Below are 72089 nucleotides of genomic sequence, written 5' to 3' on the forward strand. Positions count from 1 at the left end.
TATTCTTAAATTGTATTATCCTCGGTCTACCTAATCCAAAAAGTTTGATTGATGTATATTTGCAACCTTTGATTGATGAGCTAAAACAATTGTGGTATGATGGTGTTGAAACATATGATATATCAACCAAGCAGAATTTCAATTTGCGTGCTAATTTAATATGGACTATTAACGATTTTCCTGCATATGGAATGTTGTCTGGGTGGATGGCTGTTGGGAAGCTAGCTTGTCCTTATTGCATGGAAAATAGTAAAGCGTTCACTTTGAAACATGGCCGAAAGCAATCATGGTTTGATTGTCATCATCAATTCTTGCCTCATGATCATGAGTTTAGAAGGATGAAAAATGCATTCAAAAAGAATAAAATGGAATATGATTCTCCACCTCCGGTACTTTCAGGTGAGGAAATTTGGGAGAGGGTCCAGAACTTCAGTAAATTTATTGAAGCTCCACCTTATAGATTCCCCGGATACGATGTTACTCATAATTGGACAAAACAGAGTATATTTTGGGAGTTGCCTTATTGGAAGGATAATCTTCTCCGTCACAACCTTGATGTCATGCATATTGAGAAGAATATTTTGACAGTTTGTTCAATTACAGTGATAGATGTTAAAGGTAAGACAAAGAATAACCCGAAGGCTAGAATAGACTTACAAGAATATTGCAGTCAGTCTGAATTATACTTGCAAACATCAAACAATGGTAAGGTGTTCGAGCCCAAAGCAAGTTACACATTCACTTTGGAGGAAAGACGGAAAATTTGTGATTGGGTTATGAAATTGAAGATGCTTGAGGGTTATGTGTCGAATTTTGGAAAAAAAGTAGATTTGGAAGTAGGGAAATTGAGCCATTTGAAAAGTCATGACTGTCATGTTTTCATGGAGACATTAGTGCCTATTGCATTTTGTGGTTTGCCTGAAAGAATCTGGAAACCCGTCACAAAGATTAGTTTGTTTTTCAAAAACTTGTGTTCTACCACATTAAGGGAAGAAAACCTACTCCGGATGGATCAGAACATTCGTGTAACTTCTAGTAAGATGGAAAAGATATTTCCATGTGGTTTTTTTATATGATGGAACACCTTCCAATCCACCTTGTACACGAGACACGACTTGGAGGGCCTGTTCAATGCAGATGGGTGTATCCCTTTGAGAGGTAATATTATAAGTTTGATGTAATTTTCTATTTTATTTGAATGTTCTTGGCTAACATGACATTATGTAGGACAATTGGAAAATGCAAACAATTTGTTAAGCAGAGGAATAGGATTGAAGGATCTATATGTGAAGCTTATGTTGCAAAGGAAACTGCTCATTTTTGTTCTTATTATTTTATGAGTAACGTGCCATGTTCTAGGAATAGGCCCAATAGGCACACGGTCGAATGTGTGAATAATCCATTATATCCGTCAATGTCCATATTCAATCAACCAGGCCGATGTTCTAAGGATGTTAGAAAGAGAAGTTTGAGTGATATGGAGTACAAGTCAGCTACACTTCATGTGTTGCTAAATTGTCCCGAAGTTGTACCATTTCTCAAGTAAGTATTGATTTATTAGTTATCAAAATATAAAATTTACTGTGATTACATCTCGATGTAACTACTAAAAATATTTGATGTGTCACAGTCGCTTCGTGGGTCAATTTGGCCTTGATGCTGTATATATGAGATTTGATACGTGGTTCAAACAATTTGTAAGTTTATCCTAATATGTTCTAACACTATCTAGGTAAATAATGTTTGTAAGTTATGCTAACTTATGAATTGTTTTAACACTATGTAGGTAAATGATCCAAATAATGGTGTAAATAATTTTTGATAGATATATCTTGGGGACCTGGGCTTCAGGTCACAAAAATGTCTAAGTACGTAGTGAATGGTTATAAGTTCCATACAGAGGATTGCTCTAAAAATAAAAATAGCAACAACAGCGGGGTGTGGGTTCAAGGTGGTGATGACAACCAAGTTGGAGATATTGATTATTATGGTGTGCTCAAAGAAATAATAGAACTAGAATATACAGGTTGGCCATATAAGAAATTTATACTCTTTAGATGCAAGTGGTTTTGACCCAAATCCAACAAGAAGTACAAGAGTACACAACCAATTCAACATAATTAAGGTTAATCATACGAGGGAGTATGATCGCTATGATCCTTTCATAATTGCACATAATATTAGGAAAGTGCATTATGCTCCTTATCCATTGCGGCGAAATAAGTCCGATTGGTGGGTTGTAATAAAAACTAAGCCAGTAGGTAGGGTGGGAGTCGAGAATGTGTTAGATATTGCATATCAAAACGATATCTCCAGTGTTCACCAAATAGTGGACGGTCAGCTAGAAAATGATTTGGAACATCCTGAACACATATTGAAAGAAGTTGATATAAATGAAGTAACACTTATAGAAAATGAGGACGAAGAATCAACTGATGAAGCTCAAACAAGTGAGGACGAAGAATTCTCGGACGAGGAACAATACATCGATGAGCTTTAAAAAGTTATTTTTTTAAATAACTCTTGTTTTATAGCTAGTTTCTTATATGTTTCAATCTAAATATGTATTATATTATGCAGATGGCAGGCAAGGGTCAAGGTAACAATGACCTTACTTGTTCTCGAGGTCAAGAAAAGGCTAGGAAGGGAAAGAGGAGGGTAGAAAATAATACTCCATCTGCTCCACCCTCTTCAGAGATGCCTATGCCTATGTCTTATCCTCCACGCCACCGCTATACTGAGCTGCCACAGCATTATGAGCCCTACACTTTCGTGCAAACACCAGGTCTTTCATCACATGGCCATAGGACTATACGTCCGACATACAGTCCAGTTGCCTCACAACCACGTGGATCACAAGCCATCTGCATCGCATGGATCGCATCCATCCATGTCACAGCCACATGGATCACAGCCACTCGGGTCACATCCATCAGTATCACAGCCACTTGGGGTCTATCCAGCTATGTCGCAGTCACAGGGATCACAACCATCTTCATCAGCGACTCCATCTATTTCAGGCCTTCGCCTGCGAGGTAGTAGCTCTGACCCCCTACACCGTCCACACATGCCTCTAATATACATGCTTCCGACGATGATGCTTGTGAGCACGTGATTTTTGCCTTATACAAATTATTCCAAAATAATTCCTTAAATTAGGTCTTTTCTTTAATTATGTGTTATTTTTTAGGAAATATTGTACGGTTTTTCTGTTTGTTTGCATAGGTATATGTGCGTGTGTAATTTTATTAATGCATTTAAAAAATCCAAAAATAATAATAATATAATATGTGTTGTATGTACATTTAGGATTTAGTTTTTCAATTTAGGAATTAACAGGTTTGTTTTACAAAAAGAAAAAAAATCACAAAAATATGCATTTATCTTATTTTCGTCATTTAAATGTGTCATTGTGTGATTAATGTTTTGTCTTGTGTGTTAGTGGTTGTTAAAGGCTGATTAATATTTTGTAAGGTTAATTTTGATTTTTTTTATAATTAAAATTAGGAATTTAATAATTAGGAATTAAAGGGAAAATAGGAAAGAAAAATTGGGTTGGGCCGTTTTAATTGACAAAAATCAGGCCCAAAATGTGTAATGACCCAGTCCAGGATCAGATCTCTCAACAGTCTCCTAAACGACGCCATTCGAATGCTTTCAATCTGGACCATTGATCAGTTAGATCCAACGGTCCCGATCAATCCTCCATACCCGATCCACCTTACCCTGGACCAACCCATACCCCAACCAAATTCAAAACGACATCGTTCCTTTTAAGAGAATTGATCCAGGCCTTTGATCTCAGTTAATCCAACAGCCATGGTCCATCCACCCCACCCGTATATAAGTCCTAAAACATACCCCACCCCAAACTAAACACCCCCCTGTCCTGTTCATCGTCTCTTTCAAGAGACCAGATGAACCCCACCGTCCACCACCGTGCACCGCCAACCAGAAATCGGCTCACGGCGATTCCGGTGGTCCAAATGACCCCATCTTAACAACATAGATTCCTCACAACACCCTCTTTACGGATATGGTGTTAGTTTCCCTCGAATCAGACCACAACATCTCAAATCTTCGATCAAAGTTTGGTCTGAAAACCCAACTTTCTCCGATGGCTTCCAAATTAACACTATAGTTTTCCCTGTCCATCCTCGTCATGAACCTGTTAGTAGCATGGTTCGAATCTTCCTGGAACTGCTCGAATCTTCATTTGAAGATTCGAGTAAAACCTAACCCTACCCCAACCTACCCCAAACTCACACCGGTTATCCACCTGACCTCCTTCGTGCCTAAAACACCGTTGGTTTGGTTCGAACATGTCTAGAAATGTTCGAATTTTAGATCAAAGAATTAGGAACCCTAAAAATCCAAATCGTGGAATTTGCCCAAATTAAATGAGGGATTGAGGTCTAAGGGACTTTAATCGAGGTATTCTCAATTGAGAATACTTCGAATAAAGTCTGTTCAACCTCAAAAAGTCCGAATCCAAGTTGAGCCTGTGTCCGTATAATTTTGAAGATTCAGAGGTATTTTTCCTACTTCTCTTTTGTATCCTACGTGTGTATTGTTGCCTATTTCAGTAATCTGTGTAATTTTCCTATCTTTTTATTTGATTCTGTCTCATACCCGTTTATTTGATCAAATTATAGCATTGTTTCTGTTTGTTGTGATTGTTTACAATGTGTGTAATCGACTCGATTAAGTTCGTCGATTAGTTGTTTTGTAAATTCTTATTTTCGTTAATGCTGATTGAAACAACTTGTTTATCTATTTTGGATTGTTTGTTATCATTTGTTACAAGCATGTCCATTAATTAGTTTCGTCAGTTAATTCACTCTCTCGTTTGTTAAAACAGAAAGTTTGTCAAACATTTGTTGTGTATGTTGATTGCTGGGCAATTAGTTTCAGGACCTTGTCAATATACTGACAATGCTCCTGCATTTGTTTGATCTTAGTTCAATTTTGAATTTCAGTTTAAATGGTTCTGCTGAGTTCTGTGTGGTGTTAATATGTTTTTATTCAAGTTCAGTATTCAGTCTGTTAGTTCCAGTTTGAATTTAGCCTTTGTCCATTAGCTATTAGACATTTGGTTTGTTGGATCAATTAGCTATTGCATTTCCCTGTTTGGCACAATCTGTGAGGATAGAATGTTTGTTTGATTTATTTTAGGAATTGGTTATTAGCTGTTAAACAGTTTAGTTCAGATAATTGTTAAGTTTGGGCAGTTTTGGTCTGGGGCAGTAATAACAGTAGGATTATAGGGGTATTTTGGGAATGAAACAGTAAGAACAGTATGTTAGTATTAGTGTGTTATAATGGAATGTTAATGGCTTTAATTTAATGGGATAATGGGAAACAAAAGGTAATGGAGGGGGCTGAAATTAAGGGAAAAGGTATCATTAGTGGTTCGATCAACAGAAAATCAGCCTTAGTGTTATTTGAGTGGAAATTTTCTGATTTTAAAAGGGGAAAAGGGGTCCGGGCAGTGGTCTGAAAAGGAGGATAGTAAGTTGTATAAGAAGGGGGTTGGGACTGAAAAAGGAGAAGGACATAGAGGAGAAAAAGATAAAGAGAGAGAAAAAAGATATACAGAGGCAGAACAGAGAGATAGAGAGGACTGAGAGAAATAGACAGGGAAAGGAAAGGAAGAAGAAGATAGAAAGAAAGAAAAAATCAGAAACAGTAAAACAGAATTCTACATTAGAAGCTAGTGTTGAGGCTGATTTTTTGAAATTGAGAGTTTTTCAGTTTGCCTTTTCCTAAGTCTTAAAAATCAGAAATACTGTTTTCCTTGAATCTGTCCGGATTTGTTTGATCCTATTGTTTGGCTTAAATTTGAAATTTCTTAAAGATTCCTACTATTGTGCTTCTGGGTTTCACGGGTCTTGTTGTTTTGCTCAAATTTGCTGGATTATTGGTATTTTTCTACTGATTTTTGTTGCTGCTGCTACTGCTGAACTTTACCTCTTTCATCCTCATTTCCAGGTACATATCTGTAGACTCATGTCATGAAAAGCTTCAATATTGCCAGTAAATGAAATTTGTAATTTCAAATATGTCTGTTGTTCATCTTAAGGCATTAGTTGAGTTTAATTTTTTTATTAACTATTAGCTTGCGCTTGACATGAGGACTATTAGTTAATCATTCCCTTTTGAAGTTCGTACAAGCGTTGTAATAATGTTATCTATTTCAGAATCTCATTAAGTATAGTTATATTCGAATTGTCAAGATAGGGAACATGACAGAAAGTTGGCCATTAATTAAATCTTGCGATATTGTTGGCTAAGTATAGGATAGTATGGAAATATCAGGAAATTACATTATTAGCATACCTCGTCAAATATCCGATTTTGTTTAAAGCTAGATAATGTAAGTTATATTTTGGTTGTATATGGCGTGACAATGGTTATGTGTATAACCAATAGGTGAAAGGTGAATTGATATAATCCGTTACATGTACGATGTTGGAATATTGCGAATGGTTCATATGTATAACTACGTTTCATATAATGTCATTTTATTAAATCATCTTGTAGATTAGTCCTCTTTCCAAACAACAAATGGTCCGTTTATTTGAAAAATGCGTTTAATTAAAAACAGTATATAAAAAATAATGTCAATAATTTTTTACAAAGTGTAGATTTAGTACTTGTAAATATCTCGTATAAGTCGAGATAAAGAAAATTGGTTTAATTATCCCAAACTAAATCATTGAAAGCAAACTAACCAAATAATTAGACCTTTTAGATTAAAAACAAGTCTGTGTAGAAGAAGGTCAGATTTATAAATATGAATTGTAACATTTTAAAATGTACAAAATAGAGTTCGCTCCGAATAGAATAATGGAAAGTCTTCGAAAACTATTAGTTTGCTTATCAATTACATTTTTTTAGTTTTACACAATTCGTTTTTTTTTCTTTTTTTGTAAGTCTTCAAACGTATACATTTAGTCTTAAGCTTATGAAAATAATAAATAACTTGTGCATATAATTGTCAAGTACTGAAAATACATATACCGTATTCACAATAAAAATGGTAGTTTTAGTTGCACAGTATTTATTTATTTTCATCTCATTAATTCTTTTAATATGAATAGTTTTGAGATATATAATTCACATGTTTAAAATATAACTTGTGATCAATACCTAATAAATTTTGAAATTTTTGGAAATCTCGAGACATTCTATTCGGTGATTTCCCATGACTTTCACATTTAAAAATAGATGGATATAATAAACATTTGTAGAGAATTTATATTACCATTAAGGATATTTTGTGTAATTAGGGATGCGTTCGCGTGACCTGATTATACTTCTAAAGGCAATTCAGATTATGCGTTCACGCAACTTCGAGCAAACTTTTAATAAAAGGGGGTTCTTCGGAGGATGTTAAATTAATTTCATATAACCCGAGATGTGCAATTCACTATTTAATCATACCAGAGGGACGAAATGTTCTTAATTTTATTTTAAGCACAATTTCGAACATAAGTTTTTTTTATATATAATAAAAATATAAAAATATTCTCAATCTTATTGTGTACACGTATGCGTGACACGATTCTTTACATTTATAAAAAAAATATATAATACGAATATACGTACGCGTGATTCGTTTCAAAGAAGGTCTATAATTGTAAACAATCCAAACAAAAGCGGTAATAAAATCAGGCAACAAGAAAAAATGTAATTAGTAAATCAAGATAATTAAGCCAAATATAAAAATGGTTAAGCGACCGTGCTAGAACCACGGAATTCGGGAATGCCTAACACCTTCTCCCGAATTAACAGAATTCCTTACTCGGATTTCTGGTTCGCAGAATGACAAACAGAGTCATATTCTCCTCGATTCGGGATTAAAACCAGTGACTTGGGACGCCATAAAATTCCCAGGTGGCGACTCTGAAATAAATAAACAAATCCCGTTTCGACTGTCCTTTAATTGGAGAAAACTCCTTGTACCCTCGCGGGGGCGGAAGAAGGAGGTGTGACAATGCTGATGAGGACGAGGAGGTGCATTATGATCAATATGTCAGGATCATCATAGTCCCTAAGGGTGATGGGTAAGAGTTATTTGTTATTTTTGCGTTTATTGTTTTGTAAAGTTTTTACTAAAATATTAATGTGTTTTTACTGTTAAATTGCAGGTTCATCCCGAGTAATAAGAATCTGCTGGGGAGTTTTGACTGATGAACCAGAACCTTTGGTTCAAGGTTCAAGAATTCGAGCTTAAAATAACTGTTATAGGTGGCTTTATTTATTATCTGATTTTTACATGATATATGCCTAATGTGCTAAATGATGCTTTTACCGCTTTAATATTATCTGAATTGTGTATATAAAACTGCTACGAAACCCTCCTTTTTTCTGAGTCTTCTGAATCTATGGTGCACACGTGCGCGTGGCCCACCTTTCTGTTAAAAGTCATACCAAATAAGACGAAGTTGGGACAAGTAACTAGGCCGGGTAGACTTTCGTGCTCCCGGTACGTTGCCCCCACTTCGGCTCAAGCTGTCCACTTGGGTAAGCCAGGTCTAGAACAATATGCCTCAGGTTTTTCACTTAGAATAACTCAGCTTCATGCCGGATCCCTAGTAGGAACGTTTGTTTGCATCACGTGCACTTGACTTTGGAGGCTCAACACAGGGGTTGGGTCTGTCTAGGACAGGTGTACCAAAAAATGAAAATGACCATCCTGATGCATCTTACTTGCTGCTACTTGCGCATTTATTTGATTCGGACTTGTGTGTTGACTAACTATTAAAAAAAAAATCATTGTGAGAGCCGAGAAATAAAATGGGTTGTTTTAGAAAATTCCCAAAATAGTTTTAAAATTTTTTTTAAATAAAGAAGAAGTGTTAAATAAAAAAAATGATTTTTCTGAGTGTCTGTTTTCAAAATGAGTTTTGATTTTGTTAAAATTAATCGCAGATACAAAATGAGCACCACCCAAAACCCACCATTCGCAGATGTAGATGAGTTTCTATTTCGGCTTCAGATGTGGTGGCATGAGTTAGGAGAAGATGGTCAGAAATGGGTCATTAAGCATTTGGGAACTCTCACAGATATTATGAAAGTTAAACCACGTGATGATTTGATTGCGGCGTTAGTGACCTTTTGGGACCCGGTTCACAATGTCTTTCGCTTCTCTGATTTCGAGCTTACTCCTACATTAGAAGAGATAGCTGGATATGCCGGTTTTGATAGAGATTTAAGAAACCAAAATCTTATATTCCCAAAAGCTCCCTCAGTGCATCGATTCTTTGGGCTCCTGAACATTAGTAATCAAATCAGAAAAAGCAATATTGTCAACGGGTGTTGTTCTTTCAACTTCCTATATTCAAGGTTCGGAAAGCCGGACGGATTTGAAATTCATGAGAAGGGCCTTACTAACAAACAGAACAAAGACACCTGGCAGATTCACCGACGCTTCGCTTTCATGGTGGCTTTTCTGGGAATCATGGTCTTCCCAAACAAAGAACGAACAATTGATATTCGCACAGCGAAAGTCGTACAGGTCCTCACTACCAAGGAAAATCACACCCTTGCCCCGATCATTCTCTCAGACATTTATCGGGCGTTGACTTTATGTAAATCAGGGGCAAAGGTCTTCGAAGGGTGCAAAATTTTTTTGCAAATGTGGATGATTGAACATCTCCAACATCAGCCCAAGTTCATGCAGTATGGTCCAAGAAATGATAATTTCATCGAGAGTTATGAAGAAAGAATAAAAGATTATAAGTCTCCAGAAGGGGTGGAAGCCTGGGTATCCCATCTAAGATCTTTAACGGCAAATCAAATTGAATGGACTTTGGGATGGCTCCCGGTAAGGGAAGTGATACACATGTCAACCTTGAATAATTATTTGCTGCTATTGGGATTGAGAAGCATCCAGCCATATGCACCACAGCGAGTTCTAAGACAACTAGGGAGATACCAAGTGGTGCCTGATGATGAGGATTTGAGTATGCAAGTAATCGAGTTACACCCCGAAGCCACTCTTCCCGAGGCTTTAATTCAGCAGATATGGAATGGATGTCGATACTTGAAAGATGATACTCAAGTTCCAGACACAACAAAAGGCGAGATAAATCCCGGATATGCAAGATGGTTTGAGAAACGATCCCGCGTGGATGATGCACCAGAACTCGATCTAAGAAGGCCAATAAAAAGACCCCATATTCAAACCTTTAATGATAAAATCCAAGAGCGATTGATTTGGGGAGAAAAGGAAAAGGGATACAAAGCGACTATCCATGCCTTAAAGGAAAATCTGAGGAACCTCAATTTGGAGAAAGACTTACAAGCACAAGAAGAATAAGGCGAGAAGAAGAGTCTAGCTAGTGAGAATAAAAATCTTCACGCTCAATTTCAAAAAATGAAGAAAGCTTCTGAAACGCCAATGAGGAGTTGGAAAGATAAAAAAATCATCGCCAATCTTTTAGAAAAAATGCAAGATTGTGATTCCATTTTGGCAAAAACCAAAAAGGCGTTGAGCAAAGCTAAAGAAAGAATCCAACAATTAAACGAGGAGGCCAGATCTAATAAGGAACGCCAAGAAAGGCAATCCGAAGAAGACAGGGCACAATTCAAGAAAGAGAAAGACCGTTGGATGAATTCAGAAGCCCAACTTCATGCACAATTGGAAGAAGCAAGAAGATACATTAGGGAACATCAGCACGAGGACATCGATAGAGAAAGAGCACAGGCAAGACTCGATCAGGCCAGACTCCGAGCTCAATTAGAGTTAGCTCTAGATCGCGAAGACCGTATAAGAGATATAGCCACCACTCGCCAACAACAACTGCAAAACCAAGTCCAACGTCTCCAAGACTTCAGGGCCCAAATCCATGATTTAGCAGTTTACACCTCTCAAAGTTATGTAAACTGCCAAGGGATGAATTATGAAAGGTTTATAGAGCATGCACCTATTTTTGCCCGTCATCTGGCAATGGAGTTAGAAAGAATGTATCGTACGTTGGGAAGTCATCCGGGTCAAGCCCCACCATGAGTAGATGATCCAATGATTAAAAAACAAAAGTGGGGAGTGGAGCATGTTCACAACTGTTGAGAGATATGTCTTTTGTTTGAATTGGGTTTGTGTCGAGTTTTTAAATCATTTTCTTGTAATGTTTTCCAAATGTAGTGGCTGGTCCATCTTTGTATTATTTCAAGAATAAATAAAAGTGTTTACAATTGCTTTACGCCGGAACTACGTACGGTCTGATTCATGCGGGGGCATGATACGTAGGCAATCTCTATAAGATTCGACCACATTCAAAAAAAAATAAAAAAAAATAAAGAGTGAGTGAGAATGGATTGAAAGGTCAAGAAAGCTGGGATGACACAAGCAACCGAGCAAATGCATAATAGAAAAGGGTTATTTGTCTAGGAACATTGCATCTCAACGTGTAATCATATATATGTTAAACTCTCAAAACTAACAAGTTTGCTCATTTCCAGAACTTAAGCAGTTAGTTTTTCTAGGAGTATACTGGCATATTATCATTATCACACCAGATCAAAAGGACCGATACCCGAAAGCATGTCTATCTCGGATGTCGACACAGGTATTGAGATAGAGGAGATGGATGTCGGTAAAATGAAAGAAGAGATGCTTAAACTTAAGCAACAAATGGCTGAGATGTATCGAGCCTGGTCCATAGGACAATCACCCCCATCTTACCCAGTTAACCCCGCCTCCACTCCATCACTAGCCCAAACTCAGGATAATCCTACCACTGAACTATCCCCGAGTTTCCCCATCTACCAGCATTACCGAGGCACCACCTCTCATACACTGCAGTCTCCACCTCCTAAACCAGTTCCATACCCTCCTCCACCAGTAACTCCTGTCTTCGTGGCACCTCCCACAGCTGCATTCCACAAATCTCCTAGTGAGCCTATATTCCAGGCCCAGGACAACCAATACTACCCCTCGGAGCCCACTTTCAAAGCCTCCGAAATCCATTCATTTACTCCCCGTTTTGACCTCCCAACAGAAATTGACAAGCCCGTCAAAAATACCGAACAAGAAGAGATGTTCAGGAAGGTCAAAAGCCTAGAACAATCGTTCCGAGACATGCGAGGGTTAGGAGGGCAGGTCAGTGTAGCCTACAAGGACTTATGCTTGTTCCCAAATGTGCAATTACCAGTTGGTTTCAAGATGCCCAAATTTGATCTATACAACGGGCACGGCGATCCAGTAGACCACTTGAGGGGTTTCTGCAGCAAGATGCGAGGATCTGGGGGAAAAGACGAATTATTAATGGCTTACTTCAGTCAAAGTTTGAGCGGATCAGCTTTGGAGTGGTATACCCGCCAGGACCATGGGAGATGGTATACCTGGGATGACCTGGCACAGGCATTTGCTTATCACTTCCAATACAATCTGGAAATCATCCCAGATCGACTATCCCTGACAAAATTTGAGAAAAAACACAATGAAAGCTTTAGAGAGTATGGTTTCCGGTGGAGGGAACAGGCAGCAAGGGTGGATCCTCATATGAAGGAAAGTGAAATGGTATACTACTTCTTACAAGCCTTGGAGCCAACTTACTATGCCCATTTGGTTTCAGCAATAGGAAAATCATTCAACGAAGTAGTGAAGATGGGAGGTATGGTGGAAGAAGGCCTCAAGACGAATAAAATCATGAGTTATTCGGCTATTAAGGCAAATACTCAAGCTATTCAAAGCGGAGTAGGAGAGATTGGAAAAAAGAAAAGAGAGGAAGCGACGATGGTTGATTCAGGAACTTGATCTGGATCCAGAGGTGCACCTCATTACTACAATCAACATCGATCCCACCAATCAACCTACCACCATAATTCACCCCAACACTACTATCACCCGTCTGAACCTCATTTTTCCGTCAACCATGCGCAAGCATACAATCAGCCAACTGCCCACGCTCATTAGCATGCTCCTATCACACCAAGTACCTATCCTTATTCGCGAACCTACCCCAGACCAGGTTTCAGGCCTAATCAAGCACTCAGGGGTGAAAGGGTGCAGAAAAAGAAAACCTTCACTCCATTGGGAGAATCCTACACTAGTCTGTTCCACAGGTTGAGACAGCTAGACATGCTAAGGCCGATACAATCCAAGCTACCCAATCCTCCTCCCAAGAATCTGGACTACACCATTAGCTGTGAGTATTGTTCTGGTACACCAGGCCATGATACAGAAAAGTGCTGGCATTTAAAGAATGCAATACAAGAGCTGATTGATACTAATAAAATTGAAGTTCAAACCCCCGAAGCTCCCAATATCAATAGAAATCCAATGCCAGCTCATCAGGAGGCCAGTATGATAGAAATAGTACGGGTTGATGGGGAAACAAAGAAGCCGTCACAAACCATCATGATGATTCGGTCTCATGAAGCCAAGCCAAACGAGCAGTTAGCAGAGGAGAAGTCGGTACCTAAGCAGAACAAAAATGGTGATGAGCCATCTGTGGTAGTTGAGATGGGATCTTCGAGTAAAGTTGCTACGAAGCAGGTAGGATCAAAAGTGATTGTACCAGGGGTAGCCAGAAAACCCATCATAGTCGTGGAAGGAGCCCGTGTGGACCAGGTTATTATCAAGCCAGTAACCCAGTTACCAGTGATCAACAACAAGGCCATTCCATGGAACTACGAACGGGTGACGGTAATGTACAAAGGAAAAGAAGTCAAGGAAGAAATATGTGAGGTGCAAGGCTTGACTCGCTCGAGAAGATGTTTTACTCTCGAAGAGTTAAGAAAAACTAAAAATCCAACACCAATGAAGAAAGCTGTGATGGAAGAAGAAGCGGAAGAATTCTTGAGAAAAATGAAGCTCAACGACTATTCTGTCATGGAACAATTGAAAAAGACACCCGCTCAAATTTCATTATTGTCATTGCTGATCCATTTTGACGAGCACCGTCAAGCTTTAATGAAGATCCTAAATGAGGCACACGTTCCTGACAAGATCTCCGTAAATCACTTGGGAAAAATAGCCAACAAAATCTTTGAGGCAAACAGAATCACATTTTCTGATGATGAATTGCCTGTGGAAGGTACTGAGCACAACAGAGCTTTTTACCTCACCTTGAAATGTGAAGGCTCCGTAGTGACTCGGGTGTTGGTTGACAACGGGTCAAGCGCAAACATCTGCCCTCTCTCCACTCTAAGCAAGTTGAAAATCAAAGAGGAGAGGATCCAGAAGAATAATATTTGCGTACGGGGGTTTGACGGTGGAAGCAGAGATTCATTTGGCGACATAGTGCTGGAGCTGACAATAGGGCCAGTTGAATTCACAATGGAGTTTCAAGTGTTGGATATAGCTATTTCCTATAATTTGCTGTTGGGTCGACCATGGATCCATGCTGCTAAAGCAGTTCCGTCAACACTACACCAGGTGGTCAAGTTTGAATGGGATAAACAGGAAATAGTTGTGCATGGGGAAGACAGTTTAAATGCTCACAGCGATGCCATTGTACCAGTCGAGGGAATAGAAAATGACCAGGGACCATAGGTTTACCAAGTTTCCGACACAATGTTGGTAGAGAAAATTCCAGAGGGGAAATATATTCCGAATCCAAAGATAACCTCTGCATCAGTCATGGTAGCCTATGAAATTTTAAAGAATGGTTTTTTACCCGGCAAAGGTTTGGGCTCGTCTTTGCAAGGCATTACACAATCAGTGTCTCTCCCCGAGAACTGGGGAACATTTGGTTTGGGATTCATACTCACTGTCACAGACGTGAGAAAGGCCAGAAACCTGAAACAAAAGGCATGGGTTCTTCCAAAACCAGTCTCACATCTATCAAAGTCTTTTGTCAAGTTCGGTACCAGAAATCACCCGATAACAACAATTCCTAAATCCATGATTAATCCCGAGGAGGAATTAATTGAAAGATTCGAAAAGCTGTTTGACGATGTAAATATGGTGGAAAGCGGTAAAGGTTCTAGCAACGCAGAAGTTCAATTCGTTTGGCCAGAAACAAACTTAATAATTGGAAAGCCACTCCTCTCCCCATTCGAAAAGAGTCTTGGTAGTTTATTTTGATTTTCCTTCAGTTTGTTTGGGTTACCTCAGGGTTGTAATCCCAATGTTTATCTTACAGTTTGTTTGAAGTGTGCAAACCTTGTTATCTTTCATCATCCAATGAAATACAGTTTCCTTTTCATTATCATTCCTGATAGTTTTCTTTTCTTTTTCTTCTTTTTCTGTACAGTTCTTTTTACGCTGGCTCTAGTGATATGGCATGCATAAGGAATCCTCAGCCCAGTCTTAAAAATCAACTTGATTCCGAAATAATAATTCAAGAAGTATATTGTGATTATGAATCAGAATATGATGAAGATGAGGCTTTCGAAGAGATTAGTAAAGAGTTAATTCATTTTGAAGAAAAAACCAAACCTAATCTGAGTGATACCGAAGACATCAATCTAGGAGACACAAATAATATCCGAGAAACTAAAATAAGTGTCCACCTCGAACCAAAGATCCGAGAAGAGTTAATTAAAGCACTCATAGAATTCAAAGATGTTTTTGTATGGTCATATGACGACATGCCAGGCTTGAGCACTGATTTAGTGGTTCACAAATTGCCCACTGATCCAATGGTGCCTCCTGTCAAGCAAAAACTGAGGAAGTTCAAGACTGATATGAGTGTGAAAATTAAAGAAGAAATCACCAAACAGTTGGATGCAAAAGTCATTCGGGTCACTCGATATCCTGTTTGGTTGGCTAATGTCGTTCCTGTGCCAAAGAAAGACGGCAAGATTAGAGTATGCGTCGATTACCGGAATCTCAACAAAGCAAGTCCGAAGGATAACTTCCCATTACCCAATATCCATATTTTGATCGATAATTGTGCCAAGCATGAGATAGGATCTTTTGTGGATTGTTACGCCGGGTATCATCAAATTTTGATGGATGAAGAAGATGCAGAAAAGACGGCATTCATCACCCCATGGGGAACTTATTGCTACCGGGTAATGCCATTTGGTTTGAAGAATGCCGGGGCAACTTACATGAGAGCAATGACCACGATGTTTCATGATATGATACATAAGGAGATTGAGGTATACGTGGACAATGTGATCATAAAATCAAAGCATCGGGCCGACCACGTTGGGGATTTGAGGAAATTCTTCTTGAGACTTCGCAGGTACAACCTCAAGCTTAACCCTGCCAAGTGCGCATTTGGTGTTCCATCTGGAAAGCTGTTGGGATTCATAGTCAGTCGGCGAGGCATCGAGCTAGATCCATCAAAGATCAAAGCCATCCAAGAATTGCCACCTCCAAGGAACAAGACTGAAGTAATGAGTTTGTTAGGGAGGTTGAATTACATCAGCAGGTTTATTGCTCAGCTCACAACAACCTGTGAGCCTATTTTCAAATTGTTGAAGAAAGATGTTGCGGTCAAGTGGACTGATGAGTGTCAAGAAGCATTTGATAAGATAAAAGGATACTTGTCAAACCCACCTGTGCTGGTCCCGCCAGAGCCAGAAAGACCTTTGATTCTTTACTTGACAGTCTTGGAAAATTCATTTGGTTGTGTACTGGGGCAACATGACCTCACCGGCAGAAAAGAACAGGCCATGTACTACCTTAGCAAGAAGTTCACAGCTTATGAGGTTAAGTACACTCATCTGGAAAAGGACATGTTGCGCCCTAACTTGGGTAGCTCAGAAATTGAAACACTATTTGTCATCCTACACTACTTACCTCATTTCACGTCTGGATCCGTTGAAATATATTTTTCAAAAGCCTATGCCAACAGGGAGACTTGTAAAGTGGCAGATATTGCTCACAGAATTTGACATCATCTATGTGACTCGGACTGCAATAAAAGCCCAAGCATTGGCCGATCATTTAGCCGAAAATCCGGTCGACGAGGAGTATGAGCCATTGAGAACTTATTTTCCTGATGAAGAAATAATGCATATCGATGAGATGGAGCAAATTGAAAAACCTGGCTGGAAACTTTTCTTTGATGGGGCTGCTAACATGAAAGGAGTCGGGATAGGAGCGGTGATTATTTTTGAAACCGGGCATCACTATCCTGTTACAGCTCAACTTCGGTTTTATTGCACCAATAATATGGCTGAATATGAAGCTTGTATTTTGGGTTTAAGGCTAGCTGCAGACATGGGTATCCAGGAAATCTTGGTCTTGGGAGATTCAGATCTTCTGGTACATCAAATTCAAGGAGAATGGGAAACACGAGACCTGAAGCTCATACCCTACCGACAATGTTTACATGATCTTTGCCAACGGTTTCGATCAGTGGAGTTCAGGCATATTCCAAGAATCCATAACGAGGTTGCCGATGCATTGGCTACCCTGGCATCAATGTTGCACCATCCGGACAAAGCTTATGTGGATCCACTGCATATTCAAGTCCACGATCAGCACGCTTACTGCAACATGGTTGAAGAAGAATTTGATGGTGAACCATGGTTCCACTACATCAAGGAATATATCAGAATGAGGATATATCCAGCACAAGCCACAGGAGATCAAAAGAGAACCATTAGGCGATTGGCAAATGGATTCTTCTTAAGTGGGGGAGTTTTGTATAAAAGAACACCAGACCTTGGATTATTAAGATGCATAGATGCTAAACAAGCTACGGCTGTCATGTCTGAAGTACATTCGGGAGTTTGCGGACCTCACATGAGCGGATATGTGTTGGCAAAGAAAATTCTCCGAGCTGGTTACTATTGGCTTACCATGGAGCGAGATTGTATCAGTTTTGTGCGCAAATGTCATCAATGCCAGATACACGGAGATTTGATTCATTCTCCACCATCCGAGTTGCACACAATGTCGGCACCATGGCCCTTCGTCGCTTGGGGCATGGATATTATTGGACCAATTGAGCCGGCAGCATCCAATGGGCACAGGTTCATTCTGGTAGCCATTGATTATTTCACCAAATGGGTTGAGGCCAAAACATTCAAATCGGTGACCAAGAAAGCTGTGGTAGATTTTGTTCACTCAAATATCATATGTCGATTCGGAATCCCAAAGGTGATCATCACAGATAGCGGTGCTAATCTTAATAGTAGCTTAATGAGAGAAGTATGTCAACAGTTTAAGATTATACATCGCAATTCCACCCCATATCGGCCCAAGGCGAATGGAGCAGTCGAGGCAGCCAACAAAAACATAAAGAAGATACTTCGGAAGATGGTAGAAGGTTCAAGAAAATGGCACGAAAAATTACCATTTGCATTGTTGGGATATCGCACTACTGTTCGCACTTCAGTAGGAGCAACTCCTTATTTGTTGGTATATGGCACTGAGGCGGTAATTCCCGCAGAAGTTGAGATTCCTTCCCTTCGGATCATTGCCGAAGCTAAGATTGATGATTATGAATGGGTCAAAACCCGTTTGGAATAGTTAAACTTGATTGATGAAAAATGATTGGCAGCAGTATGTCATGGCCAATTATATCAAAGAAGAATAGCAAGAGCATACAACAAAAAGGTGCGTCCCTGAAAGTTTGAAGTGGGTCAACATGTGCTGAAACGTATTCTTCCACATCAGGTTGAAGCAAAGGGCAAATTTGCCCCGAATTGGCAAGGACCGTTCATTGTGACCAGAGTATTGTCCAAGGGCGCATTATGTTTAACAGATATTGAAGGAAAATGCATAGACATGGCTATCAATTCTGATGCGGTAAAGAGATATTATGCATGATTTTTCTTTGGTATAGTTATTGAATGTTTGTATTCGGCATTATTTCGAAGATTGGAATGACAAAGGCAATTTATCCTGCTATCTAAACACTGTACCCTTTGCTTCCCCTTTGAGCCACATTTGTTTCTTTCCTACCCTCTTTTGGAATCAACTAAAAAAAATTATTATTATTGGAGTGAACTACGTTTGACCTGATTCATCAAAGAGGATACGTAGGCGCCTCACGACTCGGTCATAGGGTGCATAATATGCATAAAATAAAACATCAAGAGACCCCAATCAAGAAACTAGGGTAGAAATTGTATTGGAAATAAGGAAAATGATTCCAAGAGTTGTAATTTTAAACCCATATCAAAATTGTTTAACTTTTGATACCCTTTCATTCCAACCACATACCAAAAGACCTTTCGATCAATCTTAGAAAAATGCCGAGTCAAGCAAATGGAGATGGTTCATGACACTCTGGTCCAAACAAGAAAAAGCGATGAAAATGAGAGAGTCTTATAGGTGAAAACCCGCACGGGCACCATGAGACGACGGAAGCTAAGAGAAAGTAAAATGAGAGAGTCTTATTGGTGAAAACCTTCGCAGGCACCATAAGGCGAAAAGGATTTGAGAAATAAACTGATGAGGAAGGTTTGTCGGTGAAAACTCTTTAAGATACTGCAAGTCGGACAAGGTCTGTAAATTGGCAAAAAGTAACATTGGGTTGTGGAAATTTTGGGAAAGGAAAGTGAAACAATTGAAAAGGAGATTGGTTAAAAAGACTGGGCTGATTAATCCAAAATGCATACCCTGATCATTGGTGCCAGTAACTCCAAACAGATAAGTTCCTTATTCCTTCTCCAACAGTCATCCAAATTTGGATTTTCCTTTTAATTCTTAATTATCAAAATCGTCATGTTTCATCACTAATAATCTTATTCTTCTAAAGATTTTAAGGTAAGTTTCGTTCCAAACAAATAAAAAGGAATGTCAAGGTATACTACCAAGATTCAAGATTGCATAATACAAAATACGGCCACGATAGGCGGGAAGTAATCGGATGAAAATAAGATATGGGTGTGAGAAAAGTTGAAGCAGAAAAGTGGTTCAGTAACGTCAGGAGAGACATATGATTACAATTGAAAGGGTTTGAAGTAAAAACAAGTTGGGGATCCTACGGTTAAGGATCAATTACAAGGACAAACCAGTCTTTTCAACCACTCCAAGGCAGTAAAACAGGACAAAGAGAAACCCCACCCTCAGCAAGAATGCCGCAACTAAACACAATGCCTTAAACTAACAAAGTTTTATTTGAGTTGAAACAAGGGCAAAAACAATATTTGTTTCAGGAAACACCCGGTGAGGGGAGAAGTCAGGCGTCCACCAGGAGAACAAGGAAGAGCAACGGAAGTGTTAGCAGTCAGGCGTCCACCTGGAGAACAAGGAAGAGCAATGGAAGTATCAGAAGTCAGGCGTCCACCTGGAGAACAAGGAAGAACAATGGAAGTATTAGCAATCAGGCGTCCATATGGAGAACAAGGAAGAACAACGGAAGTATCAAAAGTCAGGCGTCCACCTGGAGAACAAGGAAGAACAGTTGAAATATCAGAAGTCAGGCATCCACCAGGAGAACAAGGAAGAACAATGGAAGTATTAGCAATCAGGCGTCCACCTGGAGAACAAGGAAGAACAACGGAAGTATCAGAAGTCAGGCGTCCACCTGGAGAACAAGGAAGAACAGTTGAAATATCAGAAGTCAGGCGTCCACCTGGAGAACAAGGAAGAACAACGGAAGTATCAGAAGTAAGGCGTCCACCTGGAGAACAAGGAAGAACAGTTGAAATATCAGAAGTCAGGCATCCACCTGGAGAACAAGGAAGAACAAGGAAGAATTAGCAATCAGGCGTCCACCTGGAGAACAAGGAAGAATAACGGAAGTATCAGAAATCAGGCGTCCACCTGGAGAACAAGGAAGAACAGTTGAAGTATCAGAAGTCAGGCGTCCACCTGGAGAACAAGGAAAAACAATGGAAGTATTAGCAATCGGGCGTCCACCTGGAGAACAAGGAAGAACAACAGAAGTATTAACAGTCAGGCATCCACCTGGAGAACAAGGAAGAACAGTTGAAATATCAGAAGTCAGGCGTCCACCTGGAGAACAAGGAAGAACAACGGAAGTATCAGAAGTCAGGCGTCCACCTGGAGAACAAGGAATAACAACGGAAGTATCAGAAATCAGGCGTCCACCTGGAGAACAAGGAAGAACAGTTGAAGTATCAGAAGTCAGGCGTCCACCTGGAGAACAAGGAAGAACAACGGAAGTATCAGAAGTCAGGCGTCCACTTGGAGAACAAGGAAGAACAACAGAAGTATTAGCAGTCAGGCGTCCACCTGGAGAACAAGGAAGAACAACGGAAGTATCAGAAGTCATGGCGTCCACCTGGAGAACAAGGAAGAACAACGGAAGAAATAGAAGTCAGGCGTCCACCTGGAGAACAAGGAAGAACATTTGAAGTATTAGCAATCAGGCGTCCACCTGAAGAATAAGGAAGGACAGTTAAATTAGTAATCAGGCGTCCACCTGGAGAACAAGGAAGAGAAATGTAAGAAGTTGAAGAAGTCAGGAGCCCGCCTGGAGAATAGAGGTGATAGAATTTGAGAAGTTATTGAAGTCAGGAGCCCGCCTGGAGAACGGAGGTTGATATATTTTAAGATTGAAGTAGTCAGGAGCCCGCCTGCAGAACAGAGGAATACGTTTCAAGATCAAGCAGAAGTCAGTAATGAGGAGAGTTACAACAAAAATCCTCAGTATAACCAGCTTTAATGTAGAAAGCAGCGTCCCCAGCAGACAGAATGGAATAATAAAACTTATACTCAAAAAAGGCAAAGGGCCAGTATCATCCCCAGCAGTTTTCGAAAGAAAGCCGACAAGAGTGAGGCAACCCGAGCAAGGGGAAGACAGATAAGATTTTGTAATTCCTAACTTAGTCTAGCTTCTTATTTTCTTTTGGCACGGTGTAATAAGGAGATCGGGAGGCAGTAGCAACAGCAAGCAACAACAGTAACAGCAATCCCATGGTAGTCCCAGCTACCAAAACTTCCCGAACTACATTGACCTGATTCCCTTTTAGCCAGGGATATGTAGGAAACCTTTGAAGCAAGGTTCGGTCAAATCTTAAAAAAATGCTTCACACGAAATAGTCAAACAGGCAAAAATCACTCGTATCCGCTCACTTTATCTTTGTACGAAAACTCTTCGTATTTTCGGACAAAGAGGGGCAGCTGTGAGCACGTGATTTTTGCCTTATACAAATTATTCCAAAATAATTCCTTAAATTAGGTCTTTTCTTTAATTATGTGTTATTTTTTAGGAAATATTGTACGGTTTTCCTGTTTGTTTGCATAGGTATATGTGCGTGTGTAATTTTATTAATGCATTTAAAAAGCCAAAAAAAATAATAATAATAATATAATATGTGTTGTATGTACATTTAGGATTTAGTTTTTCAATTTAGGAATTAATAGGTTTGTTTTACAAATAGAAAAAAAATCACAAAATTATGCATTTATCTTATTTTCGTCATTTAAATGTGTCATTGTGTGATTAATGTTTTGTCCTGTGTGTTAGTGGTTGTTAAAGGGTGATTAATATTTTGTAAGGTTAATTTTGATTTTTTATAATTAAAATTAGGAATTTAATAATTAGGAATTAAAGGGAAAATAGGAAAGAAAAATTGGGTTGGGCCGTTTTAATTGACAAAAATCAGGCCCAAAATGTGTAATGACCCAGTCCAGGATCAGATCTCTCAGTAGTCTCCTAAACGACGTCGTTCGAATGCTTTCAATCTGGACCATTGATTAGTTAGATCCAACGGTCCCGATCAATCCTCCATACCCGATCCACCTTACCCCGGGCCAACCCATACCCCAACCAAATTCAAAACGACATCGTTCCTTTTAAGAGAATTGATCTAGGCCTTTGATCTCAGTTGATCCAACGGCCATGGTCCATCCACCCCACCCGTATATAAGTCTTAAAACATACCCCACCCCAAACCAAACACCCCCCTCTCCTGTTCATCGTCTCTTTCAAGAGACCAGATGAACCTCACCGTCCACCACCGTGCACCGCCTACCGAAAATCGCCTCACGGCGGTTCCGGTGGTCCAAATGACCCCATCTTAACAACATAGCTTCCTCACAACACCCTCTTTACGGATCTGGTGTTAGTTTCCCTCGAATCAGGCCACAACATCTCAAATCTTCGATCAAAGTTTGGTCTGAAAACCCAACTTTCTCCGATGGCTTCCAAATTAACACCATAGTTTTCCCTGTCCATCCTCGTCATGAACCTGTTAGTAGCATGGTTCGAATCTTCTTGGAACTGCTCGAATCTTCATTTGAAGATTCGAGTAAAACCTAACCCTACCCCAACCTACCCCAAACTCATACCGGTTATCCACCTGACCTCCTTCGTGCCTAAAACACTATTGGTTTGGTTCGAACATGTCTAGAAATGTTCGAATTTTAGATCAAAGAATCAGGAACCCTAAAAATCCAAATCGTGGAATTTGCCCAAATTAAATGAGGGATTGAGGTCTAAGGGACTTTAATCGAGGTATTCTCAATTGAGAATACCTCGAATAAAGTCTGTTCAACCTCAAAAGGTCCGAATCCAAGTTGAGCCTGTGTCCGTATAATTTTGAAGATTCAGAGGTATTTTTCTTACTTCTCTTTTGTATCCTACGTGTGTATTGTTGCCTATTTCAGTAATCTGTGTAATTTTCCTATCTTTTTATTTGATTCTGTCTCATACCCGTTTATTTGATCAAATTATAGCATTGTTTTTGTTTGTTGTGATTGTTTACAATGTGTGTAATCGACTCGATTAAGTTCGTCGATTAGTTGTTTTGTAAATTCTTGTTTCCGTTAATGCTGATTGAAACAACTTGTTTATCTATTTTGGATTGTTTGTTATCATTTGTTACAAGCATGTCTATTAATTAGTTTCGTCAGTTAATTCACTCTCTCGTTTGTTAAAACAGAAAGTTTGTCAAACATTTGTTGTGTATGTTGATTTCTGGGCAATTAGTTTCAGGACCTTGTCAATATACTGACAATGCTCCTGCATTTGTTTGATCTTAGTTCAATTTTGAATTTCAGTTTAAATGGTTCTGCTGAGTTCTGTGTGGTGTTAATATGTTTTTATTCAAGTTCAGTGTTCAGTCTGTTAGTTCCAGTTTGAATTTAGCCTTTGTCCATTAGCTATTAGACATTTGGTTTGTTGGATCAATTAGCTATTGCATTTCCCTGTTTGGCACAATCTGTGAGGATAAAATGTTTGTTTGATTTATTTTAGGAATTGGTTATTATCTGTTAAACAGTTTAGTTCAGATAATTGTTAAGTTTGGGCAGTTTTGGTCTGGGGCAGTAATAACAGTAGGATTATAGGGGTATTTTGGGAATGAAACAGTAAGAACAGTATGTTAGTATTAGTGTGTTGTAGTGGAATGTTAATGGCTTTAATTTAATGGGATAATGGGAAACAAAAGGTAATGGAGGGGGCTGAAATTAAGGGAAAAGGTATCATTAGTGGTTTGATCAACAGAAAATCAGCCTTATTGTTATTTGAGTGGAAATTTTCTGATTTTAAAAGGGGAAAAGGGGTCCGGGCAGTGGTATGAAAAGGAGGATAGTAAGTTGTATAAGAAGGGGGTTGGGACTGAAAAAGGAGAAGGAGATAGAGGAGGAAAAGATAGAGAGAGAGAAAAAAGATATACAGAGGCAGAACAGAGAGATAGAGAGGACTGAGAGAAATAGACAGGGAAAGGAAAGGAAGAAGAAGATAGAAAGAAAGAAAAAATTAGAAACAGTAAAACAGAATTCTACATTAGAAGCTAGTGTTGAGGCTGATTTTTTGAAATTGAGAGTTTTTCAGTTTGCCTTTTCCTAAGTCTTAAAAATCAGAAATACTGTTTTCCTTGAATCTGTCCGGATTTGTTTGATCCTATTGTTTGGTTTAAATTTGAAATTTCTTAAAGATTCCTGCTATTGTGCGTCTGGGTTTCACGGGTCTTGTTGTTTTGCTCAAATCTGCTGGATCATTGGTATTTTTCTGCTGATTTTTGTTGTTGCTGCTACTGCTAAACTTTACCTCTTTCACCCTCATTTCCAGGTACATACCTGTAGACTCATGTCATGAAAAGCTTCAATATTGCCAGTAAATGAAATCTCAAATATGTCTGTTGTTCATCTTAAGGCATTAGTTGAGTTTAATTTTTTTATTAACTATTAGTTTGCGCTTGACATGAGGACTATTAGTTAATCATTCCCTTTTGAAGTTCGTACAAGCGTTGTAATAATGTTATCTATTTCAGAATCTCATTAAGTATAGTTATATTCGAATTGTCAAGATAGGGAACATGGCAGAAAGTTGGCCATTAATTAAATCTTGCGATATTGTTGGCTAAGTATAGGATAGTATGGAAATATCAGGAAATTACATTATTAGCATACCTCGTCAAATATCCGATTTTGTTTAAAGCTAGATAATGTAAGTTATATTTTGGTTGTATATGGCGTGACAATGGTTATGTGTATAACCAATAGGTGAAAGGTGAATTGATATAATCCGTTACATGTACGATGTTGGAATATTGTGAATGGTTCAGATGTATAACTACGTTACATATAATGTCATTTTATTAAATCATCTTGTAGATTAGTCCTCTTTCCAAACAACAAATGGTCCGTTTATTTGAAAAATGCGTTTAACTAATTTCTTAAAAACAGTATATAAAAAATAATGTCAACGATTTTTTACAAAGTGTAGATTTAATACTTGTAAATATCTTGCATATGCCGAGATAAAGAAAATTGGTTTAATTATCCCAAACTAAATCATTGAAAGCAAACTAACCAAATAATTAGACCTTTTAGATTAAAAACAAGTCTGTATAGAAGAAGGTCAGATTTATAAATATGAATTGTAACATTTTAAAATGTACAAAATAGAGTTCGCTCGGAATAGAATAATGGAAAGTCTTCGAAAACTATTAGTTTGCTTATCAATTACATTTTTTTAGTTTTACACAATTCGTTTTTTTCTTTTTTTGTAAGTCTTCAAACGTATACATTTAGTCTTAAGCTTATGAAAATAATAAATAACTTATGCATATAATTGTCAAGTACTGAAAATACATATACCGTATTCACAATAAAAATGGTAGTTTTAGTTGCACAGTATTTATTTATTTTCATCTCATTAATTCTTTTAATATGAATAGTTTTGAGATATATAATTCACATGTTTAAAATATAACTTGTGATCAATACCTAATAAATTTTGAAATTTTTGGAAATCTCGAGACATTCTATTCGGTGATTTCCCATGACTTTCACATTTAAAAATAGATGGATATAATAAACATTTGTAGAGAATTTATATTACCAGGATATTTTGTGTAATTAGGGATGCGTTCGCGTGACCTGATTATACTTCTAAAGACAATTTGGATTATGCGTTCGCGCAACTTCGAGCAAACTTTTAATAAAAGTGGGTTCTTCGGAGGATGTTAAATTAATTTCATATAACCCGAGATGTGCAGTTCACTATTTAATCATACAAGAGGGACGAAATGTTCTTAATTTTATTTTAAGCACAATTTCGAACATAAGTTTTTTTTATATATAATAAAAATATAAAAATATTCTCAATCTTATTGTGTACACGTATGCGTGACACGATTCTTTACATTTATAAAAAAAATATATAATACGAATATACGTACGCGTGATTCGTTTCAAAGAAGGTCTATAATTGTAAACAATCCAAACAAAAGCGGTAATAAAATCAGGCAACAAGAAAAAATGTAATTAGTAAATCAAGATAGTTAAGCCAAATATAAAAATGGTTAAGCGACCGTGCTAGAACCACGGAATTCGGGAATGCCTAACACCTTCTCCCAAATTAACAGAATTCCTTACTCGGATTTCTGATTCGCAGAATGACAAACAGAGTCATATTCTCCTCGATTCGGGATTAAAACCGGTGACTTGGGACGCCATAAAATTCCCAGGTGGCGACTCTGAAATAAATAAACAAATCCTGTTTCGACTGTCCTTTAATTGGAGAAAACTCCTTGTACCCTCGCGGGGGCGGAAGAAGGAGGTGTGACAATGCTGATGATGACGAGGAGGTGCATTATGATCAGTATGTCAGGATCATCATAGTCCCTAAGGGTGATGGGTAAGAGTTATTTGTTATTTTTGCGTTTATTGTTTTGTAAAGTTTTTACTAAAATATTAATGTGTTTTTATTGTTAAATTGCAGGTTCATCCCGAGTAATAAGACTACGAAGATAATCACCAAAACCATCAGAAAGCTTTATGATGGCCCTTATGTGACTTGGACTGATTTTCCGTTCTCGCTGAAGGAGCAATTTTTTAATCAATTTAAGGTAAAAATGTTCTTTTAAGCAGTTTAATAATTTATATTTATGATATTTCCATATAATATTTAACTTTTGAAATACAGAGCAAGTGTGTATAGTAACACCGCTATAGCGCGAAAGTGGCTGCAAATTTTCATTACAAAGCTCGCAAGCGATTGTCGCATACTTTCTCCGAAGCTATAAAGAAGAACAAGAAGCCAATGGTTACTTCAAAATTTATGGGAGGATTTGCAAAGGCAATGGATTACCGCAAAGTACTTAGAGAAGAGCGAAAAAGGAAAGAAAGCTCGCGCATCTGAGAAGGGCGGGTCCTTGCACACTGGAGGTGCGATCAGCCTAGGGACAATAAAAAGAAGATTGATATGTAATTGCTTAAATTATTTTAATTTTCAAAGTATATCTATTCTGTTTATTAACTAAATTAATTTGTTTTCAGGAAAAGAAGTCGGGGCGTCCAATGAACCATGAGAGCTATTCAAGGAGACACATATTGTAAATAAGAAGAAAGAGACGGATCATGAAAGGTGGGTCGAGGACCGGGCCTCGACAGTATATGTAAGCTTTCACTTTTCTTTAAGTATTTTAATTTACTTTTATATAAATTTTGAAATACTAATTCAATGTAAAATTTCGTAAAGGGTCGCTACCAAACTAACGTGGAGGAATTCATCCGCACTCAGCCACCTAATGACTCGGGCGAGCCAACCCAACCTTCGGACGAGGATGCTAAAAAATATGGATGGAGTCTGCTGGCGGTCAGAAATGGGGGAAGGAATACGGGCTTCCTACTAAGAAATTCCATCGCTATAAGTGTGGAATGCATAGAATAGGGACTTCTTCGCAAGACGAGCAACTTGATGAGGAGAGCCTCTCCGCTATGTGGGAGACTGTAACAAAGCTCACATCCGAGCTAGAAACGGCCAAGGAAAGAGAAAGGGTTAGAGATGCTCAGTTCCTTGGCATGCAAGCTCAAATTAGAACTCTCATATCTACTGGAGCTTTTCCATTGCCCCGATCTCGTGAGTCATCGCCAGAGGCTCGACTAGAACGTGAGCGTTCCTTTCGTTCTCCACGTGATCGTTTCTCCCATCCTCCCCATGGTCGTTCTTCCCATCCTTCACAAGACCCTTCTCGACATCGTCTTTTAGATGAAAGTTCATCAGACGGTGATGATGATGTTGTACAAAACACTCCCTGACTTTTATATACTTTGAACTAGACAAATAGAACCGGTTTTGAACTAGTTGTAATAAGTTTTAACTTGGTTTTGGATTTTTTAGTTCTATTGAACTTTAATTTGTTAGTTTTAATGTATTTATTGTGTTGTTGTTGTTATTTAGGGATTTTGGTATGCTGGCAGGTGTTGTAGCTGCCAAAATAGGCATTTTATGCCAAAATTAAAACCCAGAAAATCGACCAAAGTTGGTCGGTTTCTAATTAAAAAAATATTTTTCTGCTGAATTAACGACCAAAGTTGGCCTCTTAAGTTTAAAAAAACAAATTAAAAATTACCGACCAAAGTTGGTCGGTTAATGAACAAAAATTACCCAGATTTCAACTTTACCGACCAACTTTGGTTGGTAAAATTAAATTATTAAAATATGACCGACCAAAGTTGATCGGTATGTGCTTTAAATTGTACAGTTGGTCCTTTATCTTTGCGATCAACCTTGGTTGGTAATTAGCGACCAACCTTGGTCGGTATACTAAACGACCACCAAAATAGCGACCAAGCGTGTTTGGACGCATTTTGATCGGTAATTTGCCAAAACCGACCAACGTTGGTCGTTTTTTGTGGTCACTAATTACCGAATTTCTAGTAGTGTATTCTGCTTTTGGAGAGAAGCTACAAATTCTAGTTTCTTCCAAGAAGTAGAAGTAGAAGTAGAAAATTAATTTGTTAAAGACAAAGTTAACATTTTAATAAATTTATATTTAAATTATCCCTTATTAATTTAATATTTTTCTTTTTTATTTCTACTATATATTTCTTTTCTTTTTTATTGTAATCATATTTTTATTCTCTTTCTCCTATTTCTAAAAGTAGATTTTAAATTTATATTGAATGATGTATTTTGACATATTTAAATTATCATGTAAACAATAAATAATACCAAACACCCAATGCCATTGCTTTGGAATAATTATATTTTATATTGATTGGAAGTTTTGATTTATAATTTTTTAAATTTATTTTTCTTTTCTAATTAATACTAATCCCAAATTGAACCTTTACTGTCTTTTTTCGTAATTTGTTACTTAAAAGTGCTTTTTAAAAAGATTAATTAAATACAATGAGATTGTAAAAAGCACCACTCAAATGAATTGGCCAAACATAAACTGTTATTTCAAAAAATATGTTTGCACAAAAGAATGTAATAGTGAAATCTCTATTGCTTCTGAAAACATGTTTATAGCATGTTTAGCCAAACTTTTTTTTGGGCCAAAAATACTTTTTGGCCAAAGTGCTTTATCAAAAATTGAGGTGTAAAAGTATTTTTGAGGAGAAAATAAGCATTTTTTGAGAAGCAAAAAAAATAAAAATAGTTTCTCTTCAAAAGCATTTTTGAGAAAAATATACTTAGAAGTAGTTTTTAAAATCTTGGCCAAACAGTAATTACTACTCAAAAATGCTTTTCAAATTAATTAGCCAAATACAAACTGTTTATCACCAAAAATACTTTTTTAAAAAGTACTTTTGAGAAAAGCACTTCTCAAAATAAGGTGATTTTAGAAGCTTGGCCAAACAGGGTATTAATCACACACAAAGGTTACAAAATAATTTAAAATGATTTAATTACCAAAATATTCAAATAAATACAAAGATACTATTCCTAAAGACAACAAAGAGGTGTTTGGCTAAGCTTACAAGTTTGTCAAACTGCCTTATAAGTACTTTTTGGCTTATTTACGCGTTTGATAAACACCTAAAGTACTTAGCGAGCCAAGTGCTTATAAGTTAAAATTAGCCGTAAGTCATAAGTTAGTCATCCTTAACTTATGGCTTTTCAACTTATAAACACTTGTAGTTTGATCGAGACTTTTACTAGTTTATCCTTAATAATATTTTCTTAATTTACAAAATTTATTTTTCGAAATAAAATTTTTAACTTTTCTTCATTTTATATTCGTTGTTCATCATTTTTTTATAAAGAAACTTTTTAATTTATACATTGTAAAATTTTTAAGGGTATTTTAGTTATTTTAATAATAGAAACTTATCAACACTTTTCTAACAAATATATTAATTAATTATTATCAGTTTTAGCACGTCTATTCAAACCCATAAATACTTATTTAAAAAATTAGTTTTGTCACTTCAAGCTTATCGCTAATCCAAACGGCATGTCACATATTAATTCAAAAATGCAAAAAACAAAAAAAAATAAAGCTTGAAAAGCAGATATGGGTACTCCATTCTGCTCCCGTTTTACGTCTCTCAAAGTCACGCCCTTTATTCCCGGCTTAGCTCCGGCGATTCAGTTAAAATTCACAAGTACTCTCCCCCCATTAAACGGCGTCGTAATATCTCGAATGGAATCAACTGCCATTTCCCCTTCCAACAACTCCAGCCCAACCACCACCGTCAGCGCCGTCGCTGCCGGCTGCGACACAACCACAACCGGTAACAATAGCGCAGAGGAGAACTCCGTCTCCGACACAGTGATTCAGTACGTTGTTCTAAGGAGAGACCTAATTGACACGTGGCCGTTAGGAAGCGTGGTTACGCAAGGCTGCCATGCCGCCGTCGCCGCCATTTGGTCCCACAAGGACGATGCCGTTACTCTTCAATATTGTAGCCCTTCCAATCTCGACTCAATGCACAAGGTAAGTCCATCACATCCGTTGATTTTTTATTTACTAAGATTCGTCATTCTCTTTTAGATTCACCACTCTCCAGATCAATTAGTGCTATACGATGAATGTGTATAAAAATATTTTTACAATCAGGTCATGTAACTGTTACTGCAGATAGCTCTCTATAACAAACGTTGATTGAACGAACAGTAATTTTTACACTGTTCATCTTCACTAAAGAATTCTATACTAATCTTGTTTTGATAATTACTTGGAATGGAAGATATCTAATTTTTGTAATTCAGCTAGTAATTGTAGTTGAATTAGCAATTATTGAACTGCTATTGTATGATAATGTGATGGTCTGGAATTCAAAACGATATGATTATAATTATAGTTGACTGTAATAACTGCGTGTGAAAGTGCATCTTTAAGTGCTCAGTGAAGAATGTATCCTTTTTCCTTTCGTTGATAACGGTCGTGTCCAGGCCAGCTTGCATACATCTCGATTATTCTGTCTTCCACCAGCATAGGTACTGGGTGACTCTACCCACCATGGTTTAAACAAGTAGGAAGAAATCACCTAGTTTCTTTGGTCTTTGGTGGAATTTGGATCCCAATCTTGAAGTTTCTTACCCACTTCATTGACTACTAAGCCACACCTCTAGATGCTAGTGAGGAATAAATTTTTGATTTTCAATTTAGATAGTAGGAGGCTGAGAATTTCATTGGTTGAATGGGTAGCAAATGAAATGGATGGATAAGGTTGATTGATGCATTGTGTTATGTCAGGAAAAGAGCAAAATGAAAATTGCTTTTACACTTGTTTATAGGTTGTGTGGTTGACGGTCTGGTGGAGCTCCTCTGTGATTTATTGTCTTAAGGTGTATCATAGCTTCAATTATCAGTTGTAGGAAGTTAAAAGAGCAAATTGTGGTTAAAGAAAAACAAAAGCCAGCTTGATGCTCTTTTAGCTCCTTAACTGAATTAGTGATTGCGTAGGTTAGTAGGCGAAGCATGAATTATGCAGAATTTTATATGGAAGTTTCCTGGTGCCTGCTTTGTAAAATTGGGGTCAATAAATGCCATTGGACATTTCTAAAGAGTTTCTGAATTCTAGCTTACTTGTGGACTTGTGGTTAACTTATATTATGCAATGAGCTTATTTGTAAGCAACTTCCTTGTTCAGGATATATATTATTCAGAATGACATCCACTTCTGTTCTACTTCAATGTGTACCAACTTAGTTTAGTCCTTGGTATAGAGAAATTTAGGAAAGATAAAAGATTCAAAATATTATTGCAACTTTCTCTCTTGGCTATGTAGGTAACTCTTGAAGTGAAGGGTGAAGCTCAGATATTGAACTTGGCAGAAAAGCTAAAAGCTGGGGGCATTGCTCATAAGCTGTGGATTGAACAACCAGAAAACATCCCAACTTGTCTTGCTACGAAACCTTATCCAAAATCTGTGGTATCTTCGTTTTTCAAGAAGCTAAAACTTTGTAAATGATGAATTTCAAGTGCCATCCGGTAATGTGACACTGACACAAGTAGTCTTAGTTTCAGTATATCTTTGCTAAGGTATTGAACATAGTTTTGCTAATGATGAGCTACACAATGATCATATTCCTTTACCGAACCCTTTTGCATATGGTTCACCTGGATTTTATAACCTGGTGATTTTGGCCATGCAAACATTGGTCTTATCTTCAGCTATTTCTGAAGTCTTATTGATTTACTGTCATGATCTTTTGGTACTCTGTGCTGCCACTCTGCCATTCTGCTTATCCTCTTAATTATAGCCAAATGGTTCATGTTTGGCATGTCTCTCCATAAGTTGTAATGGCTTTGGTCAATCCACCAAACTACTGGAAAAGTTGGGTTGGTTGAGGTATGTACATGAACTTACCACAACCTAGTTGGTTGAGGAACCTGGTAATTCAAGTTCCTCTGCAAATTCTTTTTGGAAATCGGTCTGTGACATTTCTTTTTCTGGTTATCAAAGTCCTTTATCATCGAATGAGCCATCTGGTCGCCTATCTGAAACAGCCTATTGGAAATAACATCTCTCTACCTTCACAAGGTAGGGGTAAGGTCTGCATACACACTATCCTCTCCAGAACCCACTTTGTGGGGTTATACTGGGTTTGGTGTTGTTGTAAAGTCCTTTATCATCGAGTGAGCCATCATAATTGGTTGCGTTTCGTGCTGTCTCTACCACCAGTCGCCTTTCCTGAAATGTTAAAATTAAGATGCATTTTTTTTAGATCAAAGTGAAAATTCTTCACATCTTCTGAATTACTTTGTCGTCCCCTGAAATGGGTATACTACAGCAGCTTTGTGGCAGTTGCCATAAGCTTGTATATGTATCCCTTATTTGACACTTTCTCTCCCACCCCTCCCTCCTTTATATTTTTAAGGTAAATTCTCCTTGTGAGTTATTACCTTTGAGAAGTTTAATTCTCTAAGTCTTGGGATACAAAAATCAGATAAAGTTCAATCAAACTGGCAATTATCCGTACAACATATGGCCATGATCCACAAACGAGGAAACTTGAGGAGAGAAGTTGAAAGCACGTGGACAGTACGAATTGCATGGCTAGCACAATATGAATACTATAAAGTAGTTAGTGAAGCTTAGCTATCAATTTTAAGTCTGTAAATAGGTAAAGTTGGACCATCCAATCATCTAATCAATCAAAACAACTATCAATCCAATCATTTCCATTTCAGTTCCTCTATATATATGTCATATTACTTTTATATATTCCAAGCTTTCTTAGAACTTTTCTTACCATAAACTAGACTAGTGTTTGTTATTGTTAAGTCAAATTCTGTCACTAATTTTTAATACGTCACTTTCGCTGCTCGGAGTTCATAGTTGAGAAGCAGAATCTCCTTTATGTTAGTTTCTAATAACAATGAGTCGTTCAATGATATTTCGAGTTACCATTCGATCTGATTCATTACCATTTTGACCATCAACAGTCCTTTAAAAATATATTTCACTACCCACCAGAACTGTGGCAAATTCAAAGCGAAATACTACATATGTGTACAAATCTTCAATTAATACACGAACCACCGGCATATTTTCCCACTGGTACTTCTACACAGAGCTGTTCAGAGAAAAGCTCTAAAGCAACACAGAAATAAAACCACATACACATCCTATCTCTTTCATTTTTTTTCTTGCTTTTTTTTTTTCGTTTTCCAATTTCTTCTTTTTGTCTTTGTGAAAGAATTGCATGTTCCTAGAATTTACTAATGGAAATAACCTTCTGGCCAACCATTATAGATGAATGCAATTTTGGTGATGCATTCCCTATCAGCCAAATTGTAGCAGCATGTTTGATTCTCCACTCAAAGCATGTCCTTCTAGCAAAAGTTGTAATTTACACCCTGAAATTGAAATATTTCCAGAACATTAATCAGAAATCTGTTTACAATTAAACTGCACATGATAGATATGTTTTTATGTCGCAAGCATCAGTTCTGAACAGAAACACATGTTGACTTCAATTAGAATCAAGATGCATGATAAAAAGTAAAAAACATAAAATGATTTGATTGTTATATTATTGTTGTTAGTGTTTTAAAAGGCGTGGGCCTCAGCGAGGCGTAAGCCCTGAGGCACTGGGCGTACGCCCCGTGGGTATTTAAATTTTAATATTTTATGAAATATATAATTACAGTAAATATTTTTAAATAGGTAAAATTGCATAAAAATAAATATTTCATAAAATATTTACTGTAATTATATATTTCATAAAATATTAAAATTTAAATACCCACGGGGCGTACGCCCAGTGCCTCAGGGCTTACGCCTCGCTGAGGCCCACGCCTTTTAAAACACTAACAACAATAATATAACAATCAAATCATTTTATGTTTTTTACTTTTTATCATGTATGTGCTTCATCCCCACTAAAAACTAATCCATTATACGATACTTACAAGCACAAGTAACTTGATTTGAAAAGAATAAAATTTTCTACATGGAGGAACAAAAAATGTATGTATGTATGTATGTATATATATATATATATATATATATATATATATATATATATATATATATATATATATATATGTATTTATAGTTTTCTTCAATTTTTATGCAATTTTACCTATTTAAAAATATTTACTGTAATTATATATTTCATAAAATATTAAAATTTAAATACCCACGGGGCGTACGCCCAGTGCCTCAGGGCTTACGCCTCGCTGAGGCCCACGCCTTTTAAAACACTAACAACAATAATATAACAATCAAATCATTTTATGTTTTTTACTTTTTATCATGCATCTTGATTCTAATTGAAGTCAACATGTGTTTCTGTTCAGAACTGATGCTTGCGACATAAAAACTAAAAACTAATCCATTATACGATACTTACAAGCACAAGTAACTTGATTTGAAAAGAATAAAATTTTCTACATGGAGGAACAAAAAGGATGACTAATTTTGAACTTGCTGCTATGGAGGAGAATAGAGTTTTCTTTGTATTTGAAAAAACAATTAATTGTTCGTTGCTTTTGGGAGTTAGTAACAGACCGGCGGACAAAATAAAGAATTGGGGAAGACCATAAATTAGGGTTTCTAGCAATAAAAAAAGTTTTGACATTTAAATTTGATATATTAGTTCCTTTTTAAAACTTTGAGAATCTGGATATTATATTAAAGACTTATTCAGCAAATTTTGTTTTAATTTGAAAGTCTTTTGGGCTTACGCCTTACTGCAAAAAACGCGCCTCAACGCCCAGGCGTACGCCTTTTGAGACTTTCGTCCCCACTATCGCCTCGGGGCATTTTTGGTGCGCCTCGCCCCGAAAACGCCTTTTAAAACACTGATTGTTGTTGTTACTATGGATTTTATCATTATCATCATTTTTGCTGGTATATGAACAAAAGTTATAGTACTGATTTGTTCATACAGCTATCAATAAATACATGTACTCAAAAACAGAAATACTCACTTGGGCTCCTGCAAGGAGATGACAGTTTCAAAGGCACCAGCCAGTGCCCTCACTCTGTTCTTCCTTTGCTCTCGAAGCTTACTTGCAGTCTCTTCTATCACATCATTGGAGACCACAGATTCCTTCTTCCCTTGCACCACTTGACGTTGAGGTTTTGATGATGTTACAGCAGTACTAGTCTCCTGCACTGCTTCACCTTCCTCTGCCATATCAGCTTCCTTTCCTTGGTTTCTTCCTTTATCCTCTTCTTTCTCTTGTTGGTTCTCATCCACTGCTTTTACGGTGTTCTCTTCAAGATGAAGTTCATTGGTAATTTCTTCTGGTTCTTTAGGGTTGTTGGTGTTGGTTTCTTCAACAAGTTGTGCGTCTTCTGGTTCTTCCATCTTACTGATTTCTTGGTTTTCCACAACTATTTCAGCGTTGTTTACATTTCCATTATGCTCTTCTTGATCATCAATGGCTGAATTATTTTCTCCTGCATCAGTAGCTGCAGTTTCACTGTTGTCAATGATCACGTCACTTTCAGTATTATTGACTGGCAATTCTTGATCATCTTCTTGCTCTGATAGTTCAGCTTGAGGAATAATATCCTCAGTTGCATGTGGAGAATCAGTTATTTTTAATTCTTTAGGTGTTGATTCATTATGATCATCCTGATCATTTCTCGATTTAGACGTGTCATCTTGCCCAGTTTCAGCCTGAGGAATTACATCCTCAGCTGCATGTGAAGAATTAGTTATTGGCGCTTTTGGTGTTGAACTATTCTGATCATTTCTTGATTTGTGCGTGTCATTATGACTAGTACTGCTGGGCTCCTGTTTCTTGGAGATGGTGCCGGTGGCTGTAGTCTTCTTTATGGTCACTGGTCTAGCATACATGCTGGTGCCACGTTGTTTACCAGTGGCTTCCTTAGTCATATGAGATGCTCTAGATAATTTATCCGAAAGGGTTTTTTGGGAAGTTGAACTAGTCTTGACTGAGAATGATGAGGATGACCGAAGAATTCTATCTTTAGCAGTTTTTTGCAAAGCAGCAACAACAGGAGGCTTGTCAAACGATCTTATTCGAGTTAGAGTAGGCTTATTGTGAATGTTGGGGTCATTCGATGAAGACATTGTAGGCTTGAGATAGTTAGGAACATTCTTGTTTGAGGTGGTTGAATCTGCTCGTTTCCGCACCGGAGAGTTTGTATTTGATGAATTGGGACTTCTAAGATGATGAGCAATTGGATGTGAAGGAGATGTCCCTCTCTTCTCCTTTCCTGGTGGAGCAGTGTCCTTTACCCTAGTTGCCATTATATTCTTTGGCTTAATAAGATTTTAAACTTATATTTTGCTGCAAGAGTAGTACGTAATAGGTTAGAGTCATTAAAAAAAAAATCATCAAATGGACTCTTCGACACAGGCTCCTCATGGATAACAATTTCTTTTTATGTCAATGTTATTAGGTTTTCACTCTACTGTGTAAGTTTATTCATATTGTTGGTCCCAAGTATGAATAAAGGAGGATTGCGGTAAGCTGATAGTCAGTCGGCATAAAACTTGTCTGTTTTTAATGAATTCTCACAATGCTATGCTAGCTTGGATTGATGTCCTATTGTTGTATGTCAATGTTATTAGGTGCACTTCTTCATACTCAAGCTTTTTTGCTTGTTAGAAATCCTAAGACTGGAAAATTCAAATAGATCTTCAACAACGTCATAGAGAATGAAAATTTCTCCAATTTAATGCAGAAAGATTAGATTGTTTCCTTATAGTTATACTGACCTTTATGTCTAGAGAATACAAAAAAAGAAGAAGACAAATCTCTTCATAGTGCACAGATTAGCAAAATGTATATGGTTCTATCATTTCCATCTTGCTCTTTCCAGCCAAATTAATATGTAGCTTGGACTAAGTAGCCCGTAACACAGAAAATGCAAATAAGTCAAACACAGAAAGGAGAGATATATATTGAAGAAAACTGAAAAAAGAATAACGACAATGGACCCTTAGGCAGAATATCTGCCATCATCATTAGACTCAATGAAATGACAAATGCACCACTCAAAAATCTTAGCCAAATTTCTACAATAATTGGAACTATCAATCAACTTCTCATGAACTTAGATCCCCAAAACAATCTTGTGCTCCTCAATTTTCCCCTTTTCTTATTAATATTCCCTTTTCTTTTCTTATCCTAAACCATATAATTCCCATCCCCCTCCCCCACCAAGAAAAAAAAAAAAAAAAGAAATTTATCTGCCAACCAAAAACTTTTTTGTAGAAATCTGTTGCTCATAATATACTGAGGGACAGCTACCAACCGGATAAGAACAATCTTTAAGGAATACTTAAAGAGAAATTATACAAAATAAAAAAATTAATAAAAGGTTCGTCTAATACAATATCCTACATTCTTAAGATCATATTATTATGGAAACAACAAAAATTCAACAAAAGAAAACTGTACATGTGAGGGAACAGAAAAATAAGGAGAAAGGAAATGGCACCTTTTATCAAAGATTATGATCCATAACCTGCAGTACTATAGATAGATGATTGTTAGGGAATAGAAACTAATGGATTTTTGTGAAGACAAGAGTTTATAAGTAGGAAGAAGGTACAGAAAGAAAGTGAAGAATGGAGAGACGGTTTAATGAATTTGGAAAGAGTTATTTTTGGCAGTTTGGTTGTTATATTGTGTAACGAAAATTATGGACAACCCAAGGTTGTGGAAGCACATAAACACAAAGATGTGATTATCATTACAGCTCAGGAGAATATTAAATATTATTAATTTGGTAATTTCAGGAAAGAATATCTCTTTCATTTGTTTTCATTTAACTATCTTAAAAAATTAGTTTGTTGGTATAGCTTCCTAATTGGTAATGGGAAGCACAACAAGGCATAGTGCTGTGCCTGCATTAGTTTGTCAACGACGATTGAGATGGTAAACATTGAATAACAAATAGTAATCTTTTTTACTACTAACTTTCGACCTGATTGGTTATTATATATCTTGGACTTCTTGTCCTTACACTTTCGATTTTATAAAAAACTGTATTATCTACTAATTAAGAAAGTGACAGGGAACATAAAATGTTTATACGTCTATTTTAGATTTAACATAGCTATCTATTAAAATAATGAGTGAACAAATAAAAGAATGAGACAACGGATGCAATTTTTCCCTTTTTCTTGTTTGGTCCTTTTGCATTGCACACTGTAAAAGAAAACTTATCTATCTTTAAAGTTAATTTAGATGCTAATTAATTAACCTTTTCTAAAAATAGAACTATAGAATTTAAAAGCCAAAAAAACTCAATATCAAAAGTAAAGATAGCCAGCCAAAAAAGGGCAAATGTAGGCGTTTGGACATGATTTGATTGAAATTTGATAATCTAGTTCAAGTTTGTGACTGAAAACTTAAAATTTTTTGAAAAACTTCTAAAACTTGTTTTTAAAACTTCAAATTCTATATTTTAAGTTTGAAGTTGAAATAATGGGTCAGTTATTTCCAAATATTAGTTAATTAATTTTAATATTCCAAATCTGACCAAAGTAATTAAACTTCCCTTGCAACTTCGTACCATTTTAAAAAATGAGAAGATGAAGGGGCAAAGTAAGATTTTACTCGGGTATAAACTAGGAGATATGGTATCTAAAATCAAAGAAGGAGCACAAATTTGCGATTATTTTGTCATTGCAGTAAATTCCAATATGACAATTTTGGTGTTTAAAATAATTAAATGATATATGGTAAAAGTATTAACTGAACATTCGTTGTCATTATAGTACATCTTATCCTTTCCCAGGAAGTGTTTTAAGTTGTAGTATTTTATCTAATTTTTATTTTAATTTTAATTTCTTTTATGTTTTCTTTATTTTGTTTCCGTTATCTCAAAGAAAATTATAAACAATATTTCCTTATTTACTTGATAATATTTTGGGTAGACAAATTTCAGTGATTTTTTTGGTGAAAATTTGTTCTGGATGGTTAGTTTTTGATTGCTTATTATTATTTCGACACCATTTGAAATATAATGGAGAAACATTCACTTTTAAGGCAGAAATAATATATGGACAAAAATATCTCTAGCTAAAACACAAAACAATTCAAATTTCTACCACCATAATGAAGTTCAAAAAATTCCTAGAATTTCAAATGCAGTTTGAAATAGGTATCATGAATTTAATGTTAAATATTATTTCACTTATGGTACCTCGGAATCAAATATATAGGTGAAAATCTGAGTCTCCTTATATGAGCAACAAATTGGTAGATGGAGGATTGTCAATTTCCCAACTTTCTTGAGCATAGGAGAGGGGTCACCGGACCCGTTAACTTCGGCAAAAATTTTAAATATATAAGCGTATATATATTTAAAACGATCATATTTTGTGCTTGAAACACTTAAATTTAGAAATCAGATAGGGGCACTAGTTGAGCAGTTCGTTGATGTGCTTCCGCCACCTTCAAATTCTGGATCCGTCTCGGACGTCAATAAGGGTGCACGCCGAGCTTCTCTTTGTATGCTCATAACATTGCCTATGACATCTGCCTCCATGTCGCCTATAATCGCACTGTGTTATGCTACCAAGTACTTAGGTTTTGAAAATGAAACTTCTACCATTTTGGATTGCCCAAAAAATAAAAAAGGCAAAAAAGGAGATTAATTACTTTAAAATAGTACTTGATTTTAATAATACTAAAAGGTATTGCCTCATCAGTATTCTAAAGATGGTAATAACTTTAACAGTTTAGAAAGCAAAATTTAATATTCTTAAGATATGTCATTTTTCAATATAATACCGCAGATATAAGAAAACAAGTAACTAATATCAATGTTTAAAATAATCTATATCTATCTATACTATATACTATATTAAAAGGGGAAGTCCTTAAGTTAAAAGTCAAATTACTTTTTTATCCTTTTTATCTTAAGACCCTATTTAATTACCAAAAAAATAAAACCTATAAAGCACTTAAGAAACGGTGGCCACTTTTGGTTTTGAAAAAACCATTTCAGTTTGAAAGAAGCATGAAACGTTATGAACCAATAATTCTCTTTATTTCATTGGCTAGAAACATAGTTTCACTCTTCGTTGTAGAAATGAATCGAAGAGGCACTTTTTTTACAACACATTGGTGTAGCAAAGTAATTATATATTTGACAAGAACATTATTTGGTGGAACCGTTGCTTCACTTGTATGACTGAGATCCTCGTTGTCGAGTTTGATGCTTGCTGACTCACATGACTTACCATTAAATTGAACTTCCTTACTACATCTATGTTATTATAGTGACGAAGATATTCGTTCATTTCAGTTAACTCATGAATCATGAATGGACTCGCCGTATCCTGGAGTTAATTGTTCAAGTATATATCTTTTTTTTTTTTTGCAATGAGAATTTAATTGGCCTTCTCCACAATATCTTGCACGGAAAGGTGATGATTCTATATAGAGGTTCTGAAACTTTTATAGGTGCTATTGAATATTTAGATGATTGTATAAACCTATACAAAAGTGAGATATTGACCAAGTAAGTTGGAGAATCTAATTTCTGCCAAAAAAGAAAGTTCAAAAGGATAGGACGCAAAGCCCTTATGGACTTCTATATGATGGCTTCAGAGTTAGCTTACAAAAATGAAAAGATTCCACATCTCAACACATATGGATTACTGTACAACAATATTGGATAGTCAAAGAGATGACATCAAAAATTTTAAAGTGAACAAGAAGAATGCGACAAAATCGGGTTCTATTTCTTCTCTTTTTTTACTTATTTTATCATCCTCCATTATTTGTAATTATGAAGAAATGAAATACATATTAGGATAGTAGATATCTACCGAAGGATATACTATCATCGATCGCATACTCATTCTAAAAGTATAAATTAAAGATAAAGTTGTGTGGTCATGGTGTTGTGTGATGTTGTCACTACTTTAAAATATCTATGACAATCCCAATGGCTAGAATTTTGCCATTGGCCTGGCTTGAAAATTAAATGAAGTTGGTTTTATAAACAGAGATCAAATATGATGGCAATCTTTGTCTCATGAAATGTTTTCGCAAAAATGGAGAATATAGTCTAAATAACTTTCTCAATAATTCATTTCATAAGTATAATAGTACTATTGATTAAAAAGAAAGAAGAAAATGGTTACAACATCTCATAACTTGTCAGATGGATGATTTATGTTGCAAATCTAACGTGTGATGATCTTGAGATTCATGCTAAATATAGGGACGACATTTTTAGTATGCTTATCTCGAAGCCGCATTAAAAAAAATATTCAAAAAGCTATCATAACTATGTTAAAAAGATCATATCAAATTGAGGGATGATAAATATTTTTTTTTTTTTGGAAGAATCATATCTATACTTGAAACTTGATTTATTGTTTTGGGATCATGAGATTAAATAATATTTATACTTTTATATTAATCTAAAATTGATGACCTTTTGTGAATTTGGTATCTCTTGAGAGAGAAGCACAATCTATTACTCATTTTGTCTCAATTTATGCGGTGCACATTTTATATATAGAAATAATATTATCTTAAACTTTTTATTTCACCCTTAATTAAATAATTTATAGCCACACAGATATATGATTTATTTAAACCACAAGTTTCAAAAAAAAATCTTTTTTTTTTAAAACTCCATGCATAATTAAAGTGCATCGCGTATATTATGAAGGAAAGAATCATATTTAGCATTATACTTGAATTTAATGTTTTTGTGTAGAATTCATATTATAGGTTAAAGATGAGCAACAATATTATAATGGTACAAGAGAGCAAATATTAATAATTCACTTTTCTTGTCAAGATTGATAAGAAAAGTGAGAATATAAAGGAGTTTAATTATTCAATATATACATGAACTAGAAGATGTTGATGCGATGTAATTGAGAAACCAGATAAATCAGCCATGGTATTATTGAAGAGGACGAATAATTACCATACGATGATCCACACTTGTCCTTACATAAACTCATACTTTATTTTTTCATGCATATTATTAACGCAGTTTTAATTACAATAATATGACATTATTTTATAAAATCATATACTATATGATTTGGCATTTACGTGCAACGCACGTGAAGCGAAACTAGTATACATATATTGTTATTAGTATAGAATGTAAGATAAATAAAATCTACCTCGTGAATTGCATGAATCTCGAAAAATTACTGAAAATAATGTTAAAGGAGTATTTCAAAATAAAAAGAGTATATATGAGCTTTGAAATAGGTAGCATGAGCGATACCATTTGTTACATTCCATATATAAGTTTTAAAATAGTTAGTATCAGCGAAATAATATTTTCACTCACGGTCTCCCCTAAGGAGTGAAATAAGTAAAAATAGTACGGGCTAGCCAGTTTTTGGATGGTCCTTCAAAAATAGTTAGGCGTTTGCAAAATCATTAAAAGATAGTCACTATTTTGTTGCAATACGGAAAGTTCCAACATAATATATTGGAGATCGGTGCATATGTGTATGAACTTCCAACATATTATGCTGGAACTCCAACACGCGAAAATTTCCAGCAAAATATACTGGAGATTGGAGCACCTGTGTATGAACTTCCAGCATATTATGCTAGACCAGCATATTATACTGGAACTCCTGTATATTCCAATATAATATACTAGAGTATTTTCCGTATTTTGAACAGTATTTTTGTTCAGATTTATCTTTACATGAAAAGTGACTAAATTTTGATTACTTTTGAAATTGTAGCTATTTTTGTTGACCACTTATAAATCTGATTATTTTTGAATTTCTCCCGTAAAATAGCTACTATAAAAAGATAGTACTAGTACTTATGGTACCTCTTCCAACTCCATGAACTATTCATAGTGTTCAAATCTTTATTAGTTCAAACTCTAGGAGAGATTTACGTAATTTAAACTTTTACAATTAAAGTGTAAAAAGTTGCTTGAGTTTCAAACTCCATAGTACCATCCATAGAGTTTGAATTGATAAAGGTCTCTGTTCCTGAAGTTTGAACTAATGTGTGATGATCTGGTAGGTTATCTTATGAATTAAAATCAAATTCTGTGTTCCGAAGCTTTTAAAATCTCATTTTATTCCTTCTCGATTTGCGTGCGCAGTTCAGGCGCATTTCCAGAAAGCTTTTATGTTGAAAGTTGATGAAAATAATAATTTTTGCTTTAAAAGTTAATTTTAGTTGACTTCGGTCAATGTTTTGAATAAACGGATCCAGACCAGTATTTTGACGGTCCCGGTGGGTCCGTAAAGAAATATGAGACCTGAGCGTATGCCCAGAATCGAATTCCGAGGTCCCTAGCTCGAGATATGAATTTTTGTTAAAAATTGAAAGATTGAAAATCTAATAGTGTTAAGAAATTGGTTAATGTTTGATCTTGCTGGTATAAGGTCAGTATTTTGGTTTCAGAGCCCGGTACATGTTCATTATAATATTTAAGATGCGCCTGCAAAATTTTGTGAGAAACAGAGTTGGTTTGACGTGATTCGGACATCCGATTGTGAAAATAGAGGTTTTAAAGCTTTCTTGAAAATTTCATTCGATTTGGTGCTAAATTCGTAGTTCTAGGTGTTACTTTGGCGATTTGATTGCGCGAGCAAGTTCGTATGATGTTGTAGGACTTGTGTGCATGATTGGTTTGGAGCCCCGAGGGTTCGGGTGAGTTTCGGATAGACTATGGGATGTTTAGAACTTAGAAAAATCTGGTTTTTGCCTTCAGCTGATATCTAATGTGTCCTTCATCGCGTTCGCGGAGGTACTCTCGCAATCACAAAAGGTAAAATGGGGGCAGGGTGACCTTCTTCTTCGCGAACGCTGAGCATTGGGGGCATTACCCTTCGCGAACGCGACCAGCCTCTCGCAAATGCGTAGGCATGAGACCTGGGGGAGGGGAAGTGACCTATCTCTTCGCGAACGCGGCACATGGCTTGCGAACGCGTAGGCTGATGGGAATAAGCCTTCGCAAACGCGAAGAGTATCTCATGAACGCGTAAGCTACTTGAGCCGCTACTTCGCAATCGCGGCAGATCCTTCGCGAATGCGAAAAAGGTTTGACGCCAGTGATTTAAAACAGAACAGTGACGAGAATTTTCTAAAATTTCACAACTCTTTAATTAGAACTCGACCTAGGGGTGATTTTGAAAGGAAAATTCAAGATCAAATCATAGGTTTGTACTCTTTAACTCATTTTCTTCCATTTCTAACATCACCCATTGAATTCCTTGACCTAATCTTTGTTCTTTCATGGTAGAAACTAGGGATTTAGGAAGAATCGGGGGATTTATACCTCAATTTGAGGTCGGATTCCAAAATCAATTGTATAACCGGGCTCGGGGGTGAATGAGTAAATGAATTTTGGTCCGAACCTCGGGTTTTAACCAAGCAGGCCCGAGGCCGATTTTTGACTTTTTGGGGGAAAGTTTGAGAAATCTAAATATATGCATTGTAGTTGATTCCTTTAGAAATAATTGATGTTATTGAGTTAATTGTGACTAGATACTAGTGGTTCGGAAGTGGATACTAGAGGAAAAGCGGTAATTGAGCATTGAATAGCCCGCGGAGCGAGGTAAGTGTCGTGTCTAATTTTGACTCGAGGGATTAGGAACCCTTGACTTATTTGCTATGTGAAATCTATGTGAGCGGCGTATAGGTGAGGTGATGAGTACCTATGCGCCACCAATATATCTGTTTTTCCTGTTTCCTTCCCATTCTTCTTATATTGTCTTTTCCTACCTTAACTGCTACATGCTTTACTTGTATTATGCCTAATTGCTACTTGTTAGATATTGTTTCTCTTTTGTTGCAAGTATTAGTTCTTTCATAGCTTCGTTATCTCCTATTATTTGCTTAAGTTTCTTATTGGTACTTTCGAGGCATATTTCTGGATTGGTCTCGCTGTGTTGTATTATTCGTGCAGATTCTATATTGAATGGGTTTTTTTTGGTTCAGCTTGGTAATTATTTATCGTAAAGGCATTGTGACTTAGCCTGTTGATTTGACTGTGTACATTGAGTGTTTGGATCTGATATGGTGGGATCGGGTTGCACGCCGTAGCATGTGTAATAAGGGAGGATTGATATGGTGAAGCACGCCGTCCACTTATATATATATATATATATATATATATATATATATATATATATATATATATATATATATATATATATATATATATATATATATATATATATATTATTTACTTTTGTTGATGCTATTACGATGGAATAAGGGAGGATTATGTATTGTCTGGTGGGATCAGGTTGCGCGCCGCAACAACCTATATGTTTTCATTTCTTGAGCTGCGTTATTTTTTCGATATTTTGTTGAACTGGTAAAGGTTGATAAATTCTAGACGACACTGGTTTATTTTCGAGGCTGTGGTTATCATTTAATGTTGGCTGTTTAATCCTGTACTATATTTCAATTATTCTGTTAGTATTATATAATGCGTACAGGTTTTAGTGTAAGTGACCCGCCTTAGCCTCGTCACTACTTCGTCAAGGTTAGGCTCGGCACTTACTAGTACATGAGATCGGTTATAGTGATACTGCACTCTGCACTTCCTATGCAGATTTTAGAGTAGGTTCGTGTTGATCGAGAGGTTGGCTGTCAGATTCACTTGCTTGGAGACACAAGGTAGTCCTGTTAGCATCCGCAAGCCCTGGCGTCCCCTTCTATACCCCATACTTTGCTGTTTTTCTTATTTCGTAAACAATTGTATTTTCTTTCGAACAAATATTTGTAGTAAAATCTTAGAATGTTTGTGGATTGTGACACCAGATTCTGGGTAGTAATAGTAATAGAATGTAAACAAAGAGGTTATTTACTTACTTCCGCATTTATTTCAACTCGTTTAGCTTGTTTATTGTTAATCATTAAAACGTAAAGGAAATTGGCTAATAAAACTCTAATGTTGGCTTGCCTAACAAGTGTGATGCTAGGCGCCATCACGGTCCCGACGGTAGAAATTCCGGGTCGTAACAAGTTGGTATCAGAGCACTAGGTTGCCTAGGTCTCACAATTCATGAACAGGCTTACTTGAGTTTGAGAAATCGGTACAGAGACGTCTGTGCTTATTTCGCAAAGGCTAAAGAGTTTAGGAACAATTTCACTTCTATTCTTTTCTGTCGTGCGATTTTGTTCTCTTAATGCTAATTGAACTCTCTACTATTGTACCTTTGCATATGGTGAGAGAACGTACTGCTTCTTCCGCTGAGCAGCAGCCAGAGCTCCCAGTGGCAAATCCTACAAGGGGCAGAGGACGAGGCTGAGGCCATGCCAGAGGCCGAGGTAGGGGCAGGGCTCAGTCTAGAGCTTGAGTAGCAACACCAGCGACGGAGCCTCCGGTAGAGTTTTATGAGGAAGCTCCAACCCAGACCGTTCCAATAGGGCCATCTCAGGTCCCGGAGGGGTTCATAGCCACCCCAGTGCTTCAGGATGCTTTTGGTACGTCTAGTGGGCGTTATGGAGAGTGTTGCTCAAACTGGCACATTTCCTATGGCACCAACCATCTCTCGGGCTAGTGGAGGAGTCCAGACTCCCGTTACTCACACTCCAGAGCAGATGGCTTCCCAGTTTCAGACTCCAGCAGCTCAGCCAGTTGGGGCAGTTCCGCCAGGTGTTGCAACACAGATTGGTGACAGATCAGCTATGTCCTATAAGGCTTTGTGGAGAATGGATAGGTTTACTAAGCTTTTCCCAGTTCATTATGGCGGTACATCTTCAGAGGATCCCCAAGACTATCTAGACAATTGTCATGAGGTGTTACGGAACATGGGATAGTGGAGACCAATGGGGTCGACTTTTCTGCATTTCATTTGTCGGTTTTCGCTAATAAATGGTGGAGGGATTATATGTTGGCCAGACCAGCTGGGTCCCGACTCTTACTTGGGACCAGTTCTCTCAGCTATTTCTTGAGAAGTATTTTCCTATCACTTAGAGAGAGGACTACCAGAGGCAGTTTGAGCATCTACATCAAGGTTCTATGACTGTTACTCAGTACGAGACTCGATTTGTGGATTTGGCCCGTCATGATATTCTTTTGCTTCCTACCGAGAGAGAGAGAGAGTGTGAGGAGTTTTATTGAGGGACTTGTTCAGCCTATCAGAGTGTAGATGGATAAGGAGACTGGAAGCGGGATTTCCTTTCGGGCGGCAGCCAATATTTCCAGACGAGTCGAGATGGTTTTAGCTCAGACGAGTGGTCAGGGGTCTGATAAGAGGCCGCGTCACTCCGGTGGATTCAGTGGGGCCTCATCTGGAGGTTGAGGTACTTTTGGTAGAGGCTATCCTCCCAGGCCGTATCATTCAATGCTCCAGACTTCCCATAGTGCTTCAGGGAGTCGTGGTCCTTATGTGCCTCATTCTGGGCAGCCAACTTATAGTGCATCGCCACCTCCTATCAATGCACCTCCTATTCAGAGTTATTAACAGTGGTTAGCTAGCCCGTTCGGGCCAGTCTCAGTTTCAGCAGCGACATTATCAGGATGGATGTTTCGAGTGTGGTGGCTATGGGCATATCAAGAGGACCTGTCCGAGATTATTGGGTGTTTCGCCACAGTAGTAGAGTTCATATGACATGATTTTGGCACTGGGTGCACCACCACCCGCTCAGCTAGCCAGAGGTCAGGGTCAGTCAGCTAGAGGTAGAGGTCAGGCCGCTAGAGGTGGAGGCCAGGCCATTAGAGGCAGAGGTCAGGCCGCTATAGGTGAAGGCCAGCCAGTAGGGGCCATCCTAGGGATATGGTTTAGAGTGGTGGGGCCAAGCCCCGATGTTATGCATTCCCATCCAGGCTTGAGGCTGAGTCATCCGATGCTGTTATCACAGGTACTGTTTTAGTTTGCAGTAGATATGCTTCAGTTCTATTTGATCCGGGGTCTACCTACTCCTATGTGTCATTTTATTTTGCTTCGTATTTGGTTGTTCCTCGTGATTCCTTGAGTGCCCCTGTATATGTGTTCACACCCATGGGGGATTCTATTATTGTAGATCGTGTCTATCGTTCGTGTGTGGTTATTATTAGGGGTCTTGAAACTAGCGTAGACCTTCTACTTGTCGATATGGTTGATTTTGATGTCATTTTAGGGATGGATTGACTGTCAACTTATCATGCTATATTGGAGTGTTACGCCAAATAATGACCTTAGCCTTGCGGGGGTTGCTTCGATTAGAGTGGAGGGGTACTCCTGGTCATTCTACCAGCAAGGTTATGTCTTATATGAAGGCTCGGCGTATGGTCGAGAAAGGATGTCTAACTTATTTGGCTTATGTCCGTGATTCTAGTGCGGAGGTTCCTTCCATGGACTCTATACTAGTTGTTTGAGAGTTTCTAGAGGTATTTCCTGCAGACCTGCTGGGGATGACACCCGACAGGGATATTGATTTGGTTCCAGGCATTCAGCCCATTTCTATCTGCCATATCGTATGGCCCTGCCGTTGAAAGAGTTAAAGGAGAAGTTGCAATATTTGCTCGATATGGGCTTTATTAGATCTCGTGTCTAGCCTTGGGGTGCGTCCGTGTTGTTTGTAAAGAAGAAAGATGGGACGATGAGGATGTGCATTGATTACCGGCAGTTGAACAAAGTCACTGCCAAGAACAAGTATCCATTGCCGAGGATTGATGACTTATTTGATCAGCTTCAGGGTTCCAAAGTGTTTTCAAAGATCGATATGAGGTCTGGCTACCATTAGTTGAGGATTAGGGCTACCGATGTCCCTAAGATAGCTTTTCGAACTCGATATGGGCATTATGAGTTCCTAGTAATGTCATTTGGCTTGACAAATGCCCCAACATCATTTATGGATTTGATGAACCGGGTATTCAAGCCTTACCTGAATTTCTTTGTGATTGTGTTTATTGATGATATCTTGATATACTCCCACAATCGAGAGGAGCATGAGCAGCATCTTCAGATCGTACTTCAGATGCCAGGTTTTCAAAATGCGAGTTTTGGTTGGACTTAGTCGCTTTCTTGGGGCACGTTGTATCAGCAGAGGGTATTCAGGTGGATCCTAAGAAGATTGAGGCTGTTTAGAATTGGCCTAGACCTACTTCAGCCACATAGATTCGTAGTTTCTTAGGACTGGCACGTTATTACCGTCAGTTTGTGGAGGAGTTTTCATCTATAGCAGCCCTGCTGACTAGCTTGACCCAAAAGGGTGCCGCATTCAGATGGACAAACGAGTGTGAGGCGAGCTTTCAGAAGCTCAAGACAGATTTGACTACGGGTGCCAGTGTTGGTGTTGCCCACAGGTTCAGGGCCTTATACGGTATATTGTGACGCATCTCGTATTGGACTTGGTGCAGTATTAATGCAGGGTGGCAAGGTTATTGCATATGATTCACGACAGCTAAAGGTTCACGAGAAGAATTATCCCGTTCCTGACTTGGAGCTGGCAGCCATTGTTCACGCACTGAAGATTTGGAGGCACTATCTTTATGGCGTGTCGTGTGAGGTGTTCACGGATCATTGGAGTTTGCGTATTTGTTCAAGAAAAAGGAGCTCAATTTGAGGTAGAGGAGGTGGTTGGAGCTATTGAAAGACTATGATATCACCATCTTGTATCATCCTGAAAAGGCCAATGTGGTGGCCGATGCTTTGAGTAAGAAGTCAGCCAGTATGGGCAGCCATGCGTACATTCCAGTCGATGGGAAATCGCTTGCATTAGATGTGTTGATACCTAATTTTTTTTCTATATATTTTCAATATGCAAAATACCTTCAAAATAGCATATATATGCATATATAAGCATGCCCAAGGTTTTTAGTAGTTTTCCCATAATTTTAAGGTTTTAAATTGATTTATTTTCTCCCTTTTTATCTATAAAATTCTCAATAATTATTTCCAAAATTATTGTTGTGATAATTCATCTATTGGATTTCAATATTTATGCCAAAATATGGCTAAGTAAGTTTTATATATTTTTATAATTATATTTAGTATTTTTAAAGCTAAATTGCACATAATTGCAATATTAGCCCTTTTAAGATTTAATTATATTTTATATGCATAAAATTGGATCCTGTATTTTTAAATTGCTAATTATGTATTATAAATCATTTTAGCATTTTAAATTATTTTTCAAAAATTATCTACTATTTTTTATACATTAAATAGGGAAAAAACTGGCTATTTAAATTATAGCCAAATTGGTTTTCAATTATAGCCAAATCGGACCCTAATTCCCAGCCCAATTTTACAATTAAAAAACCCGACCCATACCCTATTAACCCATACCCAAACCCGGAATCCACCTACCCCATTTAATCTCGACCGTTGATCTCCCAGATCAACAGTCCACATTAGCCCTTTCCTTTTTAATCAAACGACCCCCCAAACTCTACCCCCATTCTCTCATTGCACCGCCTTTGAATCCCCCCTCTCCCAAATTCTCTCTCAACTCACCCTAACCCTAATCACCATTACCAGCGAGAACCTCCTTCCTATGGTGTTCTCGTGCCTTCTCCGACCACCTCTGGTCTCCTGTACTCTATGGCTTTTTGACTTCATGAGTCCTTCAGAAGATCTCAAGGAAATCCAACTTGTTCCGGTTTGAAACTCATTCACTGGCCTGTCTCCAACCATTGTCGTTTATAAGAAAGGATTTCCTCTTGTTTTTTTTGAATCCATGAGTTTTTAACCGATTCTCTTCATCTCTACTATTTTCCGAAAACCCTAGTTCGCTACTATTCGATTCTTCTCAGATCTGAGGTGATTCGAGTATTATTAAGAGTTTTCCTTTAAAAATCTCTCTTTTTAATTAACTATTTTGATTTTAGTCGCTCTTTTCTAAACTAGAGTTTCTGAAAATCCTTTTCTTCAAAACGCTTTCTGGTTTTAAGTATGTAACCCCCCGTGTCTATGTGTTTTGATTGATTTTATTGAGTTCTTTCTTAACCCTAACTAGCCTATGCTGAAACCCCCAATTTTTGACAATTTGTTTGGATCCTGCACTTGTCCATACATGCCAATGTTCTATGCTTTGATTTACATGATTACTTCTTCGTTTAATTAGAATATCTTGTGATTTTTACCCTAGTATGCCTCTATTAGGGTTTCAGATTCGATTCTTTCCATTTATACTTGGCTTAGTTGCTTATTCATGGAAAACCTATATCATTTTCCCCTAAATTAGTATTATTTTGAATCCTTATTCACTGATTTGCTATGGTAATACCTATATACTGATTTCCGGTTATTTTCCTATTTCTATGACCTTTGATTATTTCTTGGCTTGTTTACGATTAACTGTGGTACTTGCTGATTCTTATTGATTGTTCCCTTAATTGAATTTTGTTCATTTACCCTTAATTATCCACCCCGTACTTAAGTATTTAATTTTCCTTCTTTAATTATATGCCCTGCTCTTTATCATTAACTGGTCACCCCTTTACTAGAAGAGAACCTTGCTGATTTTATGCATGATTGATTATGTAAATTTTTCCTAATTACCGAATGATTGATTCTTTACCTTATTTTACTCTGCTCTCAACTACTATATATACTCTCCACTATTCTCAGTTCCAAGTACACGACCAATTAGTTCAAAAAAAACACACTCACATAAAATTCTCTTCTCTCTCTCTGCTACTTGTGCTAATTGTTTGTCTAGCAGCTGAAAGCCAAGGCTAGACTGTGGAACTCTACTTGCTTTACTTTCTGCATTTTGCTTCCTTAACTGTTATGTTCCTAGTTCAATTTTGAAACTCATCTCTATGTGCTCCATGTATGTTAATTCATGTCTCTTTCTGCACTAATTTAATGGCTTATGTATTTAATTACTCTTCTTGTTTACTGCTTTATGCAGCATGCTTAAGTTTTGCCCTCTCTTGTTCAAGTGTGTACTCAACATGTCTAGGTATCACCTGTCTTGTTTGATACTCGGCCAGCATGTCTACTTAAGTTCTTGTTTATTTCCCTCAACTAGTATGCCATGTTAGTATCATAGACTCCTAATGTACTTGATTAACACTAAGTGACGTGATTAATTATGTGTAATAGACCCCTGTCCTCAACATGACTACTCCCATACCCTATCCCTATGTCTTATTACTATTCTAACTTCGAGCATGATTCCCTTGTTAACACTTTGAAGTAGTAGTTTTGTGTTCTGGAGGCTAATTAGTTGCTACTTGTTCTTTGTACCCGTTGGTCTATATGCTTCTCTTCTCATGCATGTTTACGTGTTTCTGATTTGGGCTCTCCGTGTCCCCAACCCTTTACTTCCCTGCTTGTGAATGTTGAAATGATACTATTCTTTGAACTTGTTCTGTGTGCGCTAGCTTGTTCCAAGTTGTTGTTGCTCCTATTCCCTTCTCCTTTCAAAACTGTTTTTCCCTAAGCAACTCTTATGTTGTTTTTCAAACTTATTTCTAACATGACATTTCAAATTTTTTTTCCAATTCAACCTTTTCAAAACTATGATAAGCACTCTCACTCTACTCTTAGACCACTAAGTTCTGCCCCTTTTGTGTGAGCCTTGCCTTGGGACCATTGAGCTCCCTCTGAACTTGGACACATGAAAGCTGGCCTTTCCATGCTGCACTTACTCTGTCTTGTCTATGAAATCTGGGTGTGAGAACTACCCGGGATCCCTTGAGGTCCTTAGGGAACTCTGACACACCCAGATATGAGAAGGGCTATGAAACAATCTTGGCACTTGAAGTGATTTATTACATAACTCAAGGAGGAAGTCCTAATAAGGTGCTGAAAGTCTGGGCATGTTTTCAAGCTCTCTATAGTGTAATCTTTATTTTTCTTATGTAATTCATTTCAGTATTGGTCTGTAATAATCTGTTGTAAACAAGTATTGGGGCTGACTAGTGAAAATGGGAGGGTAGTTATGTATGCTACCAACATCAATGGGTAGAAACCATGTCTTAGGTTTACATTTCCTATATGTGCATTATCAACCCATTCAAAGCATGTCATGCATTAGATACCATGTTCTTAGGTTTACTGTTTCATCATCTCATTTGCCATCACTTTATCACTTAAAAATCCTGCTTTAGGCTAAATAACAACATTAATATAAAATGTTGCTCCTGCACATCTTGAAGTCATGCTGTAACTCTTTGGGCATTTAGAGACCATGCTTTAGGAATTCTGCATATTCTGCAATCATTCTCCATTTTTCATATGTGCACGTTAGATACCCTGTTTTAGGATCTCGCTCAGTTACACCTAGTTAAACTACTGATGCATGAAAAAGGGACATAAAATAGTCTCATCTTGTTTAAGTAAAACTGGTCACAATCCCTGTATGTCTTTGCAATATTTAGAACAACATGTTTTAGGTAAAAACAACTTCCAAACTATTTCAATAATCCTGGTAATTGCTGCATATTATGTTACGCCTAGGTAAGCCTTAGGTAGCAAACTTAAATAAAACGAGAATCGTCTTTGTGATTAGTGTTTAACTGTCAACGTATTAAAATTAGTAGGCAAGCCTGATTCGGACTTCTTTTCTGAGTCATGTAATAAATCTGGTTCTGCTACTATCACTTAGATACCATGCTTTAGAATTCTGAGTTCAATGTGGACCTTATCTGTGTATGAGTTGTGATGTCTATGTGCATTACTTATGGAGGTATATCTGAGCCTTCTATCTGTTTTCTGTGTTTTCCCCCCAAATGCAGTCCTATGTGTTCTTATTTGTCGCCTAGTATTTTGCCTTTAAACCTGAGGATCTGCCTGGAACCCCCCTTTTATAGGATAGGAGTCCTAAATTCCTTTGGGACTGATAGTAAGGGACAGGTAACAACATGCAATAGGGGTCGAGACCAACCCTCACTTTAATTACCTTCACGGGGCGGGAAAGGGTAGGTATGGATATGATGACTGGTGCATTAATACCACGTGTAGCCCCTCTTTGAGGAGTGTCATACCGAGTATTGCATTGATGTGATCCATGTCATACCTCCTTTTTACGCACCCGCGAGGGCGCAAGGTAGTTTTTCCAATTAAAGGACAATCGAAACGGGATTGGTTTAATTATTTCAGAGTCGCCACTTGGGAGATTTAGGGTGTCCCAAGTCACCAATTTTTAATCCCGAATCGAGGAAAATAATGACTCCATATTACAGTCTGCGTACCAGAAATCCGGATAAGGAATTCTGTTAACCCGGGAGAAGGTGTTAGGCATTCCCGAGTTCCGTGGGTCTAGCACGGTCGCTCAACTGTTATATTCGGCTTGATTATCTGATTTTATACAAGTGTGAACTTATGTGCAAAATTTAACTTTTAACCGCTTTTATCATTTCACTATTTTTATCAGGAATTGCAACGTCGTGAAAACATGTCTCGAACCACGTTACATCAATGCGCCCATGATTGTTGACATATTTCGACTCGGTTGAGATTTGGATTTGGGTCACATAAATGTGCACCCGAATTAAGGAGAATAAATTATTAAGACGTGCCTAAAGCAACTGTGTTTTAATTTGCTAAATGGCCTGTCCCGAATTCTAAGTGTTTTAATGTATATACAGTTAGAGGGCCCCGCAGCTGTGTATATTTTTATTTGACAAGGCTCGTCTCGTTCTACTTTTAAAAGGAATTCGCGACGTCATGGATATGCCTCTCGGATCACGTCACAATCAATGTACCCGTGATTAGAAATACATTTCGAATCCGTCGAGATTTGGATTTGGGTCACATAAATGTGCACCCGAGTTTAAGAAGGTAAGGTTTATTAAAGCGTATCCTAAAGAGACTAACGTGTTGTTATTTTAGGAGGGTTGTGAGATTTGCTAAGCAACCCGTCCTGAAAACTAAATGCTTCAATAATATACATTTAACAAGGGCCCCGCATCTGCGCGTTTTGTTTGTTTTCATCGAGGCTCATCTCGTTCTTATTTTTAAAAAGGATATCCTATAGCAACTATGTTTCTTGTCGTGTTTGTCTCTATCAATCGAAAGCCGTAGATAGTCCTAATTAATTAATGCTTGCAAGTTATTTATAACAGAATTCGGAAATGCTTAAAATCAGGGACGAGGCTGCGTGCACAGTCAGTCGAATAAATAATCATGGGCCCAAATCCAACCCATGCGTGATGGGCCAAACCTGGGCCACTGCTTGCTCGAAGCAGGCCTGCTTGGCCTGTTTTGACCTGAACTCGACCTTCACGGGGTTTATATTACAAATTTTATGTTCTTTGTCTTAACAGGTAGTTTATTAGTTATATGAGACCATTAATCAGAAAAGGAAGAACTTAACCCCCTTGTGTACAGTCTTCATGTTTGGCATACGTTACAACATATATGGCAAAGTAAACTAAATCTGAGATGCAAACTACTTCATTGAGACCACTTTTATCTAATAGCATACATATACCATTATCATTCGATACCCTACATTGACATCAACTAGGCCTGCAAGCTAACTTCAGTATCCCAAAATATGAGCTATTAGACATTACATGACATTCAACACAACAGTACATATATATAAACAACATCTGCAGATCTTCTCTTTTATACTCATTGCTCAAACATTCGAGTTACATTGGTAGTGTAATTGTGTACCTGGTATAGAGGACAAAGAAGAAAGGAATGATCAGCTGGGCAGTATGCAGTAAACACAGCAACAACAGGTACACAGCAACAGCACAACAACAAACCAACAGCCAAATGTTTTCCACAATCCACGAACAACCAACAATAATTCCCAGAACAAAAGAAACCAGCAAATAGTCGAGTGCCAAACCAGTAATTCCATACGAAGAGTAATGAAACACCAGAAGTAAAAGAGTGTTCGATGCAGCAAATACCAACAGTTCAGCAACCAACAAACAGCTCAGTCAATGCAGACGACAGAACTTGGCCAAGGCAGCTTGACCAATATGAATTCTTATTCAACTTTCAGATGGTGTTTGGTTACAATCTATTTGGAAACTAACTTATGTTTTTCAGCTTTCTTTAAACTCAGTAAACCTTTCTTCAGACTAAAAGTTTCAGCTTTAAGACTAACAATTCCAGCCTTTTTTCTCTTTTTCTGAAGACTAAAAAGTCCAGCCCCCCTATTTTTTTTTTCCAATGGCCTCTTTATAAGCCAAAATGACCTAGTGCAATTAAGCTGCCTCCCCTGCCAATTGGCAGAATGCCCATACCCTTTAAGCCCATGCCTAAGCATCTTTGGTGCCAGCCCCTTTGTTCCCCACGCTTGGCTTTTGTTTAATCAAGAGTTATGGGCATCATTTTATTATTCATTTTAAACCCCATACTCTTGTGTCTTGTTCCTCATTGGTATTAGTTTAATCTTAATTAGTACCCTACTTGTCAGCTTCATTTAAACTAACTTCTTCTGCCCTTTTCAAACCCCAGACTACCCCTGTCAACCTTGATTATTACTGCCCCGCCTATTGCAGCATCAGGGCACTTTGGGCTTTGAACATTCGATTTCAGAACTGCCCCAGCCTGGCTTTTTAATTGTTTACAATGTAGTTACAAACTAACATTCATAGGTAATGCCCAACATTCAAATCACAATACAGGCCCATTCAGAATATTCGAACATTCAGTCGTAGGAGACTAATCGACGACATTTATCGAGTCGACTATACTAATTATAACAGGTAATAACCAGTCGCTCATATAAACAATACATTCAGGGACCTAAAGGGTATCAGACAACTTTTGTTAAATTACTGGGCCTATATGAATTAATTCATTTGACGACTAATCTAACTGACGATCATGTTTATCACAGAGTGTATTCAGAACACAAACAGAAGACAATCGACCAAATAAAAGGCCTTTAACAGGGATGGAAGAAATCCGAATGAAAAATAACAACATAACAAACAAACACAACGGAACATGCTGACAACTTAATTAGAACTAAAACAAAAGAAAGGAAAACTTACCAAAAAAGGTTTGAAATAACAAAATGACCCAAATTCTGATTCAACTTCGAACTCTTGAGGCCGAACAAACTTTAATCAGGGTGTTCTCACATGAGAACACCTTGATTAAGGTCTATTAGACCTCAAACCCTTGTCCAGACCGGCCGGATTCCCCAGGTGCATGTGTTCTAAGGTCTGGATTTCCAGATCTGATTTTTAGGGAGTTGTGGGTAGATTCGGACAAAACCAAGCTTGGTTTGGTCACGAGGAAGGTCAGGGGAGTGTCTGATACAAAGATGGTGAGGTTTGGTGTAGATCGAGTTTTGTCTCGAATCTTCAAATCCAGATTCGAGACGATAGGAGATGATTCGAGGTTCGTGGTTAGTGGATTCGTGTTCAGGGGAGTGAGGGGTTCTTAGGGTGTTCAGGGGGTGGTCACCGGCGTTCGTGCCGCCGGCTTTAATGGCGAAGGAGACTAGGGCGGCTGCTAGGGTTTGAGGGTTTCAGGGTTCAGGGAAGGAGACGATGAAGGGTTGGGTTGGTGGTTCGGATAGGGGGCGTGGGGTGTAAGGGAAGGTTTATATATGGATTGAGGGTTTAGATCCTAGCCGTTGGATCAATTGAGATCAAGGACCAGGATCTACTCATTGAGGAGAGACGACGTCGTTCGGGAGCTGATAGTGGGTTAAGACCGGGTAGGGGATTGGATCGGGTCATGTTGACGGGTTTAGAGGAGGGCCTGGATCCGTTGGATCAATGGGGTTGGACGGCTTAGATCATCTTGCCTGAAACGACGTCGTTGAGGCGAGTTGAACAGCCTGATCTGGACTGTTCGTTTGAATCAGATCAACGGCTTTGGTAGGGACGCCAATACGGCGTCGTTTGAGTCCGTGTTTGGGCAGGCTCGTCTTGGACTGGATCAGTATTTTGGTTTTGGGCCTTGTTTCGGGGCCCAAATCAGATTTTCCTTTTCCCCTCTCCTTTTTTTTTTCAAATTAAACAAAAATTCCTAAAACAATGTAAAAAATTAAAATAAACCTACACACATATTGAGCGACACCCACAACGATAAACACACATAAATAAAAAATAAAATAAAATAAAAATGGTTAGATCACAGCTTAGAACGAACGATGCACACATACATATATTTTTTGAATTTTCTTTTAACGACAGGCATTTTTGTATTTTTGTTTGATAATGACTAGATGCAAAATGGACAGTCCTACAAACGACTAATAACACATGTCACGAAAACTTGAACAATTGAAACCATTTGTCACTTATTTTTATTTTCTTTTGGAGTGATTGTCGGTGAAGCAAAAATCACGTGCTTACAGCTGCCCCTCTTTGCACGAAGACACGAAGGGTTTTCGCGCAAAGATAAAGCGAGCGATTTTTGCCCGTCCGAATACTCCGTGTGAAGCATTTTTTGAAAAAGATTTGACCGAACCTTTGCTTCAGAGGTTTCCTACATATCCTGGGCTGAACAAGAATCAGGTCGATGTAGTTCGGGAAATTTTGGTAGCTGGGACTACCGTGTGACTGTAGTGCTTGCTGTTGTTGTGCGCTGTTGTACGCCGCTGTAGGATGCTACTGCTCAAACGATCCCCCTGTTACATTGCTCTAAAAGGAAAACAAGAAGCTAAGCTAGACTGAGGATCATGAGATCTTATCCATTTTCCACTTGTTCTTGCTGCCTTGCTTTCTTGTCGGCTAACGCTTTCCTCCGATGCCTTTATCTTGTGACTTTGGGAGAGGATTCTGGTCCTTTGCTGACATTCGAATGCCAGTTTCATCACTTGTCTTGATTCGCTGGGAACATACCCTCTTCTTCAAGCCTTTCCATTGTTTCTTTGGTGGTATTGCTTCTATCAAAATTGTTATGTTGGGCATGCTATAACGTTCCCAAACTGCTTCTTTTGAGACGCGTTCCTTTTCCTTTTGAATTGCGCGCTTGCTTTGGCAGACTTCTGCTTCTTGGTGCTGGGGATTTTATTGTTTCCTGCTTGGGGATCTTTGTTGTACCCTTCCGTCTTCAGGTGGGGTGACTGATTCCAAAATCTAGGGCTGAATGTGCTCCTGCATTATACTGGTGGGCGACCTAGAACTTAAAAGTATTCCCGCATTATACTGGAGGGCGACCTAGAACTTAAATGTATTCCCGCATTATACTGGTGGGTGACCTAGAACTTAAATGTATTCCCGCATTATACTGGTGGGTGACCTAGAACTTAAAAGTATTCCCGCATTATACTGGTGGGCGACCTAGAACTTAAAAGTATTCCCGCATTATACTGGTGGGCGACCTAGAACTTAAATGTATTCCCGCATTATACTGGTGGGCGACCTAGAACTTAAATGTATTCCCGCATTATACTGGTGGGCGACCTAGAACTTAAAAAGTATTCCCGCATTATACTGGTGGGCGACCTAGAACTTAAAAGTATTCCCGCATTATACTGGTGGGCGACCTAGAACTTAAATGTATTCCCGCATTATACTGGTGGGCGACCTAGAACTTAAATGTATTCCCGCATTATACTGGTGGGCGACCTAGAAAAAGTATTCCCGCATTATACTGGTGGGCGACCTAGAACTTAAAAGTATTCCCGCATTATACTGGTGGGCGACCTAGAACTTAAATGTATTCCCGCATTATACTGGTGGGCGACCTAGAACTTAAATGTATTCCCGCATTATACTGGTGGGCGACCTAGAACTTAAATGTATTTGAAATTGTTTCCCCCGTTCTTCCGAGAAAATTTTCGACAATTGGCAGAAAATTTTCTGCCCCGGTTTTTGGTGACTTCCATGGCATTGCATTTTGCTACCATCATCAATTCCTTGTTCTCCTGCAACAGACAAAAGGCTTTAGTCAGTTTTAATTGTGGTGGTAGAGGGTGACTTTCCGGCGAGCAACTTTTCTCTCTTCCCCTTTTCCTGCTCTATGTCCCCATAATCGATTAACGGGCAGAGTTGCCTGTTGGGGGTCTCTAGCCTGCTGGGGATTGGTTTTTAATTTATCCCCTTTTCTGCTTTCTCTTTAAACACATGATGTGGGAGTCTGCTCCTAACTCCTGAAACCACTCCCTTTTGGAGCTTACTTCTTCCAAAATTTCCGGGCACAATCCCTGCATTGCCTGGGACCGGCCTTTAAGACTGTTTGTATTATCTTGCATTGGATGAATTCCCCTTCGATTTCTGGTAGTAAGCTTTGAAAAATCCTTTCAAGACACATTTTAGGAAAAGAGATAAAAGCTAGAAAAAGGAGAAAATCTTTCTGAACGAATATTTTGGTGGGAGAAGAAACTCAAAAGAACTTATCTGGAGGATACGACTGGTCCCCGTAATCATGACGTGCACCATAGATTCCCGACCCAGTCTATTTGTATCAATCGCTTTGCCCGATGGTCTGACTTGCTGGGGATGATAAAGGAGTGTCCGTTTCGGATGTTGTAGCTTTTGCTGATCTGTCTTGTCGCCTCATGGTGCCCTTCGAGGGGTTTTCACTAATGAGACTCTCTCTTTTCTCTCATCTCCCGGCGCCTTATGGTGCCTGTGAAGGTTTTCACCAATAAGACTCTCTCATTTCATGTCCCTCATCTTACATCGCCTCTCGGCGCCTGCGAAGGTTTTCACCGATAAGACTCTCTCATTTTATTTCTTTCGGGGAATCGGGGTGTTGTAGATACGACCCTCTTTTCTGGAGATTCCCTTGACCATCAATTCATTCCCAGTCTTACGATCCTCTCCTTTGCTGGGGATCGGTGTATTATTCTCGGCCTTATTTGCCGAACTTGGCATCTCTTGAACATTGATCGGGAGGTCTTTTGGACGTTGATGTTGGTTTTGGTGTGGAGTTAAAGAAGGGCTATAAAAATGAAAATAATTTGATGGGTGATGTGCTACAACCTTTGGAATCAAGCCTTTGTTGGAACTTAAAACATAACCTCTGCCCCAGTTTTCTTGCTTGGGGAATTTATTTTTTACGCTTATGTTGAGCTACGTGCGTTACGCACATTGTGCTATATCGTGCACACTATGTACATTATGCATCCTATATTTGCTATGATGCACACTATGACCGAGCCGTGAGGCGCCTACGTATCCTCTTTGAGGAATCAGGTCAAACGTAGTTCCCACTGTTTTGTATTTCTCGTGATTTTATCTTCTTCTTCTATTTTTTTTTTTTTATTTTTTCTTTTTCTTTTCTTTTTCTTTTTTTTCATGTCTTTCCCATTATTGATTCCAAAAGAGGGGTATGAAAGAATAACTTAAGGCTCAAAGGGGGAAGCAAGGGTTAAACAGTGTTTGGGTAGAAGAAAGAATTGCCTTCGTCATCTCATTATCCAATAAATGCCAAATACAAACAAACAAACCGAATAATTGCCATAATTAAAGAAATTACGCATAATATCTCTTGACTGCATCTGAATTGATAGCCATGTCGACACATCTACCTTCGACATCTGTCAAACACAAAGCACCGTTGGACAATACTCTGGTCACGATATAAGGCCCTTGCCAATTTGGGGCGAATTTGCCTTTTGCCTCGACCTGATGTGGGAGGATCTTCTTCAATACTTGCTGCCCTACTTCAAACTTCCTGGGGCGCACCTTCTTATTATACGCTCTTGCCATTCTCTTCTGGTACAGCTGACCATGGCACATTGCTGCCAATCTTTTCTCATCTATCAGGCTCAACTGTTCCAATCGAGCTTTGACCCATTGATCGTCATCAATCCCGGCTTCAGCGACAATTCGGAGGGACGGAATTTCGACCTACGCTGGTATCACGGCCTCAGTTCCATACACCAACAAATAAGGAGTTGTGCCTATGGAAGTCCGGACGGTAGTGCGGTAACCCAACAAAGCAAAGGGTAATTTCTCGTGCCATTGTCTGGACCCCTCCACCATTTTTCGCAGTATCTTCTTGATATTCTTATTGGCTGCTTCGACTGCTCCATTCGCCTTGGGACGATATGGGGTGGAGTTGCGGTGTATAATCTTGAATTGTTGGCATACCTCTCTCATCAGGCTGCTATTAAGATTTGCACCGTTATCCGTGATGATCACTTTTGGGATCCCAAATCTGCAGATGATATGGGAGTGAACAAAGTCCACCACTGCCTTCTTGGTTACTGATTTGGAGGTTTTAGCCTCAACCCATTTGGTGAAGTAATCAATGGTCACTAGAATGAACCTATGACCGTTGGATGCTGCTGGCTCGATGGGCCCAATGACATCCATCCCCCATGCCACAAATGGCCAGGGTGCTGAAATTGTATGTAATTCTATTGGCGGAGAATGGATCAAATCTCCATGTATCTGGCACTGATGGCATTTCCTCACGAAAGTGATGCGGTCGTGTTCCATGGTGAGCCAATAACACCCTGTTCGAAGGATTTTTCTTGCCAATACATGTCCGCTCATGTGTGGCCCACAAACTCCAGCATGTACTTCTGCCATAACCGTCGTTGCCTGCCTGGCATCTATGCATCTCAACAATCCCAAATCTGGGGTTCTTTTGTACAATACTCCTCCACTGAGGAAGAAGCCATTCGACAAACGCCTAAGGGCTCTTTTTTGGTCTCCAGAGGCATGTTCTGGGTATATTCCCATTCTGAGGTATTCCTTAATATCATGGAACCAGGGTTCGCCATATGCTTCTTCTTCTATGGCATTGCAGTAGGCGTGCTGATCACGGACCTGGATGTGTAGAGGATCAACATACATTTTGTCAGGGTGGTGCAGCATTGATGCTAAGGTGGCCAAAGCATTTGCAACCTCATTGTGAACTCTCGGAATGTGTTTGAATTTCACCGATCGAAATTGCTTGCTCAGATCATGCAAGCATTGTCGGTATGGTATGAGCTTTAGATCTTGTGTTTCCCATTCCCCCTGAATTTGATGTACCAAGAGGTCCGAGTCTCCCAAGACCAAGACGTCTTGGACATCCATGTCAGCAGCCAGGCGCAGACCCAGAATGCAAGCCTCATATTCGGCCATATTGTTGGTGCAATAGAAGCGTAGTTGAGCCGTAACAGGATAATGCCGTCCTGTTTCAGAAATGAGTACTGCTCCTATTCCAACCCCTTTTGTGTTTGCAGCTCCATCGAAGAAAAGCTTCCAACCCGGTTCCTCAGGTAATTCCAATTCATTTGTATGCATCACCTCTTCGTCAGGAAAATACGTTCTTAAAGGCTCGTATTTTTCATCAACAGGATTCTCTGCCAAATGGTCTGCTAGTGCCTGGGCTTTCATGGCCGTCCTTGTTACGTAGATGATATCAAACTCTGTGAGCAGAATTTGCCACTTTGCCAACCTTCCCGTGGGCATAGGTTTCTGAAAGATATACTTCAATGGGTCCAAACGGGATATGAGATAAGTAGTATATGAAGACAGGTAGTGTTTCAACTTCTGAGCTACCCAAGTTAGGGCGCAACATGTTTTCTCGAGTTGAGTGTACTTGACCTCATGTACTGTGAATTTCTTGCTAAGATAGTAGATGGCCTGTTCCTTCCTTCCTGTGTCATCATGTTGCCCCAGTACACAACCAAATGAATTTTCCAAGACTGTCAGGTAAAGGATTAGGGGTTTCCCGGGCTTAGGCGGGACCAATACGGGTGGATTAGACAGATACCCTTTGATTTGGTCGAAGGCTTCCTGACACTCTGCTGTCCAACCTACCGCAGCATCCTTTCTCAGCAGCCGAAATATGGGCTCACAAGTTGCTGTGAGTTGAGCGATGAACCTGCTGATATAATTGAGTCTACCCAGCAAACTCATTACCTCTGTTTTGTTCCTTGGTGGTGGCAAATCTCGGATGGATTCAATTTTGGATGGGTCTAACTCAATCCCCCGTCGACTGACGATGAATCCTAGCAACTTTCCTGAGGGAACCCCGAATGCGCATTTGGCCGGGTTAAGCTTGATATCATACCTCCGGAGTCTTTGAAAAAATCTCCTTAGGTCTGCTACATGGTACTCCTGACGCCAAGATTTGATGATCACATCATCGACGTACACCTCGATTTCTTTGTATATCATGTCATGAAACACAACGGTCATCGCTCGCATGTATGTTGCCCCGGCGTTCTTTAATCCGAACGGCATTACCCGATAGCAGTAGGTTCCCCATGGCGTAATAAACGCTGTCTTCTCAGCATCCTCCTCGTCCATTAGGATCTGATGATAACCCGCATAACAATCTACAAAGGATCCGATCTCGCGCCCAGCGCAATTGTCGATCAGGATATGAATATTGGGTAGCGGAAAATTGTCCTTGGGACTTGCTTTGTTGAGGTTGCGGTAGTCAACGCACACCCTGATTTTTCCATCCTTCTTTGGGACTGGTACCACATTGGCCAACCACTCGGGATACCGAGTGACCCGAATGACCTTCGATTGCAATTGCTTAATCACTTCTTCTTTGATCTTCACGCTCATTTCTGTTTTAAATTTCCTTAGTTTTTGCTTGACCGGAGGATATGCCGGGTCAGTGGGCAATTTGTGAACCACTAAATTGGTGCTTAATCCAGGCATATCATCATATGACCAGGCAAAAACATCTTTGAATTCCCTGAGAGTTTTGATCAATTCTGTTCTGACATTCGGCTCAATGTGGATGCTAATTTTGGTCTCTTGGACGTTATCAGCGTCTCCTAGATTTACAGCCTCGGTGTCATTTAGGTTAGGCTTAGGTTTCTCTTCAAATTGGCACAGTTCTCGGTTTATTTCTTTGAAGGCTTCACCTTCGTCACATTCAGATTCATCGTCACAAACGACCTTTTGCATCATTGAGTCGGTTTCAGATTGATTTATTAGACTAGGTCGAAGATCCGCTGTGCACGCCATGTCATTAGAACCAGTAAAAAGAGAACTGTTCAGAAAGAAAAAGAACAAGACAAAAATTAAAATGAGACAAAAGAAAAGAACTTTATTAAATTTGCGGGATAAAAAGGGTTCACACTTTTACAAAAACGAAAGTAAAATTCGGATTACACCCTTGAATAATCCGATCAAACAAACAAACAAACAAAACATTAATCAAAGCCTACTACCAAGACTCCCCTCGGACAGGAAGAGGAGTAACCGTCCAATTGTTGGTCTTGGCCTCAGGCCCCACAAATTGTATCTCTGCTCTGCTGGAACCTTCTCCAGCTTCCACCATACCGACATCCGCGAATAACCTCTCAAAACTCTGATTCAGGTCTTCATTTATACCGATCAAAGGTCCTCAAACCTTTGGGATCGTTGATCCCTTGGCACTTGCTTTAACAAAAGACCTTGAGAGGCATGGCACTGGTTTAGGCAGAAACCAGACCCTCTTCCTCATTTTTCGCGCTTGCTTTCTGTCTGCTGCGGTTGGTTTGAACCCCAACCCGAAAGTTTCCAGATTCTTAGGAAGGGAGACAGGTTGGACTATCCCTTGCAGTTCAACTCCCAAGCCTCTTCCCGGCACAAATCCATTGCCCAGCATTTCTGAGACCATCATGACCGTTGCGGAAGCTACCCTAGGGTGTGGGATGATTTCTCCTTCAGAAATTTTGTTGGCCGACCCTGTATTGAAAATCTAGTAGACCCAAAGACCTTTGTCATCAGTGGTCTCTATGAAAGGCACAATGGTTCCACCCATGGTGCATGTTGTATCCTCGCCGTGCAACACGACCTCTTGTCTTTCCCACTCGAACTTCACTGTCTGATGTAGGGTGGAAGGCACCGCTTTAGTTGCATGAATCCAGGGTCGTCCTAACAGCAAGTTGTAAGATACCGTGGCGTCCAACACCTGGAATTCCATGGTAAACAGGACCGGACCAATGGTCAGTTCAAGTACAACATCCCCCACAGTGGCGGTTCCGTTTCCGTCAAACCCCCGGACACAGATGCTATTCTCCCGGATTCTTCCACGGTCAATCTTTAACTGGTCCAGGGTGGATAATGGACAAATATTGGCGCTTGAGCCGTTATCCACCAATACTCGAGTTACCACCGAGTCTTCACATTTGACAGCTAAGTATAGAGCTTTGTTATGCTCCGTACCTTCCACCGGCAGGTCATCATCTGAGAATGTTACCCTGTTCACCTCGAAAATCTTGCTGGCAATGGTTTCCAGGTGGTTTACAGAAATTTCACTGGGTACATGAGCCTCGTTCAATATCTTCAACAGGTCCCGACGATGTTCCTCAGAATGGAGGAGTAATGACAATAGTGAGATCTGGGCCGGTGTTTTTCTCAGCTGCTCAACCACAGAATAGTCTTGTACCTTCATCTTCCTCAGGAATTCTTTAGCCTCTTCTTCAGACACTGGCTTCTTGGTTGCCACTGGGTTGGTTTTTCTTAGCTCCACCGGAGCAAAACATCGACCTGATCGAGTCAGCCCTTGCGCTTCACAACTGACTTCTTCCACCTGTTTTCCTTGATACATCACCACTGCCTTTTCATATTTCCAAGGCACAGCCCTGCTGTCAATCATCGGTAGTTGGACCACAGGCTTTATGGTCACCCGTTCTCTACATACCCCTTTCAACACGGCTGCCGGTGTGGGCAGGATCCCTGGTATTACCAACTTGCTTGGCTCGGGTTTGCTTTCTATGACGGACGGGCTCTTCCCCAATATCACTACCGGCTTGACGCCTTCACCCTGCGACTGTACACTCGTTCCTCCACTGGTAAAGACTTCTTTCGGGGCGGCTTGGATCATCATCACTGTTTGTGAGGGTTTTCTTAATTCTCCTCCCTCACACACCAACTCAATCATGTGAGCTTCGTGGTGCGCTGGCAGTGGGTTTTGGTTGATGTTAGGGGCCTCCGGTGTCTGGACCTCGATCTTATTGGTGTCAATAAGATCCTGTATGGCATGCCTTAACTTCCAACACTTCTCGGTATCGTGCCCGAGCATCCCTGAACAGTATTCACAACTGATTGAACGATCCAAATTCTGAGGCGGGGGATTTGGTTCCCGAGTATGGACAGGACTAACCAAACCCAATTGCCGCAGCTTGTGGAACACAGCGGTGTAGGTTTCTCCCAGTTCTGTGAAGGTTCTTTGCTTCCGCAACCTGTCGTTCCTAGCATCTGGATTTCCCCGGAAACCTGCCCCTGAAGGGTTTCTATATGACCTTGGCGGAGGGTAGGTGTTTTGTGGAGGTGCATATATGTTCTGGGGAGCCGGTGCGCGCCATTGTGGGCGAACCGGAGGCTGAGTGTATACCTGGGCTTGGTGTACGGAACAATGTGGTTCTCGAGGTGGATAGAAATTTTGTGGTGGGTTGTATGGGTAGTTTGACCTGTGAGGCCTGGGTTGGTTGTAGTGCGGCCTGCCAGCCCTGGACCAACTGCCTGCCTCTATCGTGGCAACCTCTTCCTTCTTTCTTCTCAGCGCACCTCCCGTGCCGCTTTGAATAGCCTGGGTTGTGGCCTTGAGTGCCGAATAGTTCAAGATCTTGTCCGACCTCAAACCTTCTTCTATCATGACCCCTATCTTGACCACCTCGTTGAAAGATTTTCCAACCGTTGTCACCAAGTGACCAAAGTAGGTTGGATCCAATGTCTGCAAAAAATAGTCCACCATCTCTCCCTCTCTCATGGGAGGATCGACTCTAGCTGCTTGTTCTCTCCAGCAGAACCCGAACTCGCGAAAACTTTCCCCGGGTTTCTTCCCAGTTCTCAATAACGTGAGACGGTCAGGGACTATCTCCAGGTTGTACTGGAAATGACCTGCAAAAGCCTGCGCCAGATCATCCCACGTGTACCACCTGCTGAAATCTTGCCTGGTATACCATTCCAGTGCAGATCCACTCAGACTTTGGCCGAAATAAGCTATCAAAAGCTCATCCTTGCCTCCTGCCCCTCTCATTTTGCTACAGAATCCCCGCAAATGTGCCATGGGATCGTCGTGCCCCTCATATAAATCAAACTTGGGCATCTTGAACCCAGCCAGGAGTTGGACATCTGGGAAAGGGCACAGATCTTTGTATGCCACGCTGACTTGATTGCCCAGCCCGTGCAAGTTCCTGAAGGATTGCTCCAGGCTTTTGAACTTTCTCAACACTTCATCCTGTTCAGGGGCCTTAACCGGCTTCTCAACCTCTGCCGGTACTTCCAAATGGGGATTGTAAGCCTGTGGTTCGGGTGCATGGAATGTAGGCTCAGGGGGATAGTATTGTGTATCGTGAGCCTGAAACAATGGCTCACTGGTCGTTCGCTGCAAAGGGGCTGATGCAGGTCCCACAAAAATGGGAATATTGGGTGTTGGGAGAGGTTGATGGGGTGGTGGAGCTTGGGAATCATGAGGGCTTCTTTCTTGATGATAGAGGGGATTTGGGCGGCTTGTGGAAGGGCCAGAGTGAGGGTACTCTGGCATGTGTCCCAGTGTTTCAGGACTCTTTTGTGTTTTGGCTAGGGCTAGTTGCATTGCATTCATTTCTAGTCCCATCCTTTCAATCTTTTCCATCGCTTCTTTTAACAACTGGCTCATCGGCCTTTCTTCTTCATTGCTATTCTCCGAAGTAGTCATGCTTGATGCTATCGGTCCTTTGGATCTGGTTTGGTATGAATGTGTTGCCAGAATTCTTTAACAATTAACTGTCTGGTATCAGACAACAACAAACTTTGTTAGTGTTAGAGCTTAACAGATTTGATCATAACACATAGAGGATGCAATGCACCTAGGCATTTAACCGTTTCTACATGCTTTGCTTCAAACAACATGCGTCATCCCGGTTTGTTCATTCGTTTCTTTAAAGTATTTTGCGAAACCCTGCGTTTTATTTTATTTACATTTTCTTTTCTTTATTTATTAAAAGCGGTCGAATCTTATGGGGATTGCCTACGTATCACGTCCCTGCGTGAATCAGACCAGGCGTAGTTCTGCCTCAAAGTAAAGACACCTAGAAATTCTTCCGGAGTCACTTAATTTCATTATCAAAATTTGCTATTACACATTACTTCAAACAAAATAGCAACAGTACAGACTCCTCGGTTTTAAACTTGGTTTGAGGAAAAGAAAACAACATATGCGGAAACAACAAACAAAACAACCAGGACTCGGTCAACTAATTTTCCAACTTAGGGACCCACGAGGCATCTTTCGTCCCTTTCGCGGCCCTAGGTGCAAGGCCTCTTTGCAAGCTCTTCAACTCGTTCATAACCCGGTGGATGCAGCCCATGATGGAAGCAATGAGGGTTTCCCGAGGTGTTTGCTCGCATGCCAAACATCTTAGGTAGATGTAATGCCCGATTTCGTCAATTCTTGCTCGAATGTTGTCCCTTTCTGCGAACAATTGCCTTATCTGTCGGCTTTTCAATCCTAGCGTTTGTGCATTGGTGGCGAGCTGATCCTGGAACATATCCATTTGCCTTTCCATCCTTGTCATTGCATTGTAATAGCGTCTTCGGTCGGCTTGGGCATCTTGTGTTTGCTTGAAGATCCGCTCTTGCAGAGCAGCATTTGTTTCCTTTGCTGCTTTGACGCTCAGTTCACAATTCCTCATGACTTGCTGTAGGCGCTTCCTCCGGGCCATTGTACCTTCTGCCCATTTGGCCCTCATCCTTGCTATGCAAGCCTCTGATTGGTCTAATTCTTCTTGGCTCTGGATGACCTGATTTCTTAAACTGGCTATCAATCTTTCGTCGGAGCAGCGCTTCTGTCGGTCGATGTTATTCTTACTGGCTTGACGAAGGCGGGCCCTCAGGGTTTGGTTCTCTTGGGCTAGCTTATCTTTTTCAGTCTGCTCTTGGGCGACTTGCACGTTGTTTTCGAATACAATCCTTTCAACTTGTCGCTTCAGCTTCCTAATTTCAACCAGGTAACCTTCCTCTTTTGCGAGCCAGTCCCATTGTCCTTGCGATGACTCAACAAAATTTCGGAGGTGAGGCCGTTTGGGTGGCCGTTTCACGATGTTCTTCTTGTTCTGCCAAGTGAGATAGGCCGGTGAGACTTCACCCCTAGACACATCATTTACCCGGGTATTTGCCGTCAAGTACTAGCATTCACTCCATATGCAACGAACTGTCTTTTCAGGAAATTGGCCGTCACTGCTGACCTCGACTGCATAAGTGCTGAGATCTTCGTCCGGGTGTGGTACTTGACATCTTCCCAACTGTCTCATTACCCTGTAAGGGGCATAAGGTTGAATACCCCTGAGTCCCATCAAGAGGAAGTGAGGACCAGTGGCGGGCATGTATATGATTTCTTCCACAGAAAGCCAACCCAAAGTCCAGTTTACTTGGTCTGCGGTGATGATCCGGAGATAGGATATCCATTCTTCAAACCCTCCCGGTGATCGGAAACCTGAAACCCTTAGGCTATAACCCTCGATGCAGCCCCCATTTGTAGACATGTAGTGCATATACTGAGGATGGTGACACAAGTGTTCGATCATCCACATCTGTAACAACAAGTTGCACCCTTCGAAGAAGTCTGCTCCAGCTTTACAAGCTGTGAGGGCTCGGTATATTTCTGACATTATCATGGGAGCAAGGATGCTTTTATCGTTGGTAATCAGGATTTTGACGATTCCAGCCACCTTTAGATCGATATTTCTATCTTTTCGGGGAAACACCACAAGGCCCAAAAATGCCACCATAAAAGCGAACCGCCTATGCTCATTCCATTTTACCAGATTTCCCCTGCTACAAATACCACTTTCTGGATCATTAAATCCTCCCTTGCTCCCGTACCTCTGGTATATGAATTGTAGGGTAGAAAAACCTCTATCCAGTTCAGCGTATGGGACTCCTTTGCTTATCTTCAACAGATCCATGAATTTGTGTGAATTCACAGCCCTTGGAGCGATCAGGTATTTGTGTCTCAAACCTTCAGTGACGTCCATGTAACCCGCCATTTCTTCTAAGGTTGGGGTGAGTTCAAAATCTGAGAAACGGAACACGTTGTGGGCCGGATCCCAAAATGTAACCAAAGCCTTTATGATGTCGCACCGAGGCCTGACTTTCAACAAATCAACCAAACCTCCCAGGTGTAGTTTGACCTTGTCTTGCTCTGACCTTTCCAAATCCTCCCACCATAATCGCACTTCCAGGGGGATTTTGCTTCTAACTGTTACCGGCAAACTTGGACTCATGCTCATTCTGCATGTTTATTGGGGTGATTAAGCAAAGATCCAGACTCATTAGACTCAAAGACACAAATTGACACACTATTTTTCTAGAGAAACGAAATTTTGGTTGTTTCTGAAAAGTACGATGTTACCTTAAAACTTTCGTTATTTGGATTGTACCTATATTTTGAAAAACAACTTGAGCCCGATGGGGGTTGCCTATGTATCTTGCACCCGGCGAGAATCGAACTGACGTAGTTCAGGCA

General features: G+C 39.0%; 2 protein-coding genes across 2 annotated transcripts; one reads left to right on the forward strand and one right to left on the reverse strand.

The window, feature by feature from the left end:
• The first annotated feature begins 30471 nt into the window (after nt 1-30471).
• On the forward strand, nt 30472-32558 carry LOC107804930 (uncharacterized). The gene is made up of 2 exons (XM_016628884.2): nt 30472-30954; nt 32252-32558. The coding sequence occupies exons 1-2, from the start codon at nt 30532-30534 to the stop codon at nt 32432-32434; spliced, it is 606 nt and encodes a 201-aa protein (XP_016484370.1). The 5' UTR covers nt 30472-30531; the 3' UTR covers nt 32435-32558.
• Nucleotides 32559-33917: 1359 nt separating this feature from the next.
• Nucleotides 33918-38566, reverse strand: LOC107804931 (uncharacterized). The gene is made up of 3 exons (XM_016628885.2): nt 38396-38566; nt 35905-37239; nt 33918-34326 (listed from the first exon to the last, which is right to left on the reverse strand). Exons 2-3 carry the CDS (start codon nt 37197-37199, stop codon nt 34320-34322), a joined length of 1302 nt encoding a protein of 433 aa, XP_016484371.1. The 5' UTR covers nt 37200-37239; nt 38396-38566; the 3' UTR covers nt 33918-34319.
• Nucleotides 38567-72089: the final 33523 nt, after the last annotated feature.

The sequence above is a fragment of the Nicotiana tabacum genome, chromosome 20 (assembly GCF_000715075.1).
Source record: "Nicotiana tabacum cultivar K326 chromosome 20, ASM71507v2, whole genome shotgun sequence".
In the NCBI taxonomy this organism is placed as follows: domain Eukaryota; kingdom Viridiplantae; phylum Streptophyta; class Magnoliopsida; order Solanales; family Solanaceae; genus Nicotiana; species Nicotiana tabacum.

What these genes read in the sequence shown, in the direction of transcription:
- LOC107804930 (XM_016628884.2), top strand. Translation starts at nt 30,532, where the DNA reads ATGGGTACTCCATTCTGCTCCCGTTTTACGTCTCTCAAAGTCACGCCC. An exon ending in ATCTCGACTCAATGCACAAG is followed by an intron (nt 30,955 to 32,251) that starts GTAAGTCCATCA and finishes TTGGCTATGTAG; the next exon opens with GTAACTCTTGAAGTGAAGGG.
- LOC107804931 (XM_016628885.2), bottom strand. Translation starts at nt 37,199, where the DNA reads ATGGCAACTAGGGTAAAGGACACTGCTCCACCAGGAAAGGAGAAGAGA.